Here is a 72,089-nt window from a genome sequence, read left to right on the forward strand (position 1 = left end):
GTAAAAGAGACTGGTAATTACCCGTGGGTAATTGATGAAGAATGAAGAATTCCCCAGCTCCCTATTCTAGAGTCTGGGAAGTCCAGGACTGGGGCCATCTCTGCTGAGGGCATTTTAGATATGCCATTCAATTGCAGAAGAGATGAAGTGGGTTCATGCAAAAGATGAGAGCTGGCTGACTTTACAACAACCTACTCTCAGAATGCCTAACACATTCTTGCCTCAGTAGTACTAGCTTGGCTCTTTGTAAGGCCCACCCCAGTTCTTGTGCTGTAAGGGAAATAGGCTTCCAAACCATTGCCTTTGGATTGGCATATTGAAACTATGACACTCAAGGTGGTAAGAATTCTGGGATTTTGGTTTTAAAAAAAAGCACAAAAATATTTTAAAAGTGTGTTTTCATTTTAATCCCAGGTGTGAGATATAAGGCTACTTCAGATTGTCCACAGCAGCTGACTATGATTTGTCTCATGCTTTATCTGGGGCATGATTTTGCCAACTGCAGATAGTTTCTGCAATTGTGTGACATTTGGAATTCTGGGGAGTTTTTAGAGAATATATAAATGCTGGGACATGAAGAGGCTTTGTTGGTTGGATGTTGGTTGGTTCCTTGTTGGGGGTTGGTTGGGTGGTTGGTTGTTGGTTGCTGTTGGTCACTGTTTGTTAAGTAGTCATGCACAAAGAAGACACAAGAAGAAATTAGGTATCCTGACAGTGAAGATCAAATTTATCCCAAAGAACTTGATGCCCCTAATCATCAGGAAGCAGTCTACTGATGACATCACCCTCCTTTCAGACCCCTGACTTTATTCAGGGAGCTCCTTCCTTTCCTCTCTATCCTTTTTTCTCTCTTTACTAGTGTTAGGTGACTGAAAGGGTAGAAGAAAAGGGATGGAGAAGTGTGGAAGAAAGAAGAACCCACAGAGATTTGGGACTTCTTTTGAATTAATATCTCTACATTCCTAATCCATTACACAATCCCAGATAACATTTTCCCCAAATTTTAGATCAGCCCAGGCTCCCCTTTCAGAAGAGTTTCTTACAATAGAAGTTGTCTTAACTCACTTTTCCCAAAGACTATCAATACACTGACAGAGAGTAACTGCCCCAATACTATTCCCCAAGTGTGCAGTGTTCCCAATTCTTGTTTAATCACAATAGGTAACCAGTGGATGGATACCCACAACAAGATGATACTGTATCTCTGTATTGTTTACCTGCTTCCAGATCCTGCTACATCACAGAGTATTGCACACCAAATCTCTTCCTGCCAGAAGGACCTTATGTTTTTTCTCAAGGTGGCCTAACTCCTTACTCAAAACAAAGACATCACTGCCAAAGAACCTAGAATATACCTAGTGCTTGATTGGACAAGATATTCAAGATCTATGTTATTGCCTTGTACAAACCTCACATACAACTGGGGAAATAAATCCCAGACATAAAAGGCAAGAGGCATCATGTGTTGCAACGTCCAGAGAATTACATGTTGGACACAGGATGCTTAGTCATTGAAAGGACACTTGAGCATTGAGGTGCCTTCTTCATGTCAGGGGTGAGTGTGCACTGAAGTGTCTTTATGTGTGCCTTGGTTTCATTTTGACTTCTGAGAAAAACAACGTTAGGAAACTCCTTCTGGTCCCTACAATGTTTAAATTCAACTGAAGTTTCTGAGGAACTGTAACATGAAAAGCGATACACCAGAAGCCATCTTGAACAAGATCACCACCCAATATGATTATTTTCTGGCTAGATCTGCCCATCTCCCTTAAGAAATAAAAGGAAGAGCTTTGGCCAAAAATGGTGGCAAATGAGAATAAATTTATTTTTAAAACAGCTTTCAGTAAACAAAGTTTAGGCATGAGAAGGGACAGGATAAAGCAGGAAAGAACTAAAACAGACAACAGAAATGTTCTCTGACTAGTGAAAATTGGACATCAGCTATTTAAAACAAGCTTTTAAAATAACAATTATTGAGTCTCCTACTCTACTGAGGTGGCAGGAAACTGCACAGAATGTTCTTAGTTCAATAATGAGGAAAATATCCAACAGTTGCAACAGCATACATTTTGGTGACTTGGATGCTTCCAAGTCACCAAATTCCAGCCAGATAATCCACTCAAAACCAGCCCATAAAATGGAGTCCTGGTGAACTGCTACAGATAAAGCATGCACTCCCTTGTTAGTTAGGAAGTGCTGAGTTCCATGAACACGGGGGCCCACTCACAGTCCCGTGGGCCTATACTGGGAGCTAACCAGAAAGCCAGGGACCAGCACAGAAGAGTGTACTAAGATCCTTATGTCTCCATAGCCTTTAGAACGCCAGCAATATTTCTACCTCTATCATTTCTTCTTGCTCTCCTGGTAAGCCTATATTCCAACTCAATGATTTATTTTTAATTATGTCTACGCCACTTTAAAATTTTTTATTGTTTAACTTCTTTCTGTGGAGAGTCATGGACACAGCCGGTAGCTGGAGTGGTGGCCTCAGCCTTCTGTGGCTGTGGAACAAGCAGCAGAAGAAACTGGAAAATAATTGCATTTTGGAACTTGCCTCAAATGCAGTTTGGATTTCTCCAGTGTAAATTCTTCCCAATCCCTGATCCCTGCCTCACTCACTGCCATCCAGTCTCCAACTCAACCTATACGTCAGTCCACTCAAAAAGAAAAAAGAAAAAATGTTCACGCTGACGGGGCTCATGTGTTACTTATTTATTCCCGTTGTCATGACTACTCGTCCAGAGTTCACTTTGAGACTAAGCATTTTCTGCTACTTCCGTGTTCTTGCAGAAAGAGGGAGTTGTAGCATAGAAAACCAATGTCCCTTCTTTATGTAGATATATTTTGAAAACAGTAAAAAGAAGTTGTCATTTTAGACTCAAACTTCATTAGATATCATCAACGAATATGTTGACTTCAAATCCAAAAATTAAGTGTCCCTTTATTTCTGTGATGGATCAGTGGTGATCATTCTAGCTAGAAATATTCTGCATACACTGCAGATCCTCCAAAGCAATCTAAGATATGCATCACACACCATAACTTTATACCAAATGGAGATCAGCAAGGGCCTTTTTGTTACTGTTTACCAAATATCACTGAAGGTTCAGGACATTTTTCTATTCATCAATAAACCCATTTTTTTATTTTTGTATAAATAATATTAAATTTGTACCCACAGTGGCTTGGAGCTGGAAGAAAAAAATACTATATGGAAATTTAAAACACTTGCTTTGTATCCAAGGAAGAACTATGTATGGGCTTTATGTTGCAGAAGAAAGAAATTGATGTTTTCTGTATTTCAGTGGGTTGGCACATGCCCAGTTATTTTAATTGGGTTTATATTCCTAGCTGCTCAGTGGACAAGGTCCCTACTTGCAATTACAATCCGACATGAAATATTTTTGTAGCAAATCTCTGTAAGGGTTCTATGCTGAAATTTAGGCCTTGCTCTTTGAGCCAAAACACAAAGTTGCTCAAGACTCCTAATAGGCAGAACACACAGATCCTGTCTGGTAGGGTCAGCTATGTCCAAGCTGAGCCAGGCCAGCAAAGATGAGAATTGGGGAAGCTGAGGTGGCCCAACAGAGACTGCAAGAAAGCATAAAACACCTCTAGTTCCCTGGCCATGAAGAAAACATACAATCTTAAGAGGACAAAGTTCTACTTTGCCTCTGTGAGAAGGAGCACTTCATTACCTCTGTGGGATGGGGCACTTCACTACCTCTGTGGGAGGGAGCACTTCACTGCCTCTGTAAGGGGAGCCCTTCACTGCCTCTGTATGGGGAGCACTTCACTGCCTCTGTGGGAGGGAGCACTTCACTGCCTCTGTGGGGGGAGCATTTCATTGCCTCTGTGGGAGGAAGCACTTTTTACTGTCTCTGTGGGGGGAGCACTTCACTGCCTCTGTGGGATGGAGTACTTCACTGCCTCTGAGGGAGGGAGCACTTTTTACTACCTCTGTGGGATGGGCCACTTCACTGCCTCTGTGGGTGGAGCACTTCACTGCCTCTGTGAGAGGGAACACTTCACTACCTCTGTGGGATGGGGCATTTCACTGTCTCTGTGGGTGGAGCACTTCACTGCCTCTTTGGGAGGGAGCACTTCACTACCTCTGAGGGAGGAAGCACTTCACTGGCTTCCTCTCCCATCATCACTCTATTCCTGTGACACTGTAGAAGAATTGATTGTAGAAGAAAAAATAAAAACCTTTCAACAAATAACAAAAGAAAAAAGTTAGGATGGGAAGGTAGAAATCCATGTGACAAGAAGGAAGAGGCACAAAGAGAAATTCCTCCTGTGGAAGGGCTGAGAGAGAGCAGCTTGGTAAATGTTCTGCTATTTACACCTTCCCCCAGACTCTAATCCTTTTTACCTTCCCTTTTCCACCAAACAGGAATAAACTGTTGAATAGATGACACAAGCTCTTAGGGGTGGTTTTGAAGAAAGAACATGCAGACACTGATTCAACCACTCTGCTTCTTGTTATTGAAAGGACTGGAGAATTTAGCCATGCTGTCTATAGAAGCTACATCTATGCCTACACAATACGCAAACTCTAATGACTTCTTCAGGGAGTTCAAAGCATCAGCAAGACTGACCTTGCTCTGTGCAATGTAGGATCCCACTGACCACACCACACACAGAAAAATGGCCACCTCATTTCCTTCTTCTCCCACTGATGGACACGTTGGGGTAGAATATATGTGGAGATACTAACAGAGACATTTTTTTTGTCTTTCCTTTATTCTGTACCTAGAAAAGTGCTGAGGTCCTAACCTGACAATCAGGTACTGAGGTGGGACACAGCATTGGATAAAGGACAAAGGCTGATGACCTCTGGCCTTTAACTCTCTCTTGCTGTTTTGGGGCCAAAAGCTGATGGCTTCTGGCTATTTACTCTTTGACTCGGGCCTCTTCCTGAACCAGAGAGAAAGGGAAGGGGAGAGAGAAAGAGAGAGAGAGAGACAGAGACAGACAGAGACAGAGAGAGACAGAGAGAAACACAGAGAGACAAACAGAGACAGACAGAGAGACAGAGACACTGGATGAAGTAGAGAAGGGCTATACTGACCGTTAGCCTTTAGTTTTGCTTTTGACTTTTTTTTATAGTGTTTTAGACAAAGTCTTCTAGGTAGGAAAAAATTACTTCATAGATAAAATGTTACACACAAAAAAGGGAATTATGAACTATCTGGTCTGCTCCTGTGAAGACACCATATCCCAAGACATCTTAGAGGAGCCACTGAACTCAGAGCAACAGGTAAGAACAATCGCCCACTACCCTACCCCCCAGAGCTACAACTGGGAGCAGGGGGCACTCAGGACCCACCGGGCACCCAAACCCCGCCCCTGCAGAATACCACTCCCCTTCTGCCCCTGGTCCTTGTGGCTGGGGCAGACACCTAGCTGGTCTGCTCCCATGAAGAAACCATATCCCAAGACATCTTAGAGGAGCAATTGAACTCAGAGAAGCGGGTAAGAAAAAATTTCCCACTACCCTATGCCCCAGAGCTACAACTGAAAGCAGGGGGCGCTCAGGATCCACCAGGCACCCAAACCCTGCTCCTGTGGAATACCACTCCCCTTCCACCCCTTGCTTGGTCCTTGTGGCTGGGGCAGACACCTGGTCTGCTCCCATGAAGACACCATATCCTGAGACATCCTAGAGAAGCCACTGCACCCAAAGCAGTGGACAATTAGCTGGTCTACTACCATGGAGACACCATATCCTGAGACATCTTAGAAGAGACACTGTACTCAGAGCAGCTAGAACTCAGGATCACAGGATCACAGAGACATCTGGACCCTGAGGAGTTCTGATATAAGCAAAGATAACTGGAAATACAGGTTCCAGACAGAGACAGTGAATGCAGGTAGCACTAGAGTTAACCAATTGTCGAAAGGCAAGCACAAGAACGTAAGCAACAGAAACCAAAGTTACTTGGCATCATCAGAACCCAGTTCCCCCATCATAGCAAGCCATGGATACCCCATCACACCAGAAAAGCAGGAATCAGAATTAAAATTACTTCTCATGACAATGATAGAGGACTTTAAGAAGAACATAAATAACTCCCTGAAAGAAGTACAGGAGAACACAGGTAAACAGATAGAAGCCCTTAAAGAGGAAACAAAACATCCCTTGAAGAATTGCAAAAAAACACAACCAAACAGGTGAAGGAATTAAACAAAACCACCCAGGATCTAAAAATAGAAGTAGAAACAATAAAGAAATCACAAAGGGAGACTACCCTCAAGATAGAAAACCTAGAAAAGAGATCAGAAGTCATAGACGCAAGCATCACCAACAGAATACAAGAGATAGAAGAGAGAATCTCATATGTAGAAGATACCAAGGAAAACATTGACATGGTTGTCAAAGAAAATGCAAAAAGCTCCTAATTCAAAACATCCAGGAAATTCAGGACACAATGGGAAGGCCAAACCTAAGGATAATAGATATAGATGAGGGTGAAGACTCCCAATTTAAAGAGCCAATAAATATCTTCAACAAAATTATAGACAAAAACTTCCCTAACCTAAAGAACGAGATATCCATGAGTATACAGAAGCCTACAGAACGCCAAGTAGACTAGATCAGAAAAGAAATACCTCCTGTCACATAATAATCAAAACATCAAATGTACAAAACAAAGAAAAAATACTAAAAGCAGTAAGGGAAAAAGGCAAAGTAACATATAAAGGCAGACCTATAAGAATTACACCAGACGTCTCACCAGAGACTATAAAAGCCAGAAGATCCTGGACTGATATCATACAGATCCTAAGAGAACACAAATGCCAGCCCAGACTACTATACCCAGCAAAACTCTCAATCACTATTGATGGACAAACCAAGATATTCCATGACAAAACCAAATTTGCACAATATCTTCCCACAAATCCGGCACGTCAAAGGATAATTGAGGGAAAACTCCAACACAAGGATGAAAAATACAACCTAGAAAAAGCAAGAAAGTAATCTTCCAGAAACCCCAAAAGAAGATAGTTACACAAACATAATTCCACCTCTAATAACAAAATTAACAGGAAGCAACAATCATTTTTCCTTAATATCTCTTAATATCAATGGACTCAATTCTCTAATAAAAAGATGTAGACTATCAGACTGGAAACATAAACAGGACCCAAAATTTTGCTGCATACAGGAAATGCACCTCTGTGAAAAAGACAGACACTACCTCAGAGTAAAAGGGTAGAAAACAATCTTCCAAGCAAATGGTCCCAAGAAACAAGCTGGAGTAGCAATTCTAATATCAAATAAAATCGATTTTCAACCAAAAGTAATCGAAAAAGATAAGGAAGGACACTTCATACTCATCAAAGGAAAAATCTACCAAGATAAACTCTCAATTTGAAACGTCTATGCCCCAAATGCAAGGGCACCCACATACATAAAAGAAACTTTACTAAAGCTCAAAGCATACATTGCACCTCACACAATAATAGTGGGAGATTTCAACACCCCACTCTCAGCAATGGACAGATCATGGAAACAGAAACTAAACTGAGACACAATGAAACTAAGAGAAGTTATGAACCAAATGGATTTAACTGATATATATAGAACATTTCATCCTAAAACAAAAGAATATACCTTTTTCTCAGCACCTCATGACACCTTCTCCAAAATAGACTATATAATTGGTCACAAAACAGGCCTCAACAGATACAAAAGGATTGAAATAATCCCTTGCTACCTATCAGACCACCATGGACTAAGGCTGGTCTTTAATAATGACAAAAACAATGGAAAGCCCACATACACATGGAAACAGAACAACGCTCTACTCAATGATGACTTGGTCAAGGAAGAAATAAAGAAAGAAATTAAAGACTTTTTAGAATTTAATGAAAATGAGGACACATCATACCAAAACTTGTAGGACTCCATGAAAGCAGTACTAAGAGGAAAACTCATAGCTCTAAGTGCTACAAAAAGAAACTGGAGAGAGCATACACTAACAACTTGACAGCACACCTGAAAGCTTTAAAACAAAAAGAAGCAAATACACCAAAGAGGAGTAGATGGCAGGAAATAATCAAACTCAGGGCTGAAATTAACCAAGTAGAAACAAAAAGAACTATACAAAACATCAACAAAACCAGGAGCTGGTTCTTTGAGAAAATCAACAAGATAGATAAACCCTTAGCCACACTAAACAAAGGGCACAGAGACAGTATCCAAATTAATAAAATCAGAACTGAAGGGGGTGACATAACAACAGAAACTGAGGAAATTCAAAAAAATCATCAGATCCTACTACAAAGGCCTATACTCAACAAAATTGGAAAATCTGGATGAAATGGACAATTTTCTAGACAGATACCAGGTACCAAAATTAAATCAGGAGCAGATAAACAATCTAAACAGTCCCATAACCCTGAAAGAAATAGAAGCAATCATTAAAAGTCGCCCCACTAAAAAAATTCCGGGACCAGATGGCTTTAGTGCAGAATTCTATCAGACCTTCAAGGAAAACCTAATACCAATTCTCTTCAAACTATTCCACAGAATAGAAACAGAAGGAACAATACCCAGCTCATTCTATGAAGCTACAATTACACTCATACCTAAACCTCACAAAGACCCAACAAAGAAAGAGAAATTCAAACCAATCTATCTTATGAATATTGATGCAAAAATACTCAATAAAATTCTAGCAAACCAAATCCAAGAACACATCAAAACAATCATCAATCATAATCAAGTAGACTTTATCTCAGGAATGCAGGGATGGTTCAATATTTGGAAATCCATCAATGTAATCGACTATATAAACAAACTCAAAGAAAAAAACCACATGGTCATCTCACTAGATGCTGAGAAAGCATTTGACAAAATTCAACATCTCTTCATGTTAAAAGTCTTGGAAAGATCAGAAATTCAAGGCCCATACCTAAACAGAGTAAAAGCAATATACAGCAAGCCAGTAGCCAACATCAAACTAAATGAAGAGAAACTTGAAGCAATCCCACTAAGATCAGGGACCAGACAAGGCTGCCCACTCTCACCCTACCTATTCAATATAGTACTGGAGGTCCTAGCTAGAGCGATTAGACAACAAAAGGAAGTCAAAGGGATACAAATAGGAAAGGAAGAAGTCAAAATTTTACTATTTGCAGATGATATGATAGTATACTTAAGTGACCCTAAAACTTCCACCAGAGAACTCCTAAACCTGATAAACAACTTCAGCAAAGTGGCTGGATATAAAATCAACTCAAACAAATCAGTAGCCTTCCTATACTCAAAAGATAAACAGGCTGAGAAAGAAATTATGGAAATGACACTCTTCACAATAGTTACAAATAATATAAAATATCTTGGAGTGACTCTAACCAAGCAAGTGAAAGATCTGTATGACAAGAATTTCAAGTCTCTGAAGAAAGAAATCAAAGAAGATCTCAAAAGATGGAAAGATCTCCCATGCTCCTGGATTGGCAGGATTAATATAGTAAAAATGGCCATCTTGCCAAAAGCAATCTATAGATTCAATGCAATCCCCATCAAAATTCCAAATCAATTCTTCATGGAGATAGAAAGAGCAATTTGCAAATTTATTTGGAACAACAAAAAACCCAGGATAGAGAGAACTATTCTCAACAATAAAAGAACTTCTGGGGGAATCACCATCTCTGACCTCAAACTGTACTACAGGGCAATAGTAATAAAAACTGCATGGTATTGGTACAGAGACAGGCAGGAAGATCAATGGAATAGAACTGAAGATCCAGAATTGAGCCCACATACCTATGGTCACTTGATCTTTGACAAAGGAGCTAATAAAACCATCCAGTAGAAAATGGACAGCATTTTCAACAAACAGTGCTGGTTCAACTGGAGGTCAACATGTAGAAGGATGCAAATCAATCCATTCATATCTCCATGTACAAAGCTCAAATCCAAGTGGATAAAAGACCTTAACTTAAAACCAGATACACTGAAACTAATAGACGAGAAGGTGGGAAAGACCCTCGAATACCTAGGCACAGGGGAAAAGTTCCTGAACAGAACACCAATGGCTTATGCTCTAAGATCAAGAATTGACAAATGGGACCTCATCAAATTGCAAAGCTTCTGTAAGGCAAAGGACACTCACTGTCAATAGGACAAAATGGCAACCAACAGATTGGGAAAAGATCTTTACCAGTCCCACATCTGATAGAGGGCTAATATCCAAGATATACAAAGAACTCAAGAAATTATACTCCAGACAACCATATAACCCTATTAAAAATGGGGTACAGAGCTAAACAAAGAATTCTCTACAGAGGAAACTGGAATGGCCAAGAAGCACCTTAAGAACTGCTCAACATCCTTAGTCATCAGGGAAATGCAAATCAAAACAACCCTGAGATACCACCTCACATCAATCAGAATGGCTAAGATCAAAAACTCAGGTGATAGTAGATGCTGGCGAGGATGTGGAGAAAGAGGAACACTCCTCCATTGTTGGTGGGATTGCAAGCTGGTACAACAACTCTGGAAATCAGTCTGGTGGTTCCTCAGAAAACTGGACATAGCATTACCTGAGGATCCAGCTGTAGCACTCCTGGGCATATACCCAGAAGATGCTCCAACATATAATAAAGACATATGCTCCACTATGTTCATAGCAGCCTTATTTATAATAGCCAGAAGCTGGAAAAAACCAAGATGTCCCTCAACAGAGGAATGGATACAAAAAATGTGGTACATCTACACAATGGAGTATTACTCAGCTATTAAAAATAATGAATTCGAGAAATTTTTAGGTAAATGGATGGATCTAGAAATTATCATCCTGAGTGAGTTAACCCAATCACAAAAGAACACACAGGGTATTTACTCACTGTTAAGCCGATGTTAACCCAAAAGCTTGGATTAGCAAAGACTCAACCTGCAGACCACATGAAGCTCATGAAGAAGGAAGACCAAGAGGGGATGCCTCAGTTCTACTTAGAACGAGTAACAAAAATGCTCAAGGGAGCAAATATGGAAACAAAACATGGGACAGAAACTGAAGGAGGGGCCATCAGGAGACCATTCCACCTGGGTATCCATCCCACGTACAGTCACCTAAGCTAGACACTATTGTGGATGGCTGGAAGTGCATAATCTGAGGAACATGATATAGCTGTCTCCTTAGAGGTCTGCCAAAGACTAACACACTCAGAGGAGGATGCTCACAGTTAACCACTGATATGAACAGGGGTCTCCCAATGGAGAACTTAGAGAGAAGACTGAAGGAGCAGAAAGGGTTTGTGACCCCAGGAGGAAAGCAACAATACCAAACAACCAGAGCCCCCCAGGGTCTAAACCACCAGCCTGGGAATACATAGGGAGGGACCCAAGACTCCAGCGGTATATGTAGGGGAGGATGGCCTTGTCAGGCATAGGTGGGAGAAGAGTTTTTTGGTCCCATAAAAAAATGAACATAGAGTGGGGGGTAATGTGAGGGTGGGGAGGGGGTAGTGGGGGGGTAGGTGCAGTCACTGCCTCATAGAAGCATGAGGAGGGGGATGGGATAGGAGGTTTCTGGGTGGTGGGAGGAAGTGGGGTAAGGGGATAAAATCTGAAATGTAAATATTACAACCAATTTTAAAAAGGGAAAAAAAAAGAAAAGTTGTTAGAACCAACATCTTTTAAAAAATGTCAGCCCCCTAGGGGAAAAAAATTTTTTTTCTTGATACTAAAACTTGTTCTGAGAATTGTATATTGCAGAATACACAGCCTGGGTGTATTTACTCATCAAGCATACTGAGCAGACCTACCCAAACCTCCGATGTCCTGGAATTCCATCTGGATTCAGTGAAGACACAGCGTCAGAGGCTTATCAACTTACTCTTCCCCCCACCCCTCTTCTAATATCTCAACGCCTGTAATCAGCTTGAAGAAGTTAATGAAGAGTCAGCGCCCCTATTCCCTGGGCCTGGGAACTAATGTGGTTAATAATGGTCTGTCTTTCTAGGGAAAAGTAGTGGTTTTGTGGGAACAGGAAGGATTAGCTAGGACTTATTGCATAGCCATAACCTATTGGTAGAAATCTGTATAATTATTATCAAGATGAAGTTATAATTTCTTAAATGGTACAAAATTTACTTTGATTTCAAATTTAAGGTTTTCATTGGTATGAGCTTCTTATTAATATAAAAGTGAGATGAATACTGATATTCTCATGGGCATTGTGCCTGTATAACACATTTAGGAATACAAGGCCTAGACCCAGTCCTTCTTTAACTTTTTTAACTGATTTGAGACGGTTAACCTATGAATTAAGGGACTATAGCAAATTCATGGCTTTGAGTTTATTGTTAGGAGGTTTCCCATATTTTATTTAGAAATAGCTGAGAGGTGTTAACAGACAACAGTCCAGGTTACCTTACATGGATAGTTGGTTTTCAAAATATCAGAAGTCCATATAATTGACATTACAAATATTTCTATACTAATGTCCATTCTGATTAGAGACCTGTCTGCTCCTGACAGCTTCCTGTCGTGGATTCTAAGAAGAAATTGAGCATCCTTGGAGTTACTCCAGTTGTGTGGTGACAGCCACTAGGCAAGAATTGCCTCTTTCCTTCTACAGACAAATTACTGTCCAGAAAAGGACACACATGCAGAATAGTCGATTGATTATATCTGCCTAGACAGAGTAATCAGCCCTTAATAATTCTGCATCACTAAGGTCCGTCAGATGACTCTGGGCCAGAAGGCTGAAGATTTGATGCTCCAAAGTTCGGTAGTATAGGGGCTTTTCAGGTGTTCAGCGGTCTCTATAAATTGGCTAAGTTTTAGAAGCTATGTTTCCCATAACTTCCCATAACTTCAGTTAACTCAGTCATTCTGGATTTCTGACGGGGTTGAAGACCTATAGTCTCATAGCCAATCCTGGCTATTTACTTTGAGAGAAAAAATCTGAGTAGAAGGTTTTCAGCTGACATTCATTCTAAAGCCAAAAAAAAAGCCAGGATCAAAAGTAAGTGTTTTAGTTAGGAGAGATGACAGAGGTTCAGCTTAGTCAACAAAATGATGGACTGGGTATTAGGACTATCTTCTACCTCACTGGTACAATTAGGAATAAGTATGCTCTAATTGTATTTTGAGAGAAAAGTTTTACTTTAACAGGAAGAGTGATATGTAGTAGGAGCTAAGTGGGAAGGAGTACTGAGAGGAAGAGATGGAGTAAGGAGAGAAGATGAAGGAGAGGAGAAGCTAGGTGATGAGAGAGAAAAAGAGAGAGGGGGCATGGAGGCAGATGTTCACATGTCTCCACCAGTCAAAGATAGTTTTTATATCTAGATTGGGTATTGGGTTACGCTTCTGATTGAGCATTACCAAACTTATAATTCCTTTGATTAACATTTTAAAAAATATATAAAAGCAAAAAGGAAAGGGGGCATGGGACAGGGGTTTTCTAGGGAGAGGAAATGGGAAAAGAGGAGGCATCTGAAATGTAAATAAAATGTAAAATAAAATTTAAAAAAAATTCAATATCCCTTCATGTTAAAGGTCTTGGAAAGATCAGGAATTCAAGGCCCATACCTAAACATAGTAAAAGCAATATACAGCAAGCCAGTAGCCAACAGCAAACTAAATGGAGAGAAACTTGAAGCAATTCTACTAAGATCAGGGACTAGACAAGGCTACCCACTCTCACCCTACCTATTCAATATAGTACTGGAAGTCCTAGCCAGAGCAACTAGACAACAAAAGGAAGTCAAAGGGATACAAATAGGAAAGGAAGAAGTCAAAATTTCACTATTTGCAGATGATATGATAGTATACTTAAGTGACCCTAAAACTTCCACCAGAGAACTCCTAAACCTGATAAACAACTTCAGCAAAGTGGCTGGATATAAAATCAACTCAAACAAATCAGTAGCCTTCCTCTATTCAAAGAATAAACAGGCTGAGAAAGAAATTATGGAAATGACACTCTTCACAATAGTTACAAATAATATAAAATATCTTGGAGTGACTCTAACCAAGCAAGTGAAAGATCTGTATGACAAGAACTTCCAAGTCTCTGAAGAAAGAAATCAAAGAAGATCTCAAAAGATGGAAAGATCTCCCATGCTCCTGGATTGGCAGGATTAATATAGTAAAAATGGCCATCTTGCCAAAAGCAATCTACAGATTCAATGCAATCCCCATCAAAATTCCAAATCAATTCTTCATAGAGATAGAAAAAGCAATTTGAAAATTCATTTGGAATAACAAAAAACCCAGGATAGAGAGAACTATTCTCAACAGTAAAAGAACTTCTGGGGGAATCACCATCCCTGACCTCAAACTGTACTACAGAGCAATAGTGATAAAAACTGCATGGTATTGGTACAGAGACAGGCAGGAAGATTAATGAAATAGAATTGAAGATCCAGAAATGAACCCACATACCTATAGTTACTTGATCATTGACAAAGGAGCTAAAACCATCCAGTAGAAAAAGGACAGCATTTTCAACAAATGGTGATGGCTCAACTGGAGGTCAGCATGTAGAAGAATGCAAATCAATCCATCCTTATCTCCATGTACAAAGCTCAAGTCCAAGTGGATAAAGGACCTTCACATAAAACCAGATACAGTGAAACTAATAGAAGAGAAGGTGGGGAAGACCCTCGAATACCTAGGCACAGGGAAAAAGTTCCTGAACAGAACACCAATGGCTTATGCTCTAAGATCAAGAATTGACAAATGGGACCTCATCAAATTGCAAAGCTTCTGTAAGGCAAAGGACACTCACTGTCAATAGGACAAAATGGCAACCAACAGATTGGGAAAAGATCTTTACCAGTCCCACATTCGATAGAGGGCTAATATCCAATATATACAAAGAACTCAAGAAATTATACTCCAGACAACCATATAACCCTATTAAAAAATGGGGTACAGAGCTAAACAAAGAATTCTCAACAGAGGAAACTCAAATGGCCAAGAAGCACCTTAAAAAATGCTCAACATCCTTAGTCATCAGGGAAATGCAAATCAAAACAACCCTGAGATAGCACCTCAGACCAGTCAAAATGGCTAAGATAAAAAAAACTCAGGTGATAGTAGATGCTGGTGAGGATGTGGAGAAAGAGGAACACTCCTCCATTGTTGGTGGGATTGCAAGCTGGTACAACCACTCTGGAAACCAGTCTGGCGGTTCCTCAGAAAATTGGAGATAATATTACCTGAGGACCCAGCTATACCACTCCTGGGCATATACCCAGAAGATGCTCCAACACATAATAAGGACATATGCTCCACTATGTCTAACGCGCCCCCCTGAGCCTTGCATCCGTGGGAGAGAAAGCACGAGACGCAGAGATCGGGTAGTTACTGCAAAACGAGGCTTTTTAATCTGTCTCACACACGTGGAAAAACGCGGAGAGGCGCGGAAGGGAAGAGCTGTGGAAGGGGCCTGGCTTAAGTACAGTCTAGAGTGACGTATTCACTTCTGATTGGCTGTTCGCTCACCACCCAACATTCAGTGACTTTGGCACGCCTTTCTGCCTAGCAACTGCGCAGATAATAGTTTACATCTGGAGAAGACACGAGGCTAGCGCCAACTTGGGGTGGCAGATTATATTGCGGCTCCTTACAACTATGTTCATAGCAGCCTTATTTATAATAGCCAGAAGCTGGAAAGAAACCCAGATGTCCTTCAACAGAGGAATGAACACAAAAAAATGTGGTACATTTACACAATGGAGTATTACTCAGCTATTAAAAATAATGAATTTGATTCTTATTCTAAATAAATAATTTCTATTATTTAAATTATTCTAAATAATTCTAAATTCTTAGGTAAATGGATGGAACTTGAAAATATCATCCTGAGTGAGGTAACCCAATCACAAAGAACACACATGGTATTTACTCACTGATAAGCGGATATTAGCCCAATAGCTTGAAATAGCCAAGAGTCAACTCACAGACCACATGAAGCTCATGAAGAAGGAAGACCAAGAGGGGATGCCTCAGTCCTACTTAGAAGGAGCAACAAAATACTCAAGGGAGCAAATATGGAGACAAAGTGTGGAAAAGAAACTGAAGGAGGGGCTGTCTGGAGACCATTCTACCTGGGTATTCATCCCATGTGCAATCACCAAATATAGACACTGATGTGGATGTCAGGAATTGCAATCTGACAAGAGCCTGATAAAGCGGTCCCCTTAGAGGTCTGTCAGAGTCTGACATATTCAGAGACAGATGCTCACAGCTAACCATTGATCTGATCAAGGGATTCCCAATGGAGGAGTTAAAGAGAAGACTGAAGGAGCTGAAAGGGTTTGTGGCCCCATGAGGAGAGCAACAATACCAACCAACCAGAGCTCCCCAGGGTCTAAACCACCAGCCTGGGAGAGACCTATACTCCATCTGTATATGTAGGGGAGGATGGCCTTGTCAGGCATAAGTTGGAGAGGAGATCCTTGGTCTCATAAAGGCTGAACACCGAGTTGGGGTGGGGGGGGAATTTGAGGGTAGGGAGGTGGGAGTAGGTGGGGTAGCTGAGGGCACATCCTCATAGAAGCAGGAGGAGGGGGGATGGGATAGGGGTTTCCTGGGTGGTGGGGGTGGGGAATAGGAGATAAAACCTGAAATGTAAATATAATATCCAATAAAAAATAAAAATTAAAAAAACATTAAAAAATTTTAAAAAGGGAATTACAAGAAGATGTCAATAGTAAGTTCAAAGCAGTGTTTCATTCTATAATCTCATTATAAGTTCTAGGCAACAGTTCACATGGCCTTGCTGTATCATAGTGTACACCTGTGGCCTCATCCTTGGACCTAACCTGGAATGAATGTTTCTCCTTGATAACAAATCTGTCCCAAGCTTATTTCTATCCTTAGTGCAATTTATGAAAGATCATTGTATTCCTTGTTATGTAGCTTTTGCTACATAATACATGAAGGGCACACATTCTATTCCAGATTCTAACTTCATTACATCTTTCTTGCAAAACAACTAAAACCATCTCCTTAAACTTTCTTTCAAAATTATTTGAATAAAATCAGGAATTCTAACTGGGTAGTGGTGGTGCACGCCTTTAATCCCAGCACTTGGGAGGCAGAGGCAGGTGGATTTCTGAGTTCGAGACCAGCCTGGTCTACAGAGTGAGTTTCAGGACAGCCAGGGCTACACAGAGAAACCCTGTCTCAAAAAAAAACAAACAAAAAAAATGAATTCTATAGTCATTAATTCACCTAAACAGCATTAATTCATAAAAGCTCATCTTCATGTTGATCTGCAGAAAATTTTCCCAATAGGGTGGTCTAATGCCCACGAATCATTAAGCTATGTAATAGTGACAGTAAAGGCATATTAGCTGCAAGAATCAATCCTGGGATGATGTCTCTGGGGACCTTACATCTCAGAGGGCACTCATCGCTGTCCTGGCCAGCAGTGCATTAAACAGGGGTCCGGGGAGATCACCTGAAAGAGAAGATGGGGGACAGGCGGATGCAAAGAACCACAGCTTGTCTATAGGCTGATCAAACCGCAATATTTACTTTTTCACACAGGGGTTATTTACACAAAAAGGGAGGATGTGGAGAAGGAGATGATGCAGGAGCATAGATGTTCAGGAGTACAGATATCTTCCAGAAGAGTGGCAGCTGGGTGAAGTTTCAGGGGACAAATCACTATGACTCTGCCTATGATTCACTTGTCCTTATCTAAGTTGGTACTATCCACCAAGGTTACCTATGTACAAGGTCTATAACTAAAGCTTGGTAATTTTCCATCAAAGCTGCTTGTTTACAATAGCTTCTAGCCATCTGTTTCAGTGTTTTTCCACAGAGACCCAAAACTTTGTGTTAGCATGCCTGTATGTCAGGCCTATAGCTGACCCCAGGCCTTCAGTGTATAAGCAGGGCTGCCCCTGACACATCACAGCCATACAAAATGGTGGGTCATCTTCAGAGAACTCACTTGCTTGCCATAGGCTTTCCTAGATGGTGTCTGTCAGAAAAGCACTCCATTTCTGCAGACAAGTGATTCCAAGATGGTAGAGGATAGCAACAGTGAAAAGGTAATCATCTGTGGCTATTTTCCAAGACGTTGTCGTGAGCAAAAACTGTCTATGGTAATATGCCAAGAAGGCTCCCCCACCTTCATCATGGCTATAACATCTGGGGGTGTGGGGGTCTTGCACAAGCTATATCTTATGCCAACCAAATGTATTAAGAAATACAACATCTTATATACAATTTTCAAGGGAAAAGTCAGTAGAAACCTAGCATACAATGGGATGAAATCAGTAGGAAGCTAACCCAGCCATGTTGCACAAAGGGAACACAAGTTATTTTAAATGGCCCACAGACTGAGCACACAGCAATCTTGAGACATAACCATAGCGCCCTGGAGTGGTAGGAATTCTCAGGATGAAGTCACAGCTCCCCCAAGGTCCTGGCCCCAGGCTATAACTGGCCTTCCCATGCAATTTTCTGGATTTAGACAAGGAACTCTGCTCGTTCTCCATACACCAGGACCTCAAGGAAAGCCTTGAATCAGCATGGCCCTCAAGCAATCATATGTAGCCTGTCCTACTGATGGGCATTGACTGAGCATTCTGATGTCAGTGACTGGATGTCAGTGTTTGCTTCCGTTAGGAGAGAGATTTCTAGCTGGTTTTATCTGTATATAAAATTTTTGAAAAGTACCTTTAACATTATTAAATATTGAAAAGTCTCTGTTTCATTAAATAAAGGCATTTTAGGGCATATATGTTAGCATTTTAAAGTGCATACTGGTATTACTCTTTTGGTATTCATTTTAACAAATGTATTCAAATGTACCAAAGTGCAATTTATGCACCATAATAATCCAGAACTTAGAAACATTTTTCTAATAAATTCTTCCATAATGGGTAACTTTTATTATTTTTTTCTCTTTTAGTCATATACTTCTCTTCAGTAAACTTTTATCCTGTGATAAATACTGAGAGAATGCTATTTTGACATCATTTAATTATAGTGTTAACTTCTTGAAAAACATAAATGTGTGTGTGTGTGTGTGTGTGTGTACACATATACATTACATATACAGATACATTTACAGATACAGATATGTATACATACTGAAATCGATCTCTTTAAAACTTTATTTCCAAAGTTTTAAGTTTTTCTTTTTTATTGGATATTTTATTTATTTACATTTTAAATGTTATCCCCTTTCCCAGTTCCCCCTCTGGAAACCCCCTATCCCATTCCCCCTCCCCCTGCTTCTATGAGGGTACTCCCCCACCAACCCACCCAATCCTGCCTCCCCACCCTGGCATTCCCCTACCCTGGGGCATCGAGCCTTCACAGGACTATGGGCCTCTCCTCTCATTGATGTCCGACAAGACCAGCCTCTGCTACATATGCAGCTGGAGCCATGGGTCGCTCCATGTGTACTCTTTGGTTGGTGGTTTAGTCCCTGGGAGCTCTGGGGGATCTGGTTGGTTGATATTGAACTTAAGTATTCTACTCCTCTGTAGACTAGCCTAGCAGTAGACTGTGATCCATTTCAAACACTGCTCTTGCTCACCAAAGGAAGAAAAGATCCAATCTTCTTTTATATCCAGAGGAAGTAAGAACAAGTAACTCAAATTGTTTTTTCAACTAAAATCCACATGCTTTCATTGCATTTTTAAAACATCACTATAAGGCTGGAAGGATGTCACCCAGTAGTAGAGCGGTTCCATGGTCTGTATGAGACCTTGAGTTTAACCATCAGGACAGCAAAAGTACATTGATTTATCAACAAAATTAAATAAAATTCACTGTGCTTGAGAAGTGTGAGGCAAGCTTCACTGAGAGCTAGAGGTACATGTTTATTGTTGATGAAGACATTTGATACGCTGTGCCCCAGTTAATCAACCAAACTGAAATCTAATAATCACCACCACCACCAAAATTTAAAAATTAGAAGCTTGAAAACATTCTGCTTCCAACCAGCTTCTGTATCTCCCTATTCCAAGAATGTGTCTGAGTTTTTATATTTCGGGTATTTTTTACTTTACTTAGTACTTTTCCCAGGAAGTTGTCATATCTAAATGTGTCTCCTGTCACCATATTCCAGAGCCACTGAGAAAAAGGGTAAAATTATGAGAGAAACAATGTTGTAGTCATCATAGAACATTTCCAGGCTGTTCGATCCTCTTCACTGTGAGGTTGGGAGAACATCAGCTCTAGTGCTGGACCTGGTGTCTTTCCCACTTAGGAGGCAGAAGAACACACATGCCAAGGAGGTGCTTTGCCCACTCTATATAATCAGCCTGTACTGAAGTCATTAGATGGTCACAAAGATTTCTCAATTACAGACACTAGTGAGAAGGACACCGATGGTTATTATGGGATAGTTTATGCAAAATGAGGACACAATGCAGCATCAACACAGGTGGTCACCACTGTGGTGTGTCCTCTGAAGCCCTCGCCTGGACCATAGTGCAGATGGTTTCAGTATAGGCACACTGGTCCCTTCAGTGATATCCTAGAGTCTCTGAGCTCACAAACCAAACTTTCCTCCTTCTCTTCCTCATCCTGGGGTCTCTCCATCAGTTCTTCCTCTGGGCAATATGAAAAACAAACAGAAAAAGAAAGTTTAGGGTCTCGTTATAATTATGACCCAAAGACAACAGGAGCCCTCTAAGGGCGTCAGAACCACAGGCAAGCTGCAAAGAAGAGAGTCATGGGAAGAGGATCTCAAATCGTTTTTTCTCCAGAGTGTCTGTCCTAGAGATCAGTGGTAACTAAGAAACTAAGACCTGTCTCTCAGTCTGCCCACACAAACAGACATGGAATCAGAGGACACAACTGGAAATACTTTGCTTTTCCATGGCAAAATATCAGGAAACTGCTGACAGAGACATATGCCTCTGTTGCCATCCAGCCTATGAGGACACCTAACAGATCCCAACTTCCAAACAACCCACAGAGAGAACGCTAGTTTTCGCTAGAAGTCCTAGAATGGATGCATGTTAAGATACAGGCTTTAAATATGTCCACAAAGTTTGCCTGCTCAAGGCTTTCCCTGATGCAGCAGTGTGTAGCAGAGAAACAAATGAGTCATGACTGCTCTGATTCTGTCTGTGAATTAATACATTTATGGATTCTTAGCGATTTGGGGTTATAAATGTATCTTAAGGATGCCTAGAAAGAGGGCTACATGCCCTGTGCTGCCCATTGGGTCCCACTGTCATGACAGTAGCCCTTGGAATGTCAACCTTATCTAATTTACAGACATGACACACAGGAAGAATTGCAGGCCCTGGAGACCCTTCATTTCTGTAAATAGTCTCATCTTCTCTAAGACGACAACCACAGTGAGAAACGCAAAGATGTTGTGGCCTTTTCCATGAGAATCACGATAGGGCCATTCTGCATCTAAATGACTTTTTTTTTTTATACCTCAAGAAACTTGTGTCACCAATTTTCAGTTAACTACATGTGTATACGGGTATTTGGCTATATCAACCCTGTAGTGTCTTCAAGTACTGACAATCCCAGATTTTGTAACTGAAGGCATTCATGGTCCTTGTTAGACATGATCAGCTTCAACATTTCAGTGTATTATCTCCTTCAAATAAAATATTTGACAGATCCTATCTTTTAAAAAATATCTTTTCATTGTCTGCTACCCTTTAGTGTTACATTGGTTTGAGAAATACTGTCACATTATCTAAATACAAATACTTATCAGCAATGGGTATGGACCACAAGGCTGGCACAAAGGACAAAAAATAGAGTTTCAGTCGCTCTTAAATAATCACCTCCCCAGAGCCACACAACCCCGCTTCTTGGACTTAACATGTAGTTGCATTCCCTTCAGTGCCTCGTGCACATGCAGCCATGCCTGTCTCAAGAGCCATCTCCCCACACTTCCTCGTACATATCCAGACCGACTTTGCCATCCCCCTACTCCATGAACTGTAATCTCCATTCCACCTCCACCCTTCAGTCATGTACACAGGTGGAGGGCTTGAACAGGCCCTAGAGAGATTTACATACTAATGAGGTACCTGAAGGCCAGAGGTGGAGCCAATTAAACATTCCTCCCCAGCCCCTCCCCCCTTCTCCCCTCCCCTTTTAACTCAGGTCGATCCTGGGTTTGAGGGGATATGCATCCAGACCCATCCACGATCCGCCATGTGAATAAACCAGTTTTGGAAACCCAAGGGCTTCCTCGTGTGTTGGGGCTGTGTCGCTATGAGGAACCTGAGGAGCCAGAGAGAGGCTTTTAGTTAATGAACAGCCGGGCCCAACTTCCAGCTGGAGGAACCCAGAGTGTTCCCAGCCGACTACCCACAGCATGGCAGGAGGAACCCTGGGATCCCCAAGCCTTTTTTCCCCACAATGAACCATCATGCCTCAGTCACTGAGCCAACAAACAAGCAGCATTTTAAGGACAGACATGGGCATAGAAGTTCACGTATGTGAGTATTGGATAAGGCTCAGAGTGGAAACTCGGCCTTGACATGTTTTCTTCCTCAGGTCCAGAGGACCTGAGGTCCTCTGGGGGTCGTACAAATGTCTTGACATCTTCAGACCCTCTGAGGTGGGACTCAGGATGCCATGTGCAGATACAGTGCACACACTAAGGATCTCCCTCAAGTGATGAAGGAGAGAAACACTAAGAAAACCTTCTCCTGACTCTAATTCTTTCTCCTCCTTGTCTCATGACCGTCATGGTCATCCTCACTTGTAACCGCATGGAGATATTCACATGTGGCCATAACTAAAACAAAGGCCAAACGAGAAAAATCACATCCTAAAATGCCTTAACATAGACTCTCTAGTGACCATCAGCTCCCCACTCCCTTCATGCCTCTGGACAACCCTAGAGTTCCTACCCCAATCATAGACACTACTAATCTAAAGTCACTAAAGACACTGAGTTTGAGAGTTTGGAGAACAAATGTCATTGTCCAGAAAACTTGGGGAAGGCGGAGCGCAGATCCGGTCTCCCATGGCAACCGTTCTCCCACCCAATGCGTACAGCTCTCCGAATCCCAGGATGCTGCTGTTCTCTACCTTGGAACAATCTCCTCTTTCTGCACTGATGAATCGCCAGGATAATGAGAAAAAAGAAAACGCAGTGTCCTGTGATGAAACCGAGGACGCTGGCCACAAAAACGATCCCGGGACTGGGATCTGAGTGGGTCCCTGAAAAGAACATGCCGTGAGTTTGAGAAGAGCAGTGGGCTACCTTGCCCCCTGCTGGTTCTGGAATCTTACCTCCGATAGTGAAGTCACTGCTTTAAGCACAATAGGAAGTTGCGAGAGCCAGGCAGGAGCTAATTATCCTCTGCCCTAGGGGACCTCAGTCCATTCAGCGCTAGCCCAGAGGTTAATCCAGAGGGTGCTTGTTGTGTTAGTTGCTGTCCTTGCTGTGAGAAAACACTATGGCAGTTTGGCTAATGTTGTTCCTACTGGCAGGAGAGGCAAGGCTGCACACAGCCAGAGCCTGAAACATCTCCAGCTGTGTGGAGAAAGCAGGGAGGGAACTACAAGTGGGGTGAGGCTATAAGTGTCACACCACCACCACCACCACCACCACCACCCCGGAGTTCTTTGCCTCGGTTTACCTCTGATGATATGCTAGGGGTTGCCCGGTATCATGCCCTTAAAAAGCAACTGCATACCCTCCTCTTTGTCTCTTTTCATTTCTCCGTGGGAGCAGAAGTTTGTAAGAATATGTTGATTGAGGGTCTCGAATCCAAAAGGCAACCACCCGCCCTTCTCCATCTCCTACCTGCACTGGGCAGGAGGGTGAATGGGATCACGTGGCAAGCACACACCCTTCTGCCGGTTCACCACAAGAACCACAATTGCATCTGGTTTCTCTGTGTTCCTCTTCATTCATTCGAATTACTGAGTTACCATTCATTCATGTATTTGCTGGATTCTGTAGTATTCTGTATCCTGTTACCTACTATTTTTTTCCTCTTGCATTTAAATTTTATGCAGATTTTTTTTGTCTGCTAATTCATGCTCATTCATCTGTTGTTCTCTGAACTCTGTTCAATTCCTTTTATAGACTATAAGTAGTTCTTGTTGAGCTGTTTTATAATTTTCCATTAAAAATTAAGCTTAGGGTGGAAAGATGACTCTAGTTACAAGCACATGTGTCTCTTGCAGAGGACTGGGGTTCGCATTCCAGTACTCACACAGTAACTCTCAACCATCTGTAAGTCTAATTACAGACACACAGGCAAAACACTCATACATATATTTTTTTAAATAAAATAAAAATTTAGAAGCTTAACTTATAAACTTAAATTACACTGGATGCTGTTTTCTTTGTGGTTATGCACAAATATTTATATTGTAATGCTCGGTATTTATTAGCACAAATCACATTTATTAATTTAAATATCATTTGCTATCTTAGCAATCAGCCAATTTTTTGAAAAAGACCTTTCAGTAGATTCTGTTCCTCTAGCCAGTCAATAAGTGCACATCACAGCATTCCTAACAGGCTCTCTCCAGGTGCTCGCTTGGTGAAGAGACACCACAGTCAAGCACCTCCTGACTACAAGAGAATGAATAAGACAGTCAAGGACAGTCAAGGTCTATCTCCTTAGTGGATCTTATGTGTGTGTGCATGCATGTGTACATGCATGTGTGCATGTGCGTGTGCATGCATGTGTACATGCATGTGTGCATATGTGTGTGTGTGCGCGTACTTATACACACTTGTGTTTGATGTGCAGATGTTGATAATGAAACTGAAGTGTAATTTTAGCTGCTGAGGAATGTACTCAGTAAATGTTTGCTACTCCAACTCGTCAAATAATTCAGACTTTTCTCTCTATCTCACAACCTCACAGTCCCGACGACAGCTCCCATAAACCCAGCACTTCTTCACTGTGCTCCTACAAGAATGAGACCCAAATGTCTTCTGCCACCCCCTGACAAGTACCATAAACCCGCATACCAGACATCATAAGCTCCTGAGGCCTTTCACCTCCTGCCATGCTAGCATCCAGATGTGCTGCTGCCTCTTCAGGAAAATGACCTCTAGGCCCAGGAGAGGGGACAGCAAGTGCTCAGAGGGTGAGGGGAGTTGATCCAAAGGCACCTGGGGCACAGTATGTCATGACTTCTGGAACCTGGAAGAGGCTGAGACGGTGTGTTAGCAGCTGGGCAGTGTCTCAGCTAGACTAGACACAGCCACCCAGGGGAGGCTGAGGATGTTCCAGGAAGTGGAAGCATCTGGCAATGAGCCAGCATCATGTCCTCCCTGTGTGGCTGTACAGCAATGCCCTGGGAGCAGAGCCACTGAAATTGTAATAAGGATAGGGCATGGGGTGTCTGGTAAGGGCAATGCCAGCAAAATAGAACACTAAAAGAGTCTGTTTGTCCCAAAGCACTTCCCAGCTACAATTCTGTCCTGTGTTCTGGTTCTGGACAGTTCATGCTTTGACCTCCTGCCATCTGGAAGATAACCATGCTGGTAACAGTAGTTATGAATCTTCATGTCAGCATAGTATAGTGATGTCATTTCTCTTTCCTCCTGTCCCTTCTTCTCTCCTCTTTCCCCTTTCTTTTCTTCCCTCTAACTTAAAGGACAGTGGTTTCTCATATCTAAGAAGTTTGTGATATCTACTCCAAGTCATATGATAGAGAACATAATGTGTCCAGAAACCCATACTATGGAATTTATATGTTTCTGAAAAAATTACAGTAGGTCTAATAATCCTGAGTGAGAGTAGCCATGAGCCTTTGAAGATGTGGCAACTGCAGGACTTCAAGGGCTCCCCAGCACACACTTGAAAGAAATGCATTACCATCCCCTTCAGCTCCTTCAGTCCTTGACCTAGAGGTGAAGGGGGCATGGGAGAGGGGGAAGAGTTCTGTGAGGAAAGACCAAAAAAAAAAAAAAAAAAAAAAAAAAAAAAAAAAAAAAAAAAAAAAAAACATTTGGGATGTAAATTTTAAAAAAATAATTAATTAATAAAAAAGAAAAAATGCATTAGGACTATATTGTTCACAGAGTTGAGATGCTGTCTGAGCTGTAGCACCTCCAGCTTCAGAGATGGCCATTGTATATGACCTAGTGAACTCACAGTCCTCAGGACTCAGGACATGACCTGAGCTATCAAGCTCACTTGGCCTGATGACACTCTTTAAAGACTCAGGACCATTTTTGCCTTCTCGGGAACAGTTCAATTTAATCTCCTGTCCCTGGCATCTCTAGCCTGGAATCTTTTGCATTTAGAGCCCTTATCTTCCTCATCATCATCCTCAGTTGCACAATAGAAAACAGAAACGGAGTGCCAAGGCAAGCTAAGGGTGCCAGTGACCTAGAAAGTATTTAGGAAAACCTTAGATCAGTGACATTTATTTTGCATGTGTATGTGTGTGTAGTATGTATACATGTTTTCATGTGGGTGACTGAGTGGATTCATGTGCATATGAACATGTGCATGTGGAGGTTAGAAGTCGACACTGGGTATAATCCTTGTTCACGCTTCACTTTGTTAATATAAGATATTTCGTTGAACCCAGAACTTGCCAAATCTAGGTAGCCTAGCTAGCCAGCCTGCCCTGGGTTTACAGTTGCTGGGATTACAAGTGGCAGCCACACTTGTCTAGCTTTGATGTGGGTTCTGGAGACTTGAGCTTGTATCCTCACTCTTGGACAGCAAGCACTTAGTCCACTGAGCCACCCCACCCCACCCCAGTCCCCTGGTAGTTTTAGTGCACACAGTAGAATCTTTATTCTCATATGCTGGAAGCTTCTTTAATCTACTTACTATAGACTTCAATGTATAAAAGGCATGAAGTTTTCTTTGAGGATATGGTATAATCTCAGTTTATGATGCTTATAAACTTGGGAGGTGAAGGCAGGAAGGTCAGAAATTCAAGGTCATGCTTGACTACCAAGCAAGTTACAGTGCCAGAGAAGTGAGAGAGATAGCGTGCTGACTGTAGAGGCAAAAAGAGAAGACCATATCTGACAATTCGGTTGGTGTGGGTTCCTTCAGAAGGTAGGTAGGAGTTGGGTAGTTGAGCAAGCCAGAGGGGATTGTCCTATCTAAAAATACAGTCAGCTGGAGTCCTGAAGAAAGATGGGCAGGGTTGGATTTCCCAGATAGTCATTGTCTTAGGGTTTGTATTCCTGCACAAAACATCATGACCAAGAAGCAAGTTGGGGAGGAAAGGGTTTATTCAGCTTACACTTCCACATTGCTGTTCATCACTAAAGGAAGTCAGGACTGGAACTCAAGCAGGTCACGAAGCAGGAGCTAATGCAGAGGCCATGGAGAGATGTTACTTACTGGCTTGCTTCCAATAGCTTGCTCAGCCTGCTTTCTTATAACACCTAGGACCACCAGCCCAGGGGTGGCACCACCCACAATGGGCCCTCCCACCCTTGATCACTAATTGAGAAAATGCCTTACAGCTGGATCTCATGGAGACATTTCCTCAAGGGAGGCTCCTTTCTCTGTGATAACTCCAGCTTGTGTCAAGTGGACACACAAAACCAGCCAGTACAGTCATAATTCTCTGGGCTTTACTTTGGCAGTTTCTCTAAGCACACTGATGGGAAAGATTTGGATCTCTTCATGAGGCATTAAAACTGAAAAGAAATGAAACCTGCCTTTTACCTGGGCTCACACTCTTAAAGCAGCATCAAAAGAGAATCCATTTGCATTTAGTTCGCAAAGATTCATTTACTCTCAGCAGTTTCAGAAAATAACTGCATCACCCTCAATGGGAGAGCTTTGTCACCTGGTCTAGGTCTACACAATCCAGTGACCCCTAGCTCTAGACACCCATAAGACAGACAATGGGAAAGCAGACAATCATGCTAGAATAGAAACTTAGAAATCCAATGTACAGATCCAGATTCATAGTTAGAGCAGAGAAAATGGAAGGGAGACTGGAAACTTACAATCTGTGTACATTAGCCTGTTCTAAAGTGTCACTCAAGAACACACAAAAATAAATGCCTCAAGCTTGTAGAAGAGACTATGGCTGCTACATGATCAGTCAAGTCTAAGAGAGTCAAGCAACCAAAGGGACATGAGTGATGTCAGATGGAGAGTTAATTTGGGCTTTTTATTGATGACAAGGCTATTTGTGAGTTCCTCAAAGTTAAAAACCTCATCAAACCGGATCCCATATTGAACATTCAAACTTTGCGCAGCCTGCTTCTGATCTCCATGGTTCCCAGTGAGTTTTTCTAATTCACCTAAAAGAATATTCTTCTTCATCTTTCATCTTCAGAAATTAGTTACATGATCAGCCCACACCCTTTCTCCTCTCCTTCTGTAACTACCTTGTGACCCTTCTTTCCTGTAGGAAGCCGCTGTTAGCGGTGATATAATTCGTCATTCCAAGATGGCGCAGGCATCTTGTCCTCCCAGTAGTAAACAATTAACTGCGCAGGTGCAAAAAGGCAAAAGCGCGCCAAAAGTCACTGCCTCTCGTGTTTCTCTTCCACGGGTGAAAAGGGGACACGGGAGGCGCGCGGAACACTTTCCCTCATTTAGTTACTAAATGTCCAACTCCTGCAGCCCAAGAAGTACCCATGGTGGCCAGAGTTTCAGAATCTGAGTCGCCCCATCAGGTAGACCACCTTAACCAGCAGGGACACTCACACAGTGTGAGGCAAAACGTGGCGGAGCAAGGAATAAACAAAGGTCATGAAGCCAAGAGCTTGTGCCTGCAGCTTATCCAGTTATGGCAGGACTTTCTCAGACCCACTAGCAGTATAAATAATGACACAGTGGCTTTTTAATATTTTAAAGTTTATGCCTTTTAGCTAGGGCAGTCTCCCAGCCTTCTACTTAGCTTAGCCTGACCAATGCCGGCACTACATCCCACCAAATGGCTAGATCTGACTCTCTGCTTTACTCTGTCTATCCATGTTCACCTCTGGGCCCTTGGCAAATCTCCCAGGTCTCATTTCTTCTCCCAGCATCCCTCTGTCTCTTGGAAGTTCTGCCCTCCACTTCCTGCTCAGCTATTGGCCAGGCAATTCTAGATTGCCTCTAGGCTATTAAGGAAAGATGGTTACAAAACTTGAAGCTGGTGATGGGTAATAGAAAATATTGACACAACTGTCAAAGAAAACGCAAAATGCAAAAAGTTCTTAACACAAAATGTCCAGGAAATCCAGGACACAACGAGGAGACCAAACCTAAGGATAATAGGTATAGATGAGAGTGAAGATTCCCAAATTAAAGGGCCAATAAATATATAATTTTCTTCAACAAAATTATAAAAGAAAACTTCCCTAATCTAAAGAACGAGATGCCCATAAACATACAAGAAGCCTATAGAATGCCAAATAGACTAGACCAGAAAAGAAATACCTCCCGTCACATAATAATCAAAACACCAAGTGCACAAAACAAAGAAAGAATACTAAATGCAGTAATGGAATAAGAGAAAAAGGCCAAGTAACATATAAAGGCAGACCTATCAGAATTACACCAGACTTCTCACCAGATACTATAAAAGCTAGAAGATGCTGGACAGATGTCATACAGATCCTAAGAGAACACAAATGCCAGCCCAGGCTACTATACCCAGCAAAACTCTCAATTACCATAGATGGATATTTCATGACAAAACCAAATTTACACAATATCTTTCCACAAACCCAACATTACAAAGGATAATAGCAGGAAAGCTTCAATACAAGGAGGGAAATTATACCCTAGAAAGAGCAAGAAAGCAATCTTCTTCCAACAAATCCAAAAGAAGATAGCCACACAAAGATAATTTCACCTCTAATAACAAAAATAACAAGAAGCAACAATCACTGTTCCTTAACATCTGCTAACATCAATGGACTCAATCCCCCAATTAAAACACATAGGCTAATGGACTGGATACATAAACAGGGACCAGCATTTTGCTGCATACAGGAAACCCACCTCAGTAACAAAGACAGACTCTACCTTAGAGTAAAAGGCTGGAAAACAATTTTTCAAGCAAATGGCCCTAAGAAACAAGCTGGAGTAGCCATTCTAAAATCTCCAGCCCGAGAACACAAAAGGAGGGACTCACGGCTTCATCTGTATAGGTAGTTGAGGATGACCTTGCCAGGCATCAGTGGAAGTGGACAGCCTAGGTACCTGAAAGTTTGGATTCCCTAGTGTTGGGAATTTCAAGAGCAGGGAGGTGGGAATGAGGGGATGGTGGGAATTTCAAGAGCAGGGAGGTGGGAATGAGGGGATAGTGGGAGCACACCCTCATAGTAATTGGAGGAGCGGGGATGGGGTAAGGGGTTAGGCATCAGTGGAAGTGGAGGGCCTTGGTGCCTGAAAGTTTGGATTCCCTAGTGTTGGGGAATTTAAGAGCAGGGAGGTGAAAATGGGAGGATGGTGGTAGTACACCCTCATAGAAACTCCCAGAATCATATGGATTAGACATGACAGAGCAGGCCGCCAGAAGACTAGATTCCAGAATTCAAACAAAAAATTATCTTGATACTAAAATTTGTTTTGAGAATTGTATATTGCAGAATACACAGCCCTGGTGTATCTACTCATCAAGTGAGCTGAGCAGACCTGCTCGAACCTCTGATGTCCTGGAATTGCAGCAGGATGCAGTGAAGACACAGACATCAGAGGCTTATCAATTTACTCTTCTCCCTGCCCCTCTTCTAATATCTCAACGCCCATAATCAGCTTGAAGAAGTTAATGAAGAGTCAGTGCCCCTATTCCCTGGGCTTGGGGACTGAGGTGGTTAATATTGGGCTGTATTTCTAGGGAAAAGTAGTAGTTTTGTTGAAACAGGGAGGATTAGCTAGGATTTATTGCATAGCCATAACCTATTGGTAGAAATATATATAATTGTTATTAAGATGAAGTTATAATTTCTTAAATAGTACAAAATTTACTTTGATTTCAAATTTAAGGTTTTCATTGGTATCAGCCTCTTATTGATATAAAAGTGAGATTAATATTGTTACTCTCATAGGCATTGTGCCTATATAACACATTTAGGAATACAAGGCTTAGACCCCGTCCTTCTTTAACTTTTTAAACTGATTTGAGATGGTCAGCCTGTGAGTTAAAGAACCTATAGCAAATTCATGGCTCTAAGTTTATTATTAGGGTGTTCTCTATATTTTATTTAGCTGAGAGGAGTTAACAAACAATAGTCCAGATTGCCTTACATGGATAGTTGGTTTTCAAAACGTCAGAAGTCCACAGAATTGACGTTACAAACATTTCTGTATATGGCATCTGAAATGTAAATAAAATATTCAATAAAGATTTTCACATAAAAAAAATAAGGAGCATGAGAACATCCAATAAGGATAAGTTCCCAGAGCTTAATAAGTAATGTATACTTAAGTCACAAAGCAAGCAAATCAGAGAAGGCTATAATGAAACAGATACCCAAATGCTATAGGAAATGGTGGGTGTGTGTGCTTGGGGCTATCCTTGTCTGGTGGGTCTTTCTAACATGGATATAAAGGACTGTTGCCTCTATTTGCACAGGTGGGAAATGCTACTCACACTCTGGAGCTGCCTGAGCGATCAGAGGAGCCCTTGCTATAACTGGATTTAGGTCCCTCTCATCCTCTGTTCAATCTGTCACCCCAAGAGAGTATCCCTCAGTCAACTGCCTGCTCCCAAGTCTCCACCTGAAGCCAGCTTCCTGGGAAACAGGTGTTTCTGCTAGAGTTAAAAATACCCAGTGACTCCACCACTTGCCATTCAAAATATTGGTTCTCAGCCTGTGTTCTGTTTGTGCAGCATTGTGAGGGTATTAGTTTCTTTCTCACCCCAGTCACCAAACACCTGACAAAGGAGAAGCTTTAGAGCAGTTTATTGTGGCTCATGGTTTAGAGGAACACGGTCTATCACGGTGAGGAAGTCACAGAAGAAGCGGTTTAGTGTGTAGTGCCAACCAAAAAGCTGAGATGGGAAATGATCATACTAAGTCAGCCTTCTACCTTTTCACTTAGTATTAATTCTCATGAAACAGTACTGCCCACATTCAGAATTAATCCATACACCTCAATTATAGCTTTCTGAACACACTCTCACCCTAACTATGAGTGGCTGCAGATCCAAGGCTCGTGATACCAACACTACTGGGAATTTTTTTAAAATGAACTTAATTCACTTAGACTATATAATTTATGATGCTTCCAAGATTTATGTATTCACGAAAATTTGTGGATGGCTGAATGTGTACCTTTTTGTACCTTCTGTCACTGTGTGTATTTCTACTCTAGCTATCTGAGAAGGCTGAGTCTGTCTTGGGGATGAGAGCATTGGCCTGGGAGGGGTCAGTCCTGCACTACCGTCATGGTGAGACCAACCATTAGGGTAAAGAGGCTGCCAGGGTGAGACAACCTGGTTGGTGGAGACACTGGGGCTAAAGACTGAAGCATGAGAATTACTCATTAGCAGCTCAAAGATGAAACTGTATTAGGCTTAATAGTGTGCTCCAGAAAATCCTTGTCATATGGAACTACAGATTGTGGCCTCATTTGGAAATAGCGTCTTAATAGATGTAAAAGGTGAGGTCATAATGGATAAGGGGGAGTCATCATCCAATGAATTACAGTCTTACAAAGGGAGGAGATTTAGACACAGACAGGAACACTGAGTGAAGACAAATTCTGCACAAGATAGACACCGTGTAAAGGTGGAGGCAGGAACAAGATAATGCCTCCACAAGCCAAAACTAGCCCAGAATTGCCGGACTGCACCGGAAGCTGGAAGTATCCTTCTCTAGACATTAAGAGGGGATGAAGCTTAATGACACCTCAGTTCTGGACTGTGTGTGTGTGTGTGTGTGTGTGTGTGTGTGTGTGTGTGTGTGTGTGTGTATGGTGTGTGTGCTGTGTATGTATGGTGTGTGTGTGGTGTATGTGTGGTGTGTGTGTGTGTGTGTGTGTGTGTGGTATGTGTGGTGTATGTGTGGTGTGTGTGTGTGTGCGTGTGGTGTATGTGGTGTATGTGTGGTGTGTGTGTATGTGGTATGTGTGGTGTGTGTGTGCATGTGTGTGGTGTGTGTGCGTGCATGCATGCGTGTGTATATGTGCGTGCATGTGTGGGTGCATGCATGTGTGTGGTGTGTGTGTGCGCGTGTGCATGTGTGTGTGTGTGTGGTATGCATGGTACATGTTCATAAGTTTATAACTGCTGCTCTTTTGTGCACACATGTGGAAACCAGAGCAAGATGCCAAGGTTCTACCATTCTCTGTCTTACTGCCTTCAGACAGGTTCTAACACTTAACTGGAAGCTCACTACTTCAGCCAGGCTGTCTAGCCAGCAAACTTTCAGAATCTATCTGTCCTTGCCACCCAGTGCTAGAGTCACAGGCATGAGCAGCCGTGTTAGTTTGTTATGTGCGTCCTAGGAACTAGAAATCAGGTTTTCTTCACGTTTGCAAAGCAAACATTCTTAGCCACTGAGCCATCTCCTCAGCCCTTTTTAGCCTTCTCTTAACTGTGAGAGAAAACACTTCTCTGGTGATTTGTTTGGGCTAACCTAATGTAGGAGAGAAGTGCAAAGCTGTTCCCTCAGAAAGGCCCATGTGAAGCAAACATAGTTTGATACTGGGTGAAAGGGGAGCCTGACCTGCTGGGCGTGGCTGAATACCTAGGTTGAATAACTTAAGAAAAGTTTATCTGGGCTCAGGGACTCAGGGGCTTCCACTCAGGTCCAGCTGATCTCACTGTGTTTATACTGTGATGAGTTATAAAGAAGCATGGCGGTGGGACAGGGCTCAGGAAAGCTGCTTATCTCACGGTTACCAAGGAAACACAGAGAGAGAAGGGGCCAGGGACCAATTCAGTCTTCCAAGGCCCAGTGACCTACTCCCTCCAAGGAGGCTATCAGCCTCTCACAATCTCCCATTGTGCCTGCAGCTGTGACTTCATCGTCCTGAACACCCACAGGTGTCATCAGCGGAGACAGGACCCTCCTTGTCATTTCCATATTCAAAACTATGTTCCTTTCAGCAGTCCATTCAAACCCTGGGCCTGGGATCTTCTTTGTGGCAAGTATCCTTGGCTTCAGCCTGGGACCTTGCTTCCTCCTTTTTCTCCTTCTCCTGATGATTCATCACTGCAGAAAGAAACCAAAATGCCAAGGTAGCTCTAGCAAACACCAGGAGCCTGGGATGCCAGAAGCTGCGGGCAGTGGGTGGGAGGCGTTTGGGATACTGGATCTGCACCCTGTTCGCACTGCATTTTCTAGACGCCATCACTTGTTCCCCAAACTCTCAGATTCTGTGATTTTGGGTTAGAAGTATCAAGGAAACACGGTGTCATTTACGACAGACAGCAGTAAGGTCAGTGGGGTCACAGAGTCAAGATCTAAAGTAGATGAAGTTTGAACTGAGGCTAAGACTGAGCCAGAAATCTGGGGATACCCATGTACCATTAAAGTAGAGGGGATCTGGTTCTCTGAGAGATTCAGGGGAGGATCTATGTCAAAATGTGTCAGAATATTCTTCACTCAAACTTTCTCAGTCGTGAGCACACGTGTCAACCATGGTGGCCAGGAGAAAAGCATGAGAAACAGCAGGGAACAGACGGAGGCCCTGCCCTCCTTGACAGGACCTGTAATCAGCACCTAGAGAGTTCTCATAACTCCGGAGTCCCACTTCGGGACCTTGGCTATTTCCACGATCCAAACATGCCAGCTCCTTATGAGACCGGGAGATGCTGCATCTTTATAAGAGGGAAAATGCCAAGGCTGAGATTCTCCTCTGGCTCCTATCTCTTCTGCACTGTTCATGTCCACCTTTAAGAATGTTCCTTTCCTGGCAGATGGCCAAAGCAGTGTGATGACAAAGTGTATTGGGAGTCCCCCTGTGCAGAGCAGAAAATAATCTTGGGAAAACACGTGAGAGAAGGCCATAGCTTTGTATGGAAGAGAAACAAACCAAGAGAATGGGGCTTTGAGAAACTGGTCTTAGTCACCTGAGAGAGGTCTGGCCTTGGGGGACCGTTCTGAAAGAAATAGAATGATAGGTTTTGTATTTTATACTCTACCTTTCCACTCTGACCCTTGTGTAGCACCCTTGTGATCCCTGTCCACAACTGTTCTAACGGTTTCAGATGCACTTCGAGACTTAAATATTGTGACAGTATTTCTCAAACTTAAAAAAAAAAATGTTAAAAAACTAAAAGGTAGCAAATAATGTCAAAATATTCTTTGGCTGAAACACTGGCATCCGCTGAGAAGTTTGTTTAGAGTAGGTAACATAATACAATCTTGAATTTGATACATTTAACAATTAACCTAGAATGCTTTCAAGTATAGGCTCTAGGGTGGTATTTGAAGGGACCGTAGAGTTCGCATAGCCCCATAAAGTAGACAATACAGAATTTTCTCAAGGCTTTGGAATGACCCTGTCCTGAATCCTAGGAACAAGTCTACCCCATCTCCTTGCTTCGCACCTTGGACCCTTGTCTCCTTTTAGTGGACAGAAGACCAATGGCCTAGAGTACATTCAAAAATGAAGGGGGGTGTGCATTACAGAAATGAGGAACTGAGCCTATGTTTCTTACAGAGCTTCAGGCCTACGGAGTGGATGATCTGGGTAGGCCCACGGTTGTTGTCCAGGGAACGGGACTTAGTGGCTCAGCAGCATCCTGCTCCTGGCTCACTGCTCGGCAGTGACTGTATTGAAAATCTGAATTGTGTTTGAACAAGAGCCTCTCTTTTTTAATTTTTCTTGGGCTTCCATATTCAAGAACAAAAACAAAAAAATGTAAATGTGAGGCCTGTCTTCAGCAGTGGCTTATTATTTAGTACTTATTCCTATTACTTGGAAGATAATGTTTGAGCTATTCAAGGTCAATCCTTCCTTTGAAGACAACATTTGAGGAGGTTCAATCACTTCCTGTTTCAAGCATAATGACCTTCCCCAGTCTTCTGTTATTTCTGAGTGATTTGGGAAAAGATGTGAAAAGGAGTTTGAGGGTCCCAGTTACAACAGTCACATGGATTATGAAAAAAATTCAGGCCTAATTCAGGATGAAAGAAAAAACAAAATGAGGGGCTGGAGAGATGGCTCAGTGGTTAAGAGCACTGATTGATCTTCCAGAGGTCCTGAGTTCAATTTCCAGCAACCACATGGTAGCTCACAACCATCTTTAATGAGGTCTGATGCCCTCTTCTGGTGTGTCTGAAGAGAGCAATAGTGTATTCCGATACATTAAATAAATAAATCTGAAAGAAAGAAAGAAAGAAAGAAAGAGAGAGAGAAAGAAAGAAAGAAAGAAAGACAAACTGAGAAAGGCAGTTTAAAAACATCACCAATATTGATGTGCTCGGAGCTTGGTACTTTATAGTCATGCCTTAGGAGTGCTCTGAGAAGGAAGCATGGGGTCTCGTGAAGCAGGCTTTGGAGTGGAGGAGCCACTCCATAGTTCTTTAAGATCCAATGCAGGCCTAGTTACATCTTTACAACCCACCCCTATCAAAGGGGAAATGTGTGATCCCTTGTTCCTAATTTATTACCATTCTCAAGGTGGATCTGGAATATTCCCTGTAACATGGGGCCCCTTTAAGCATAGTTTGTGTTTCTTGTTTAAATGTAAGTTTAATGTTATGTAGACACTGGCCTAGCTACCTAGGCATGCTTCCTTTGACCTTGCCCACAGTCCTCATGGTTCCCTGAGACTATCTGGCAGCTTGGTCTTATTAAATAGAAGGAGGCTCTAAATTTGCTATTTCTGGTTGTTTTTCATGCTACTCGGAAGAAGAAGAGCTGGGAAATGAGAAGCTCCTGAAGGAGGAAGAGGAGCCCTGTGTTCAGGTTGCTGAGTTCAGAGACTCTAGGATCTCAGTGGAGGAGAAATCCGTCGTGTCCCTGTACTAAAACAAGCTATATAGTATGGTCCAGGCTAGAGGTTCAGAGACTGCCATAGTGGAACCTAGGATAGGACCATGACACATTGCATTCCCTTTTTACATAAGTTCTCCAATAATAAACACTTCGGTCCTACTCGACAGATCTCTGTCATTGAAACTCTTCTTGAGCAGCTAGAGATGTGACTTCACAGCATTGATAGCACAGCCACCAGGACTCACCTGTAGCCTCGCTTCTCTCCGGTGAAACCCTTGTGCTCAGAGAGAAATGTTGGGTCCAGATGAGTTCAAAGTTAAGTCGGTCAAACATGTCCAAAATGGGCTGGGCTCTTATATATAAAACATCTTTTATTGGCTACTTTCCAATAACTTGTCTTGGTCTCATGGAAATAAAGATGTGACAGAACCGCGCCAATAAAAATCAAATTAATCCAAAAATTTGGAAAAACGTCTGTGAGACATAATAGGAAGATGGAGAAGTCAGCTGGAAACCGTATACATGTATAGTGCAGAGATGTGAACTCGAGACCTCAGGTTTACACCGCCAGCTCCTTGCTGACGTCTCTACCCCCACCCCGGCATTCTCTTTACAGTTTGTACCGGCTTTGGGGCGTGTCCAAAGTAGTGACTGGCGTGCGTTCCCAGGAACCATTTTTAAGCCTCCTTACACACTATGGCCCTTGGACTTCACTCCACTCCACTTTGTCTAACACGTAGATAGTTCACTGCTTCCCCCTTCCCCAAAGTATTAACCATTACAGCTATCCTAGGCGGTCCACGCTTTCTGATGTTGGCGTTGAGGTGGAAGTGAGGCGAGATACAGCCTGGGGAAGGATGTAAATAATAGCAAACCTTAAGACTCCACTGTCCCCGCTCCTCCTCCACCAGACAAGTTCTTTGTGCCCCTTCTCATCTCACCCTGCAGCCACCACTTGAAGCACAGTCTCTACATAACAGCCTTTCCTCATCTTTTTGCCTTTTACACGGTTTGAAAGAATGACTGACTTTCCTGTCAGGGATACTCAGAGGTGACCGGAAGTGAGCCAGTGAAGCCCTTCCTCCCACAGCGGCAAAATAAAAATTGGTCCTACTCCCGATCGCATGCTTTGTCCAAAAGTAGAAAGTCACATAAAAAAAAAAAAAAATTTATACCTTCTCCAGTCACTGACTAGCCAATATTTCTCCTTGGTTCTCATATCTGAGGTATCCCATTCTCAAGCTGACCCCGCTAAAAAAAGGGGTCTGTGCATTCTGCCTGTTGGAGCTGAAGCCTGGACTTGGCTCCAGAAAACTTGGCGGAGCTTCCACCAGAACAAAGGGCAGAGTTTTCACAAATAAACAGAAGGGTTTGCAGTTCAGATCGTGACCCTGTCCACAGCCAGTTTACTAATAGAATATAATTCAAACTCTAGTAATTAGGCATCGCCTGGCCTGGTACAACGCAGTAGTAGCCAGGGCTAACTGCCACACAGGCAGTGTCTTTTCTTGAAGGCAAAGGCAACTGCTGCCATCCCTTTGGGTGTAGCCAGCATTTCCTTCCTCTCACAAACCACAGCAGTTAAAGTGAAAACAGGCTGTAGCAAGAGGCAGGAAAGCACGCTGCATCGTTGCTAGTGTCTGATAAACACACTGGAGAGGAGGCCTTGTGATCTCCACTTGTCCGGAAGGGTGTGCTGTGTAATCTTAGATTTCTCTCAAAAATTTAGCTTCTACAGAATTTCTTAAACCAGTGGGCTCTCCACTGGCCTGTCCAGAGGTGAAGGGGCACTGGAGGTAGGAAATTTCAACTGTGTGTATTAATAATGATATTTCGTGTAACAGTTCAGAAATGACTACAACTGGTCATGGTGGCTTACACCTTTGATCCTAGTGTGGGGAAGCAGAGGCAGGCAGATCTCTGTGAGTTCCAAACCAACATCGTCTACAGAGTAAGTTTCAGATCAGCCAACGCTACATAATGAGACCCTGTCTCAAAAAAGCAAACAAACAAAAAACGGCTTTATGTATTATATTCTCAAAATATGCCTTTCTAACATGGGTAGTTTGCTTCTGAAGCCCCAGTTCCCCCCCATACCCACGAAAACTGTAAACTCTTCAGAGCCAAAATCAACTTTGAAGAAATAGGAGCATCCAGGAGATGGATTGCATCATCCCTGGGAGCCCATTCCTGAAGGTGACTGGAACCTCAGCAGATGGCAGGAAGTAGGGCAGGGAGTGGTGAAGGGCTTTGGCCTGACAAGAGGCTGCAGAGAGAAAAAGCAAAGGGGTGGACAGGGCCCAAGCTCTTTATCTGCCCAAATCATCATCTGGCTGTAGCTACAACATGGGTGCCAGCAATCTAGGCCGCTTGCTCTGTCCCTACACACGGCAAGGAAGTGCAAACACTACTCAAGGGTCACAGTGAACATTTTTAAAGTTGGGCGGATATCATTGAAGAACTAGTGGTTTGGAATATCAGTTTACCAGGAAGGTGAAGGGAAATAAATAAATAAATAGATAGATAGGACAAACATCTCCGAAGAGCTGAAGGGTGTCCAGGTGCTGAGCGCCTTGGGAGACCAGCAAACAAAGGATGTCAGGTAGTTGTCCTTAGCTGACTTCCATTTTTCGCTTTGTTCTGTCTAGGACTCCAGCCTAGGGAGTGGTTCCACTCACATTCAGGGTGAATTAAACCTCTCTATAGACACCTCCACAGACACACCCAGAACTGTGTCTCCTCGCTGAGTCCAAACCCAGTCAGGCTGACAACAAAGTTCATGTAGCCTGAGAGAGCTATCAAGTTTTTGATCTTTCAAAAAAAAAAAGAAAAAAGAAAGAAAGAAAAAAGAAAATAAAAAACAGCTTTCAAAAAAACCCAGCTGTTTTCTTTTTCCTACCATTTTTCTCGTCTCTAGCCCTCTGTGCTATTATTTCTGTTTCTGTGGTGATGGGCTCTTGAATTCCTACTTACCTAAAACCTGAAGTAACACTGTTGTTCTGAGGGTTTTTTCCAAGGTTCTCAATGTGCAGTTGAGTAATCAAACTCTGTCTCAGCCCCGCTCTGATTGCATTCCCCAAGCTTTGGTATGCTGTGACTGATTGCACTAATCTCTGTCCTTCCTAATTTAATATCTAATTTATTAGGCCCTATAGGAGGAGCTAAGGTGGGAGGAGTAAAGAAGAGGAAGAGGAGGAGTAAGGGAGGAGGAGGAGAAGGAAGAGGAGGAGCTAAGGGAGAGATGAAACATGGAGGTGAATGTTCACGTGTCTCTTCCAGTCAAAGGTAGTTGGTATATCTAGGTTAGGTATTGGGTTACACTTCTGATTGTATGGGCATCTTGTTATTGATCATTACCAAACTTATAAAGCCTTTGATTAAAATTTAAGCATTAGAGTTTCATTGTCTTACTGGGCCTGCATGGATGGCTGGATGGTCTGGGCAATGCCCAGCCTTGCAGAGATTAGCAGAGCCATCTTCCACACTGGCATCTCATGGGTGGCAGGGCTGGAGTTTCTGGCTGGCTGTTTCTAGCTGTGGCGTGCACGTGGCCTCTGGCTACACAACATGGTGGCTGAGCTAGGCAGAGACACAGCAGCTTAGATAGTAGACTTGTCCAGAGGCTGTTTTTAAATAATTACTTCAACAAGGCCCCGTGGTTTCTGAGTTTGCTGTTTAATTTCTACAACTCTGCTTCTGATTTCTAACTGTATCTATCTCGATGTAGTTGAAAACAGTTTCCCTGCTTGTACACAGGTGCTACATGCAAAGACCCTCACAGATGCCTAAAACTGAGCGGCACTGAACTCTGCAGAAACCACATTTCTTTTCAAAGCTGCCAGGCTCTGAAATGTGCCTGTGGTTGATCTGCACAGCTGTGTTGTGCTTCTCTGTTTGTGGTCAGAAGACTTTGCTTGATACCTGGGTTGGTTCCAAGGTTCAGGATGATTTCTTGCACCTAGTCTAGGGGTAGAAAAATGGGCCTTTGTATCTGTGAAGCAAGACTCAGCCTTGTCTGCTTCCACTCCCATTTCAGAAGCAATGAACATTGCCTGTGCCCAGAGGTGAAAGTCCGCTGTTCCACAGCTGATGACTTGGGAGATGGACAAGCTCCAAATGCATACAGTCACAAGACATTTGAGTAATCCTAACCCACACAGAGGAAACCCACACAAAAACCAGCCCCTGTGAGGACATTCTAATGAAATCCTACAGATGTGGGATAACTTGCCAGTCACACCCAGAGGACTTCACATCCACTCACACTCTCATCTTCATGGGCCTCTTCTGGGTGCTCATCAGAGACATTGAGGGTAACACGGGAAACCACATAGAGTCCTTTGTGCCACAGGAATGAGGAAGAGAACAGAAACTGCTCAGGGAGACACACAGAGCCCTGTCTTCTCCTAAGCTTTGTAGTAGAAGAAGAAAAGGCTGTGGGATGGAGGGACAAGGCTCACAAAATCCCTGTAGACAAATATTCTTAGCAATCTATTATTTCATACAATGGAATACTACCCAGAAATGGAAAGAATAACTACTGATACATACAAGAATCTACACAGACCGCAAGATTATCACAAGACCAAATAAAAGTCTACTCTGAAGGGTTGCACATGCTACAGCTCCATTTACATCACATTGCTGAGACAGCAAGGGGGGGGGAATGAGTTTTCAGTTGCAGGTGATGGAGTGGAGTCAGAGAATGGGTGAGGATACAGAGTAGTATGTCTTCCATGGTGCTTACTCCTCAGTCTAGATTCGGGTTGTTGGCTAAAAGAATCTCAATAGGAGATCAAACAAACTCACAGTGATGTGTGTGCATGTGTGTGCAAGCATGCCAGGACAAAGGCTGTTTAAAAAGAAGTGAACATAGTATCAGGTCTGTGGCTTGGTTAACAGTGACAGGCCAGTGCTGACTCCCTAACTCAGGCTGTCGCGGCTGTATTCAGTGAAGCACTGCAGGAGGAACCACATACAGAGATTAAGCTCTCTCTGTACCATTTCTTTCACTACCCCATGAGCCTATAATTAAAATTACAAGTTCTCTTACAAAAGTCACAGACCATCAGACCTGGAATAACTCAAGAGCTAGTCCATCAGTAAGACTGATGCTCTAAAGACACATATAGATTAGCAGACACCATCCTCCCCACCACCATCCCCAAAAGAGTTAATAACACAATGGTATTATGGAAAACCCATCTTCACTAAAGCCAGAGAGTGAACTCAGACCATGCACAGCACAGGAGCTTAGACCAGAGCATCGATCGATATCAGACATTAAAGGGATACAAATAGGGAAAAATCACTCCTATTTATAGATGATATGTCATACATAAGAAACTCCAGAGTAATTCACTAGAAAACTTCTAGAAACGACCAACAAAATTAACTTAGAAAAATCCTTTCTAGATACCAACAACAAGCTGAGAAAGATGATGTTGAACATACTCCATTCATAATCTCAAAAAAATAGGAATTAACCATGCACTATGCCCAGTTATGCACCTGGGCCTGTGTTCTTAACCAGACCTGCATACCAGAAGAGTCTTTGGGCTACAAAGCAGAAAGTGGACAGGATGAAGACTCTTAGTAGCTCCTTAGGTCCTTTGGCGCCATCTGCTGTTGATCTAGGGTTGGCGGTACCGAACAGGGCCCCTCTTATCGCAACATACCTGTTTCCTACTCTCTCTCCTGGTGAATAATTCTCAAAGAAAGTGAGATTACTCTCATTTAAACTAAAACGTGATTAGAATTTGATAATTAAGATGATGAACGAGAAATGGACAATGATAACCCAGTGGACTCATGATCCATCACTCCCCAAACCCCAGACACCCAAATCCCACTCCCTTTCTGGCCTGTGCCTTATGCTAGGGCAGATCACCAGCTTGTCTGCTCCACTGAAGACTCCACAGTCTGAAGGCCTCACAGGAAGTCTGCTACAGCCTGGGCCATAGGACTCCCAAGAGACCAGCAGCAACCCAGAGACACAGGAGGCAGGCTCCAAATAGAGACACCAGAGCAGCTAATACCAGAGATAAACAGATGGTAAAAGACAAGGGCAAGACCATAAGCAACAGAAGCCAATATACTTTGGCATCCAGTTCTCCTACCACACCAAACCCTGGATACACCAACACACATGAAAATCAGGAAGCTGACCTAAAACCCTATCTCATGAAGATAATAGAGTTCTTTAAGGAGGATATAAATAACTCACTGAAAGAAATACAGGTAAACAGGTAGAAGCCCTTAAAGAGGAAACAAATGCCTTAAAGAAATACAAAAAAAAAAACCCACAATCAAACAAGTGAAGGAATTGAACAAAGTAGTCCAAGACCAAAAAATGGAAGTAGAAACAATAAAACACAAATGGAGGCAACCCTGGAAATGGAAAACCTAGGGAAGAGGTCAGGAATTATAGATGCAAGCATCACCAACAGAATACAAGAGATAGAAGAGAGAATCTCAGGGGTAGAAGATACCTTAGAAGATATTGACACACTGTCAAAGGAAATTTAAAACATAAAAAACTCCTAATCTAAAACATCCAGGAAATCCAAGACACAATGAAAAGACCAAATGTAAGAATAATAGGAATAGAGGAGAGCAAAGATTCCCAGCTCAAAGGACCTAAAAATGTCGTCAACAAAGTCATAGAAGAAAACTTCCCCAACCTAAAACAAGAGATGTGGGGGGTAGGTGGGGGCACACCCTTGTGGAGGCAAGAGGGGGGATGGAATACGGGGTTCCTGGGTGGTAAGGGGAATGGGGTAAGGGGATAAAATCTGAAATGTAAACATAACATATGTTTATAATAAAAAATATGAAAAAAACAAGAGATGGCTATAAATGTACAAGCAGTCTATAGAACACCAAATAGATTGGACCAGAGAGAAAATCCTCTCATCTCATAACAATCAAAACACTAAAGGAACAGAACAAAGAAAGAATATTAAAAGCTGCAAGGGTACAATTAGGAATAATTATGCTCTAATTGCATTTTGAGAGAAAAGTTTTATTTTAACAGGAAGGGTGAAGCTAGGTGATGAGAGAGAGAAAGAGAGAGAAGGGGGGGCAGATGTTCACATGTCTCCATCAGTCAAAGATAGTTTATATATCTCGGTTAGGTATTGGGTTACACTTCTGATTGAGCATTACCAAACTTATAAAGCCTTTGGTTAACATTTTTTTAAAAATGTATAAAAGCAAAAAGGAAAAGGGGGCATGGGATAGGGGTTTTCTAGGGAGGGGAAATGGGGAAAGGGGATGGCATCTGAAATGTAAATAAAATATAAAAAAAAAATTTTTAAAGCTGCAAGGGGAAAAAGCCAAGTAACATATAAAGGCAGACCTGTCAGAATTATACCAGACTTCTCAACAGAGATACTAAAAGCCAGAAGAGCCTGGACAGAGGTCATGTAGACCCTAAGATAACACAAATGCCAGCCCAGGCCAAAACCAAATTCAAACAATATCTATCTACCAATCCAACCCTACAGAGGATTCTAGAAGAAAAACTCCAACACAAGGAGGGTACCTACACCAAAGAAAAAACAAGATATTAATCATCTCACAACAAAACCAAAAGGAGAGAATCATATGCACATAATGCCACCTACAACAGAAAACATAACAGGAACTAACAATGACCTGTTTTTAATATCTCTCAATATCAACAGACTCAATTCTCCAATAAAAAGACATAAGCTAATAGACTGGATATGCAAACAGGATCTAGCACTATGCTGCATTCAAAAAAAACACACCTCAATAACAAAGGCAGACACGACCTCAGATTAAAAGGCTGAAAAAAAAGTCTTCCAAGCAAGTGGTCCCAAGAAACAAGTAGAAGTTGTCATCCTAAAATCCAATAAAATATAGACTTTCAACCAAAAGTTATCAAATGAGATGGGGAAGGACACTTCATATTCATCAAAGGAAAAATCCAACAAGAGAAAGTCTCAGTTCTGAACATCTATGCCCAAGGGTACACACATTCACAAAAGAAACTTTACCGAAGCTCAAATCACACAATGAACCCCACGTAATAAGATTGGGAGACTTAAACAACCCACTCTCACTAATGGATAGGTCATTGAAACAAACTAAACAGAGACACAGTAAAACTAATAAAGATTATGAACCAAATGAATTTAACAGATATCTATAAAACATTTCACTCTAAAACAAAAGAATATACCTTCTCAGCACCTTATGGCACCGTCTCAAAAATTGACCATATAGTGGGTCACAAAACAAGCCTCAACCAATACAAGAAGATTGAAATAATCCCATGCATCCTATCAGATCACAAAGGCCTAAGGTTGGTCTTCAATAACAACAAAACAACAGAAAAACCACATACCCATTGAAACTGAACAACTCTCTACTCAATGATAACTTAGTCAGGGAAGAAGTAAAGAAAGAAATTAAAGACTTCCTGGAATTTCATGAAAATGATGACACATCATACCCAAACTTATGGGATACAAGGAAAGCAATGCTAAGAGAAAAATTCATAACACTGAGGTAAAGAAATAGGAGAGATCTTACTTACACTAGCAACTTAACAGCACACCTGAGAGCTCTAGAACCAAGAGAAGCAAACACACCAAGATGAGTAGAAGGCAGGAAATAGTCAAACATGGGCCAAAATCAAACAAATAGAAACAAAAGGAATGACACAAAGAATCGACAAAACTAAAAGCTGATTCTTTGAGAGAATCAACAAGATAGATAAACCCTTAGTCAAATTAACTAAAGGGCCCAGAGGCAGTAACCAAATTAACAAAATCAGAAAAAAAGAGAGAAAGACATAAAAAGAGAAACAGGAAATTCAAAAAAAAAAAATCAGATCCTACTACAAAAGCCTATACTCAACAAAACTGGAAAATCTAGATGAAATGCATGGTATTCTAGACAGATACCACCTACCAAAGTTAAATAGAAAGCAGGTAAATTATCTGAACAGGTCTATATCCCCTAAGGAAATTTTTAAAAATCACTAAAAGCCTCCCAACCAAAAAAAAAAAAAAAACACCCAGGGCCAGATGGCTTTAGTGCAGAATTCTACCAGACCTTCAAAGAGCTAATATCAATACTCCTCAAACTATTCCATAAAATAGAAACAGAAGGAACACTACCTAATTCATTCTATTAACTCTGATACTAAACCACACAAGGACCCAACAAAGAAAAAGAACTCAGACAAATTTTACTTATGAATATTGATGCAAAAATACTCAATAAAATTCTCACAAACCAAATCCAAGAACACATCAAAATGATCATTCACCATGATCAAGTTGGCTTCATTCCAGGGATGCAATGTTGGTTCAGTATACAAAAATCCATTAACGTAATCCAATAAATAAACAAACTCAAACTAAAAAAACCACATGATCATCTCATTACATGCTGAAAAAGCATTTGACAAAATAAAACACCCCTTCATGTTAAAAGTATTGGAGAGATCAGGAATTCAAGGCCCATACCTAAACATAATAAAAGCAATATACAGCAAAACAGCAGCCAATATCAAAACAAATTGAGATATACTTGAAGCAATCCCACTAAAATCAGGGACAAGACAAGGATTCCCCCTCTCCTCATTTCTATTCAATATAGTACTCGAAGTGCTAGCTAGAGCAATAAGACAACAAATGGAGATCAAAGGGGTACAAATGGGCAAAGAAGAAGCCAAGGTATCCCTATTTGCAGATGTTATGATAGTATTCATAAGCAACCCCAAAAATTCTACCAGAGAACTCCTACAGCTGATAAACAACTTCAGCAAAGTAGCTGGATACCAACTTAACTCAAATAAATCAGTAGCCTTCCTTTATACAAAAGATAAACAGACTGAGAAAGAAAATAAGGAAACAACACCCTTCACAATAGTCACAAATAATATAAAATATCTTGGGGTAACTCTAACCAAACAAGCCGAAGATCTGTATGACAATAATTTCAAGTCTCTCAAGAAAGAAATCAAAGAAGACCTCAGAAAATGGAGATATCTCCCGTGCTCATGGATTGGTAGAATTAACATAATAAGGATGGCCATCCTACCAGAAGCAATCTGCAGGCTCAGCATAGTCCCCATCAAAGTTCTGACACAGCTCTTCAGAGACATGGAAAGAGCAATTCTCAAGTTCATCTGGAAGGATAGAAAACCCAGAATAGCAAAACTATTCTTGACAATAAAAGAGTTTCTGGGGGAGTCACCATCCCTGACCTCAAGTTGTACTACAGAGCAATGGCAGTGGGAGCTACATGGTATGGGTACAGAGACAGACAGGTTGATCAGTGGAATGGAGTTGGAGACCCAGAAACAAAACCACACACACTTGCAGACACTTGATCTTTGACAAAGAAGACAAAAATATACAGTATCTTCAATAGGTGGTGCTGGTCTATGCAGCCTATATGTACAGAAATGAAAATAGATCCATATTTGTCACCTTGCACAAGGCTTGGGTCCAAGTGGATCATTGGCAGGAGGGGCCAGGGATTTCTGAACTGAATGGAGATTTCACAACAGAGGAATCTTGAATGGCTGAGAAGCACTTGAAGAAATGGTCAAAGTCCTTAGTGATCAGAAAAATGTAGATCAAGGTGACCCTGGGATTCCACCTTACACCAATCAGAATGGCTGGGATCAAAAACTCAGGTGACAGCACATGTTGTCAAGGATGTGGAGAAAGAGGAACACTCCTCCATTGCTGGTGGGATTGCAAACTGGTACAATCACTCTGGAAATCAATCTGGCATTTCCTCAGAAAACTGAAGACACATCTACCTAAAGATCCAGCTGTGCCACTCTTGAGCATATACCCAGAAGATGCCCAACCATGCCACAGGGACACATGTTCCACTGTGTTCATAGTGGCCTTATTTGTGATGGCTGGAGGATGGAGATAGCCCAGATGTCCCACAACAGAAGAATGGATGCAAAAAAAAACGTGGTTCATTTACACAAAGGAATACTACTCAGCTATTAAGAACAAGGATATCATGAGTTTTGCAGGCAAATGGATAGAACTAGAAAATATCATCCTGAGTGAGGTAACTCAGATGCAAAGGATACGAATGGTATGTACTCACTAAGTGGATATTAGCCAAAAATGTACAGAATACCCAGGATACAATTCACAGAACTCAAGAAAGTTGACAGGACAAAGGGCCCAAGTGAGGATGTTTAAATCCCACTTGGAAGGGAGAAGAGAGCAATCATGGGAAGCAAAGGGAGGGAGGGAGGGCCTTGGGTAGAAGAGGAGATGAGGAGGGAAAGGGGGAACATGGTGGAGTATTGTGGGGGGACAAGACTGAAGCTCTGAGGGCCAGCAGGGGAAATGGAGACAGACAGCCTCAGGGGGTAGGAGGCGGAAGACCCTCTAGAATGTGCTAGAGACCTGGGAGGTAGAAGACTCAAAGGGAGGGACCTTGGATGGGATGCCCTACAGTAGGGAGAGGGGGCTTGTGGAGTCCACCCAGTGGAAAGACAGGACATCGAGTGGAGAGATGGGGTTGCCATCCTACAGTCAAGGGCTCTGACCCAGGGTTGTTCCTGTCTGGAAGAAGTTCAGGGACAAAGACTGGGGGGAGCCTGAGGGAAGGGAGGTTCAATGAAGGGCCCAAGTTGGGATCCACCTGGGGGGGAGGCTCCAGGGCCTAACACTATTACTGATGCTGTGGTGTGCTTGCAGACAGAGGCCTAGCATGGCTGCCCTCCAAGAGGCCCAAGGAGCAGCTGGAATCAGGTGTGAGTGCTTACACCCAGCCAGTGGGCAGAGGCCGGGGACCCCTGTGGTTGAATTGGGGAGGTGCTGGGGGAGGCTGAGGAGGAAGGTGTCCCCATGGGAAGACAAGCATTCTTGACTAGCCTGGACTTGGGCACTGGGCTACCTACCAGGCAGCATACACCAGATAATATGAGGCCCCACCCACACCCCAACCCTCCATCCCCACCCCACACATGTGCAGTGGAGAACTGCCTGGTCCAGCCTCAGAAAGAAGAGACTTGCCTGGCCCTTGGGAGACTTGAGGCCCCGGGGAGTGGGACAGAGGGTGGACCAGGATGGGGATAATGACTAGACTGTAAAAAAATAAAAGATTAAATAATAATAAAAAAATTATTTGCTTTAAAGTAAATACTGCACTGACAAATACACACTTAGACATGAGTATATCTAAGTCATATTTTCATCACAATTAAACATCTTTGGGGTGAGTAGATGGCTCGGTGTGTAAAAGTACTTGCAGCACACACCTGATAACCTGAGTTCAGATCCCCAGAGCCCACAGAAAGTGTGACTCAGTGTGAAAGTGGCAGTAATCCCAGCATGCCCTGGGGTCTCCAGAGGGATGAAAACATCTCCAAAAACTCACCGGGCCAGCAACAGAGACCTGTGTCAAGGCAGAAGGCAATGGCCAACACCCAAGGGCCTCTCTCTCTCTCTCTCTCTCTCTCTCTCTCTCTCTCTCTCTCTCTCTCCCTCCCTCCCTCCCTCCCCCTCCCCTCCCCTCCCCTTCCCTCTCCCTCTCCCTCACCTCTCTCTCCCTCCCCCTTCCCCTCCCCCTCCCCCTCTCCCCTCTCCCTCTCCCTGTCCTCCCTGTCCCTCCTCCCCTCCCCCTTCCCCTCCCTCTCCTCCCTCTCCCTCTCCCTCTCCCTCTCCCCTCTCTCTCTCTTGCACACATACACTTTTATACTTTTAAAATTAAACATCCTTGCATATTAATGAAACACCTTATCTGCTTTAAAAGGTTTTAGACAAGAATAAAGGAAATCTAACTTTGGTGTCTTTCATGATCTCAGGGTCTCTGCTGCATACAAGGTAATAAATACAAATACAGTGAGCTAGTGATTATTAGTCATGGAAAGTCTGAAAAGACATAATAAATACAAAGGCTCTAGATCTAAATTCCTTTCAAATACACTGTTACTAAGTTATTTATCTAAGTTATTTATCTTAAAACCTTTGCCTTCAGATCTTAAACCTCAAAGTAGAGATAAGGTAAGTTGTTAGTAACTTTGTCATACATGTGTGTATGTGCCAACAAAATATGTCTAAATAGTTAGACTTGAAACTTAAAATTCAAATAACTAATGCCATCCTAAAATGTTTTCCTTGATTTTAATCATTAATACAAATATAAACTACTAATTTACCTAACTTCACAATTTGAGTAAAACTTTAAGAGTCCTTGTCTCTGATAAACCTGGATTATTAGCAATAATTTGCTTATTGGTACTCATTCCAATATTATTTAAAACCTCAAGATGACTTTAGATTTAATACTAAAATAGTTAATTGTATCAATTTATCTGAAGATTTATGAAGAGAATAAATCCATATACCTGCTCATTTTTTTAATGTAACAGCCACGATTGTTACAAAAGGAAGCTCTTGGAGAATGAGAGGGCAGCTGCCCCTGGGTGCTGATGAAAGGGTTTTTTATAAAAACTAAAAATGCAGCAACCACCGTTTCTGCTTATAAAGAACTACAAGTGCTGTTATGGGCAAGCAAGGGCAGACTCCGGTGTCTGACTTTGTGCTGGAGTTCAAATGAGAGTGATGGATGCAGGATTCGGCAGGATGAAACGTAAATGCTTTTGTTTCTGTGTGGTGTAATAGTCTGTGGTTGTGGAAAATCAAAAAAGAAAAAAGAAAAACAAAAAAACAAATCTCAAAGCAGTTTAATTTGCATGTTCCTCTATGTTGAGGCTGTCAAGCACTTTTATTTTGATATTTTCTTTATTTACATTTCAAATATTATCCCCTTTCTCAGTTTCCCCTCCAGAAACCTCCTATCTCATCCCCCATCCCCCTGCTTCTATGAGCATGTTCCCCCACCCACCCACCCACTCCCACCTCCCCGATCTGGCATTCCCCTACACTGGAGCATCAAGCCTTCACAGGACCAAGGGCCTCTCTTCCCATTGATGCCCGAAAAGGCCATCTTGTGCTCCATATGTGAATGGTGCCATGGGTCGCTTTGGTTGGTGGTTAAGTCCCTGGGTGCTCTGGGGGTTCTGGTTGGTTGGTATTGTTGTTCTTCCCATAGGTTGCAAACCCCTTCAGCTCCTTCAGTCCTTTCTCTAATTCCACCATTGGGAACCCCGTGTTCAGTCCAATGGTTGGCTGTGAGTATCTGCCTATTTGTCAGGCTCTAGCAGAGCCTCTCAGGAGACAGCTATATCAGGCTCCTGTCAGCAAGCACTTCTTGGTATCTGCAATAGTGTCTGGGCTTGATGACTGTATATGAGATGGATCCCCAGGTGGGGCAGTCTCTGGAAGGCCTTTCCTTCAGTCTCTGCTCCACACTTTGTCTATTTCCTCCTGTGAGTATTTTGTTCCCCCTTCTATGAAGGAACAAAGCACCCTCACTTTGGTTTTCCTTCTTCATGTGGTCTGTGAATTGTATTGTGGATATTCCAAGCTTTTGGGCTAATATCTACTTATCAGTGAGTACATACCATGTGTGTTCTTTTGTGACTGGGTTACATCACTCAGGATATTTTCTAGTTCCATCCATTTGCCTAAGAATTTCATGAATTCATTGACTTTAATCACTGAGTAGTACTCCATTGTGTAAATGTACCAAATTTTCTGTATCCATCCTCTGCTGAAGGACACCTGGGTTCTTTCCAGCTTCTGGCTATTTATTATAAATAAGGCTGGCCAAGCACTTTTCAATAGGCTGTGACCATTATACTCGAGAGCTGTCCATTCAGTACTTTGGTGTGTTCACTGATTGAATGGTGTGTTTTGGCTTAATTACTATAGTTTATGTTTTCTTTGTTTTAGTTCAAATATAATAACATCATTTCACCATTTCCTCTCTTCAATACATCTCATAACCCCCTCCTCCCTGTAAAATCCATGGCCTCGTTTATTGGGAAGTGTGTGTGTGCACACAAATATAAAAATACAACCTGCTGGGTCTGCTTAGGATTGTTTGTGTGTACAGTTTCAGGGCTACTTTGGTACTGTATAAGCAATTAGGGCCTCATGCCTGAGAAAGACAAATCTTTCTCTTGGCAGTCATTAGTTGCCTGTACTTCTTCATCTAGGAGTGGGAGCCTCTTGAGATTCCCCTCTCCCATGTTAGCATGTGAATTGGTCTTAGCTATTGTTTGGGTCTTATTTAGGCTGCCATATTGTTGTGCTATCACTAGGAGACACCACCTAGAGCAGACTTCCTGATCCTCTCTGGCTTTTACAATCTTTCCACATCTTCTTCCTCCATGTCCCCTGCGCCTTAGGTGCCAGGGTTCTGTTTTAGATTTATCCATTGGGGTTGGCACTTGTGATCAGTTGTTCTCTGTATTGACCAGTTTTCTATAATGGTCTCCATCTGCTGTAAAGAGACGAGGAAGAGTACACGTATCTGTGAGTATAAAGATGAGTACTCAGAGTGTAGATAGGAATGGTGCTGGTTTGGTAAGAGTGGTCAGAGGTTTTCCTGTAAACTCCATTACCTCACTAGCCCTGAGTAGTTGGTTAAATTTTCAGTAGTAGGCATGATTTCCATCCTGTTAAGCAGAGCTTTAGTCCAGTTAGACAGCTGTTGGTTATCACCAAGACGTGTAAGTGCCACTACTGCACCTTCAAGCTATCTTGCCATATCAATCATAGTTGTGTTTCAAAGGTGTCATGGGACTGCCTATTGCTTCCCTTCCTTGGTAGCTTATATAACCCTTCTGGTACTACAAAAACTACTCCTTATAGAAGAGGTATAGGTAAGATCCAGCTTGAATCATCCAAGTTCTATGTCTGAAGTTCAACATCTGGGAGGCAACCAAGGGCAACGCCAATGGCCTGAATTTTCTGAACAACCCAAAAAGGTTTCTCATGCCTCATGCTGGGCTTTTGTTAGATATTTTATGTATTCAAGATATTAATCCTCTAATACATAGATGACAGAGGTCATCTCTTAATCTGTAGGCTTTCTCTTCAGATGGTTCTCTCCTTTGTTGGGCAGAAATTTTATTAATTACATGTAATTCCATTTGTCAACACTTACAATTACTTCCTGTGCTATATGTATCATTTGAAGAAAGCTTTTGCCTGTACCTACATTTTGAAGTGTTTTATATGTCCATATATGTCTATTTATGTGCTGGACTATAAGATTAATTTGCATATATTAGAGGATAGCTCCTGCTTTAGTTTGCTTTCTATTGCTGTGATAAAATGCTGACCAAAAACAGCCTGGAGAGGGAAACCAAGTTGGGAACTGAAGCAGAAGCCATGGAAGAGTGCTGCTTACCTACCAGTTACAGCTCTGCCTCAGAGAGCTAATTAGGAATTAGCAGACAGGCAAACAGACACATAAAGGAGAACCAGGCAGAGACCTGGAAGTCAAAGTAGCTCCCACGCAGGTCCAATGGCCACAGCCATATAGAATCCACAATGCACACTGCATTGACACTCACACTGGCTATGCTAATGGCACCCCCACCCCAGAACCATGTGGATATGTACAACCAGGCAAGGTACAACCTCTGATTAAATAATGCCAGTTAGGTCAAGAGCAGAAGTAAATCCATAGCACTCAATAAAACAAAGATTCAAGATTACACAGCACACACAATTCCCTTTGTAAGAGTAACAGGAATGTTTTTAAAAGAGGAAAGGAGAGAGGGAGGAGGGAGAAAACAGTGAGTATCAAGACATAAACTACAGCAAGTTGCTGGCACCCAGTAATCCTGGAGAGAGGGCTAAGTAACCCTACGCCAGTGAGAAGTTAGAAGACAGAGAAGGGAAAATTTGAGCATCAATCTGCCACTGACCAGCCTCCCTCCACCCCAACTTCAGCATCGGAACCTACCCACTTGTCAGTCCAGTTTATTCTTCATACAAATATTTTACAATTTTATTTTTAAATCATTTACACATATGCATACAAAGAAAAATAAATTTCAGGATGGAATTTTGGGACCACGGCAGTTTAAAAAAAATTCTGATCATTAGCTACTGAAGACAAGGTAAGAGGCTTAGCAGTCATTGATGGGGTTTGCGCGTCTCCCCACACAGAAAACAGTGGAGAAGCCTCCAGCTGCTCCCCCAGCATCCCTTCATCTTCACCTTGTGGAGGTAATAGAGGGGAAGGGGTTTTCAGTAATACCCCTATAACTGTTTCAAGAAGGCTTATGGTAACACTGAACCTCCCTTTGTTGGGAATTTGGCAAGAAAGCAACTTCTGAACCAGTTTGCTACAGAGTTTGTCTAGTTCTCACTTCCAAGTCTCCCAAGCAGAGGAGAGGACTGAAGCACTGACCACACACTACTGCCCCCACCCCAGGGCTGAGACTCCACAAATGAACCTCCCTCCCTCCCTCAGAGGCCATGCCACCTGCAGTGACAAGCCCTGGCCCTGAGGACAGTACAGTAACCACATGAACATCCACAGCTTCAGTGTCCCCCCAGAGGATCCAAGCTCGCTCCCAGAAGTGATGGAGCTGCGAGCACTTGTCCCAAGTCTGGCTCTGTGGAGCCACAACACCATTCCAGTGAGCAGGCCAACCCCTAACATCCAACCCAGCCGGCATCACACAGATGCTCAGGGGAACCTCTTACACACAATTGCCCAAGGATGCCGGACTGTTACCAATTCCCAGGAAGAGTAGGGCAAGGAGAAACTTACAAATGTGGTAGACCCTATCAGAAATGGCAGCTGGTGACAATTCCCCTATGTCATTGGGTCCTACCCAAAAAGCAGCACCAAGAAAGGGCATGAGGAACAAAAAGATGTGTAGCTGGATACACAGCCCTTGAATTACCAAGGGACAGACAGCTCAACCCTACAATTAAGTAGGACCTAAGACACAGCTATGCACCCTACTCTGAGGCAGCTCCTGAGAGGTCGTACCGCTTGTGGTCATCAGCCCACCCCCTTGGTAGGCCCATCTGAGGAGAGGGAGTCACACCCAGAGCACGGACCCCTCCAAGCAGACACTCACAGGGCAGCCCATCCCACTGTCACTGGGGCAGGCCAAACATAGCTAGGAGGGCAGACAGATCCCGAGCATCGGCTGCCCCATAGGCATCACTCTGGCCTAGCATGGATAACGCCAACCGCAGGGTACTCCAGATGTTCTCAGACATGGCGCCCCCCTCCCCCCGAGGGCCCCGGCTCTTCCTCTGCATGTTCAGTGCCTCCAGAAAGTGTTCCACAGCCTCACTGTAGGGAAGAGGAAGGAGAGCCGTGAGCAGGACAACAGAGGGCAGGGCAGAAGGGGCAGGGAGCATCACAACATTAGAGACCAAGGCTGAGAAGACAAGGCTCGCCTGTGTACAGCAGGACTACTCACCGGTGAGCCCCGAGGTTAATGCAGCTGATGCCTAGGTTATAGCGGGACCGGATATACCCGGGCTGTAGTTCAAGGGCTCTGCGGTATGCGGCCACTGCTTCTTCACTCTGGTTCCCATTGGCCAGGGTGGCCCCAAGCTTGTTCCACAGCAAATAGTCCTAGACAGGGACAGAGAGGTCTGAGAACATGAGCTAGACTTGGGCCAACTTCTGCCCATTCCTCCACCTGCTTCCCTGCTGATTGGCTAATGTAGTTAGTTACTAGCCCACCCTCTTCCCCTCAGCAGCTCACAGTGGTCACTGGGGTATCCCAAGCAGACTCCCATGCCCATATGCTCCTGCTCTCCCCAGCACCCTTGCCTTCTCCCCGTCTTCCCGGGGCTTTCATGGCATGCACACTGGAATGCAATCTCCCATGTGCAAATGACTCTTCAACCTTCTTTCCCAAAGCTCACATTGGGGCGAACACTGAGGGCAGCCGTGAAACAGTCCACAGCCTTGTCGTACTCCCCGCTCAGGTTGAAGAGGACTCCCAGGCCACACTGCACATCAGGGTCAATGGATGTAGGGTCCAGACGCACAGCTGCCAGGAAGAGTTCTTTTACTTCAAGAAACAGGGAGCTAAGTAAGGAAAAGAAGAAGTGCAGAAGTAGGTAAATAGGTCTAGCTGTATTCATAGCCTCCAAACAATCTCTTAAGTCAGCCATATTCCCAGGATTCAATGGTGTTTCAGTCATCTTTACCCACATCCAGTTTACAGCCTGCTTTTTTGTTCATCACAGTACTGCATGGCAGAATTCAGACCCCTTTCACACTGGCCCTAAGGGACCCATTACACTCTTGGATCTCAGCACACCCCTACTTGCCAAACCATGGTCATGTTCTTACTAGGACTCACATTACAGCCTCCCCCCAGGAATGCCCCACACTCACTCTGACAACAGAGATCCCAGGACACGCCTGCTGGGACCCAGTCCTGCCCCACTCGCCCCTTCTTCACCAGGAGCCACCAGATGAGCGTAGGCCGGTGAGTAGCGCAGCCAGTCCCGCAGTGTCTCACAGGCCTGTCGCTGCAGGGACTCATTGGTGAAGCTTACAGCCAGCGCCATCAGTGCTGTCCGGTTATCTGGCTTTAGCTCCAGACACCTGATGGGACAAAGGAGCAGACTGGGAATCTGTAAATGAACCAGCAGCACTCAGCAGCAGGGGTGCACAGGCAAGCTCTGAAGCACAATCACAGAGGCTTACTTCTGCCCTCTCAGCCTAACACAGAGAAGAATCCTCTGGTCTCTGAGTTAATATTAAAGATTCCAATCTGAAATGGGCAAAGTTTCAGCAGCCAAAGAGCAACCAGGCTCCCACAGATAAAACCCAAGCTGACAACAGACCAGAATCCAGCCTCTCGCACTCGCTCTCCTGAGCCACGATGACCTGGAGCAACCTCACAGGCTCATCTGCGCTGGTGGCCAGAGAGGACACAGACCTGCTCCTATTAGGCTACAGGCTGCCTGCAAAGGCCTCAATCTGCCTGCCCTCCCTCACAGCGGCACACTCACCTACGCAGGGCACTGATAGCCAAGAGCTCTTGCTCGTTCTCAGCCTGGGTGGTGCCCAGGTACTGCCAAGCCTGGAGGGAAGTTGACAATTCCATCACTGAGTTTGCATCCGCTCCTCCACCATCTTCCTCCACTCACCACCCAGCCCATCTGCGTGCCTGAGCCCTCCCACAGAACTGGAAGAAGCCATGAGAACAAGGCCCACTCACTTCCATGTGCTTAGGGTCATGCTGCACAGCAGCCTCAAAGAGCAGCACAGCATTGGGCAGGTCTCCCTCCTCAAGTCGACGCAGCCCTTCTTCAAAAGGCTGAGGGTGGTCACGCAAGGGATTCTCCTCCTCAAACTGGTAACCCTGGAAGGAAGAAGAGTGAGGGGGAACTCCGAGGAGGAAATCCCGACAGCCAGGACAGGTGGAGAAGGTGAAGGCATCCTTCCACACAGGCATAGCAAATTCTTCACATTATAAAGATCTTCCATGACAAAACAAAGCTGAGTGTCAGCTCGGCCACCATCCCAGCAGAGCTGAGAAGCTGGGTGAGTCTACAGAGGGGCTTGTAAGCCTCCCTCACAGGCCGCACTGCCATCTCTTCAGCTTCTCCCCTTGGACAGCACATGCCTCTCAACAGCCTGCAGAGCACAGTGAGTGCTTGCCTCAGCATCCTAGCTCTAACAGTGTGATGATGTACAGGAAGTAAGACTGAGGCAGAGGCACTGCTTCCAGGCAAGGCTTCCATACCTTGGGGGCTGCATGAATTGATAGGTATCATCAGAAATGCTTAATTTGCCCCAATTACCAAGTTCCTTTGTTTCTTTTGACTTTTAGGCAGGATCTTGCTATGTAGCCAAGGCTGGCCTCAAGCTCACACCTATCCTCTTCCCTCAGCTTCCCTAGTACTGACATTACAGACATAAGCCACCATGTTGGGTTCCTTTTAAGTAAAACTTGAACCCCAAAATCTGAAGGCAGACACTGCTCTCTCCTAGCTCGGGAATTCTCACCTGAAAAAGTTACAATGTCACCTAAAAAGCTTTGCCAACTGGCATTTGACATGAAGCAGGGAGGTGACAAGGCAAGGCCAAAGTCACTGGTGAGCCTCATGGCCTTGGACAAATAAAAGATTCCTTTGGGGGAAGTAAACAGTCACCATCAAAAAATAAAAATAAAATCATATGCAGGACTTCAGACAGTTAGGTGAACATGGCTTCAAGCCTAGCACAGACATGATGAACTGAGAATTAAACTGCACAGGATAAAGACAAGACGATCTGTTTGATTACTACTGTGTAACAAGGGAAAATCAGAAGCACTGTTTTAACCACAAGTCGTCAGCGGCAGAGAGTAATTAATGCCATGAGTGGGTTCAAGGCATTGGAGAGACACAGGCTGGAGATGGATGAGGGAAGTGTGCCACAAGTAGAGTTGAGAAATATTAAAAATTCAGAAAACAGCTGGGCAGTGGTGGTGCACACCTTTGATCCCAGCACTTGGGAGGCAGAGGCAGGTGGATTTCTGAGTTCGAGGACAGCCTGGTCTACAGAGTGAGTTCCAGGACAGCCAGGACTACACAGAGAAACCCTATCTTGAAAAACCAAAAAAAAAAAAAAAAAAAAAAAGCAGAAGGCAGAAAAGAAGCTTCTCTAGGAACAGCTTGTTTTCTCAGTGACTGACCATCTGACCATGCAACCACTCCGTTCTATCACAGGAGGACAGGGGCAATGGGCATAGCTATGTCACCATCATATTTTATTCATGGACACTGAAATTTCGATTTTAATTTTTAGGTATTACAAGTTATATTACTCTTTTGATTTCTTTCAGCCACTTAAAAATGCTAAAACCATTGTCAGCCTTTGAACCATTTATAAGCAAATGGCAAGTTCATTTATTCACAGGCCACTCCTGCCCTTGATAATCTGAATTCAAGAGAATAAATATTTTTACACTCAACCTTAACTGCTGTCCATCATCAATTTGAGACATTCTGTGAGAAACAGAGAAGGTTAGGACATATAATGTAATTTTCTGACAATGTAAATTATGCCTCAAGGCTACTGAGAGCCTCACTAAGAAGCTCAAACAGTGTCCACCAATGGTGGCTCAGCTACTTCCTTCAGGCACACTGCTGTGTGCAGCAGTCAGCAAAGATGAATGGTCTTCATGTGTCATCAGCAGACAATGCTTTAACAAACACTGTCACAGTCCTTCAAACACGTTTCCTCTAGACAATGTCACCTGTCTAGAGGTCTCATCAATTGCTGCTCAAAGAAGAATTAAATATTATTCCACTATGCAAAGATAAATTATTTGCAGAGATGAAAAAGTGATACTCTGAAGGAACTGGTCACTGTGAGCTGAGTATTGCTTCGCATCCTCAATGCTCTAACCCAGCCAGCCTTCTTGTCTGGTCCACTGCCTTGAGCTATTCCGAAATCTGATAGATCACACTGTAGAAAGAGCACTACATCAAACTCTCTCCCATCACAGAAACATTTGATAATGGTTTACCGTGTCTTTTTAAGCCACAGGTGTATATAGCCTCTGAAAAAGCTAAAGGTTATCAATTTTTTTAAAAAGTTAATTTTTAAAAAAAGGGTAAGAGGAAAGAGGAGATGGCTCAGTGGATAAAGCACTTGCCAGGCAAGCATGAGGTTAGACCAAAGGTTAGAGCCCAACATCCAGAGTAAAACCCAGGCAGGCATGGCAGTCCAGTTGAAAAGGAGACCCCAGGGCAGGTTGGTCAGCTAGACTGCAGCAGAGAATCTGCCCCAGAAAGGAAAGTGGAAAGGAATTAAGGAAGACGCCGATGTCAATCTCTGATCTCAGTGCATACATGCACACCACAGACAAATGCAAAAATAAACAGCACAAAAGACCCATGACTTTATTTGATAATTAACTCATTAAATTCCATATACTCCAGTACAACTTAGCTTAAGGCCAGACAGAGCTTAACTCTTCACTACTAGTGAACCATGAAGTAGAACACGTCCAAGAAGCATTAATGTGAGTGTTTCTCAGCCTGGTGCACAATATTTCAAGGTATCAATGACATCAAATAGGGTTCATGGATCTAATAACTTAATTACAGTTTTTGCTTTGAAACACAATCTCACTAAGCCAACTGAGCCTAAGTTAAATCCTCCTGCCTCCCGAGTGACAGGGTGGCACATGTGCACCATCATGCCTGGCTTCTTCTAAGTTTTTAATTTAAAGGTGTATTTGGCACAACGTGTCATAAATATGAGAATAGTATGTGTAAATTAAACTTCTAACATAAAAAGTTATTCTGCATAGCATGTCATAAATATGGGAATAATAAACACTAACAAAATACTGCCCACTTGAAAATAGTATTTATGTCTCCATTTATCAAATGTATGGAAATGCCAATTATAAATTAACAGTTAATGTAGAATAACAAAAGTGCTATTCTACAAGAGGAACTTATACTGAGGCAAAATACAAGGCAAGGTGGCAGAAGTTAGCAGCCCTTCAATGTACCACACAAGACCATTCTCGGACAAGCCCAGATCTGATGGAATCAACAGTCACCTTTTCTCTTGTACCAGGTTTTTCCTGAAGCTCTTGAGCCCTAACTTCTTTACAGTCCCCTGAACTTCATCCTCCTGTCTCCGCACTGCTCCCTGTGTCTACATCCACCTCCACCACCCAGCTTCACATCTCAGGATCTGCTTCTTCCTCCCCCACAACGGAACCAAGAGTGTTACTCAGTTCCTAGTCCTGAAAAAAATCAAGCAATTCTTTTCCTTCCTTCTCATGCTTCAACTCAAAAGCTCAACCCCCAGCCATACCCTCAGCGACCCTGAAACCCTCAGCACACTTACTCAGTGACACTACTGAAGTCACAGCATCTCAGTCAAAAGCGCACAGTCATGCAAATTCCAACCACCTTTCACCACAGACCACTGGGACCTTTTCCTATTGTTTAAGTTATTTAATGTAATTCTTTGAAACCCTGACTTAGGATGAGAGCCTGATTCCTACAAGAAGATCAGAACTTCTGTGAGATCTGGGGTGCAGCTCAGTGGGATAGTCAGTCCTTCTCAGCACACGCCAGCACTGGTTTGAGCCCCAGGATGAAGCGAGGCATTGAATTCATGAGCTACATGACACAGTGAGGACGGAGGATAATCCACCAGCCTCCACTGTCCAGCATGAGGAGTGGCTCGGCGGCTCTTAGTGTGTCATGTGTAAGCCTCCCTCATGGGCATTATGTCACTGTGCAATCTGCCAAAGGTATTCTTACTACGTTTTTAATCTCAAGAACATAGTACAGCAGTTATTGGACAGCATGTATCAACCAGACTTTTCATTTTCATTCTACTCAAAAACAGTAATAGTTTCAGTGTGGAAACTCTTGGAATTCTCCAGGCTCTCCTACCTTGTCATAGGAAGCAGATGTGAGGTCATCATAGTCAGAAAGCCAGGGATGCGCCTCCGCGTCCCGTTTTGCCATCTCTTCCAACTCCGCCTGCAACTTGTCCCAGAAATCGACATCAGACTGTAAGGAAGGGAAGGCAGATAAGACAAAGGAGACACTTCATCACCACCCTACCCCACCCCACTCCATCCCATCCTCACTCTACTGGGATATAATCGTTACAACAATGAGTTGCAAACTTCAGTGTGTTTAGCAATCATCAGAGAAACTTTGGCAAAATGCAAATTCCCCCAGATTCTGATGCAGAAATCTGGAAATATGCAAGAGTTTGCATTTTTAAAAAGCATTCATCCTGCACCGATGCAATCCTGACAGATGATCCTGACACTCCGCAGCAATGCCCATCACCTCGGACACTATAAAGCCATACTCCCCACAGCAGGACGTGGTCCCGGAGCGCCCCGCCCATGCCAGCTCCTCTCACCTCTAGAGCTGACTTGGCTCGTTCATATTCCACCTGAAGGGCAGCTATTTTGTTTCCTGGTCTTGTGAACTGATCGACCCAGGCCTCCGACGTACCCTGTGACAAACAGTGACCAGTGCCACCTCCACCTTCCACACATTAACACAGACTGACTGAAACCCATTACACCACCAGCCTACGTGCTGTCAGACTCTTGCCCACCCACTCAGGGTCTAGGTGCTACAAGGCAAACTGTCAATGAAATCCCTTCCCACTGAACACTGACCAGCCTCTGGCAGCAGTCTGGAGTGGGCTGGGGACGGCAATATCCTACCTGCTGCTGTATAAACTCTGCTGCCCACTGTTCTGCCTGAGCTCGGCCCGTCCCTGCAGCGGACTCCAGGGACACCTGCCCCTCGCCAATCTGCCGCACGAATTTCAGGAACTGGGGCACAGAGACACACATAGGCACCTTGGGACAGGACTTCCAGGGGTGCACTCTCAACTACGCCCGAGGAGACCCTGCACTCTCCCTCCCTATGACCATCTCTAGCTGCACCAAGGTAATGCTAAAGGCCCTGAAAGAAAATGCAGACATCAAACACAAGAGGATTGCTGCCTCTACAGAGTTGAGAAGGCACAGAAAAGACAAAGGGTTAGTAGATAACAAAATAGGGAAAACAGTGGGAGGCTGCAGCCGGATCCTGTCTCCATTCTCCAGAGTGAGACAGTTCTAGAACCGCATCCCCCTCTTTACAGCACGGTATCTCGAGGGAAGAAGAGCTTTCCCCCTTCAAGCCCAGTTCTGCTGAGTGTAGCAGCAGGAGGACACTCACCTCAGAGTTAGCCAATTTGGGGTCATCCACCTTGGACACAAAGTCACTGGCTGTGTGCTGCAGATCCTCCTCAGGATGGTATTCGTCGTACCTGTGGCAAGGAAGAAAGACCGAGTCACCCACCCCATTGCCCATGCTCTTCCCCAAGCCTGTCCATGGCAGACATAATTCCCACAGGGTGGGGCAATAATGCTACCCCACTACCTTGAGGAGTTACAAGCTCCAAGTTACATTAAAAAGGGTATCTTTGTGACTGTGAGACAGTCTTTTTACATTTCCTCCACAAACATAGCTCTACAGGGAGCGAGAAGAAAAATATCTCAAGGAAATAGGGTTTCCTCTGGGGGAATCTCTGGGGAATGGTTAAGATTACTACTCATAGGTGAAATACCAATAACAATACTGGAAACTGCAAGCTAGTGAGGGTGTGGATGGAGGAGGCTGGAGAGGTGCCCACAACTGTACTGTTTCCATGGCAACCCACAGACGACACTGGACTCACCATCGATCAGCAGTAGAGGTTCCTTCTGGATCTCCCAACCACAGCTTCTCCTCAGACTGCTCCAGATACTCCTCAGCCCATCGGGCAGGGGACACAGACAGCGGGTCTACAAAGAGCAGTTGTGGGACTCATCAAGGCTCCAGTGTTAGATCGGAGGAAGTAATACAGACCCACTGACCCACTTAACCAAACCAAGCAAACAGAACCCACAGTCCCTGAGAGCCCCGCCTTGAAAGCGAATTCTAATAAATCCCCTATATCCTCTTCAGTGACTGAGCTATTTCCAAAGCGGCTGGGACAGAAGTTTATGGAGAGCTGAGAACAGGACACCAACCAAGGATGCTCAGGGAAGAACTTAGCACTCCCAAGGCTGAAACAGAAGGCTTGAAAGTTGAAGGCTATAAAAAAGAGCCTATCTTTAAAAGACAGTAGGGTTAGGGGAGAGGTTAGTAGTTAAGAGCATCTGGACCTGGGTTCAATTCCCAAAACCCACATTGTGGTTCACATCTGACTATAATTTTAGTTCCAGGAGACCCAGTGTCCTCTTCAGACCTTAAAGGCACCAAGCACACAAGTAGCACACAGACACACATGGGGGGAAAATACACATAAAATAAGTTTTCTTTTTAATCTTTATTAGGGTATATTTATTGTACAAAGTAAGAGGCTTCAACATGTCATTTCCACACATCCATATAATGAGTTTTGACCATATTAATTCCTTCTTTCTTTTTTGGTGGGGGATGGGGGTTTTGAGGTGTCTCACTATGTAGTCCTGACTATCCTGGAACTCACTATATAGAACAGGCTGGCCTCAAATTCACAGAGATCCTCCTGCCTCTAGCTGGGATAGAGGGTATAAGCCAGCACACCTGACCACATCCCTTTGTTTTCCTACTTTCCCTCTTCTTTCTTCCTTTCCCCTTTCCATCCTCCATCCTTCTAGATCGATTCTTTCTTTCTCTCTCTCTTTCTTTCTTTCCTTCTTTCTTGTTAAGTCTACAATCCTCAGGAAGAAGCAGGGAGCACCAGGGCTTCTTTACAAGAACTATGCATGAGGTATAAAATGTGCACAAACCTGGGCCCAGAGCTCACACCCGACCCTGGCAAAGGCAGGGTTGCCCATGTCCTCGCTGGTGCTTGCAGGCCCTTGCACGCGGAGATAAGCACTACGCTGGCTCTCAACACTGTGCTGTTGGTATCTGGGGTTTCTTAAGATGGGGTCTCAATACATGGCCCAAGCTGGCCCTGAGCTCAGGCTCTTCCCAGCTTCCTAAGTGCTGAGCTACTGAGCAGGGGCCACAGCTCCTGACTCTTCATCACTTTGATTCATTTTAAGGGTCATGTTTTTCAGTCAAATGCTAAACATATCTTCAAAACTGCAGTGATAAAGGGCACAGGATCAAACTCCAGACAAGGGCACTGAACTGTTTCTCAACCTCTGGGACTTTGTCCACCAAGCAGTGAGCAGATTAGTGTTGCTAAGGTAGCAGAGAAGGCACGAGCCCAGGCCTCTTCTACTGTGTCCCCATCTCTATATCCCAGATGTCGGCACAGTCATCCAATCCCCAGCTGGAAGGTCCAACTGTCACTGCCCTAACACTGAGAAGACACTGCTATCCCCTTACTATTAACGTACACTCCTCTGTAACCAAGACTTGACCTAAATAATTTTAACAAAGCAATCTCAAAATCTGAGAAAATGACAAAACCTGAAAGGAAAAAAAAAAAAAAAAAAAAAAAAAAAAAAACAAGAACCAAGGGTCTCAGACACACCTAATTATAAGCAATGTATAGTTAGCACAATAAAAAAGTATGGTTGGCCACTGTTTGTGCTTACAAATCCTGTGTTTTAAATTTCAGGGACACTCAACTACAGGCTCTGCCCTCCAGGTTCTGTAGGTAACATTTCTCTCCCCTTATCCTATCCAGACTGTGGCTTATATGTGAAGATTGAAAACAAATGTTTAATATCCAAACTGATTTCAGTAACATCTCCTGGCTCCTCAGCCCAGATCTGTTGAAGAGTAACCAGTCCTTCCTATCCCCCGTACTTCCTCCTTCCGCTCACTCTGATATAATGAGCCCAAGGCTACAAAGACACAATGTCTATAGAATGTTCTCATCAACAACAAAAAACAATAGAAAAGAAAACAAGGTTTCTTCACTTTAACACATATACACCATTACCATATATACCTACGCACCATTACCGTATATACACCATTACCATATATACACACCATTACCACACACATACCATTACCATGTACACACCATTACTACATATACACCATTACCATATACAGACCATTACCTTATACAGACCATTACCATATACCATTACCATGTACACACCGTTACCTTATACACACCATTACCAAATACACACCACTACCACATACATGCACACATCAGGGGTGAAAGACACACAGGTAAGAAACGTCGTCCTGAAACTACTATAATTCAGGGCTAGGAATGTGCATCAGTATTAAACTTCTGTCTCACAATGACAAGGACATGAGTTCAATCCTCAACACCTCAATAACAACAACAATAGCAACAACAACCTAACGCAGTCTGTCTCAGGCTCTCAAGACCCTATATTTTCTGGCACTGGGAACCTGCCTCAACAAGGGAACTGATAAAAGCCCAGTGAACATTTGGCTTCACACATTTTTTGAGAAATCCTTACAGAAAACCAGATCCATTTAGACATGCCTGAAACTGATGCAATAAAGGCCAGAGGAGAGAAAGTTCAAACATCGAACACTCAGAACCCCCACCCTAAAGCAGTGAGAGGTCTGTGGGGGAATGAAGGTTCTAGCGTGAGCTTAGCGTCACCCACACTCAAATCCCACCTCCACACGTCACTCACTGTATTATTTTTACTTGTAATTTTCCACTTCTTTACCATAAAACAGACCATAGCAGACAGCTCATAGAGTCTGGAAACAATTGAAGCAGCTGCCATCCCAGCAGCAGAGGGCAAACCTTCCACGACATCACAGGGAGACTGGTACTCCCTGTACTATCCACATCTCTTTGTCCTCTGCTCATGGACGCACCAGCCAACCACCTTCCCCTGCTGCTTCCTACATCTCCTACATCACTACACTTTTGCATTTCACAGCTGCCTATGGACCTCACTCACGCACTGTGTTGCAACCCCTGCTTGTCAACTTGACTACATTTGGAATTAACTAAAACCCAAGCAGCTGGCTATACCGGTAAGAGATTTTTTTCTTAATTAAATCATTTGAAGTGGGAAGACCCACCTTTAATCTGGATCTTTTGAGATGGGAAGATCCACCTTTAATCGGGGCCATGACTTCTGCTGGCAGCCTATATATTATGGCTAGAGTCAGTCTGCTCCAGACATGGAAGAAGGACGCTTGCTCTTTGTCTGTTTGCTCTCTGTATCCCTGGCAAGTCCATTCCCTCACTGGCATCGGAGCCTACTTCTTCAGGATTCTGTCATACACTGAAGAGCAGCTGAGACATCGAGCCTCATGGACTAAACAAACAACTCCTGGATTCTTGGATCTCCTGCTGGTAGACGGCCAATGGTGGAGTAGCTGGACCACAGCCTGTAAGCCACTCTAAATAATTCCCCCCCCCCCCCATCTCTCTGACACATATACTCTCTCACACACACAGGCACATAATCTCTCTCTTGTCAACTGAGTCTGTCTAAATTCAGGCTGAGGGCTGAGTTTCATCTCCAGATCTGAGTAAACACAAGATGCAGACTGGCCAGAAAACATGACAGATGATTTTATCAGAAGTGTGACAGAGCCGGACAATGGTGGTGCATGCCTTTAATCCCAGCACTTGGGAGGCAGAGGCAGGTGGATTTCTGAGTTCGAGGCCAGCCTGGTCTACAGAGTGAATTCCAGGACAGCTACACAGAGAAACCCTGTCTCAAAAAAACAAAAAAACAAAACAAAAAACAAAAAAAAAAAAAAGAAGAAGAAATATGACAGACCAAAAAGAGGGGCTAGGTCTTGTACAGTGATGGACTAGTTCTTGGGATGGTGCTTTCTACACATCAAATGAAGGTGCATAAAACTCTTTAAACACAGACAATGGCATGTAAAATGGAGAAAACCTATGAGCTCTGTAGACTGTACCAAAGTGAATCTCTGCATCATCACTAGGAGAATCTGGGAGACGATAACACGGAACTTTCCTGTATGTTTTCTTTTAATTTATTTTTTTCATACTTACGAGTAAGACTGTATGTAAATTTTTCAGTATAAAAAACAACTAAAATAAAAAGATGAACTTCTAGGCTCCTTTTGAATAATTCTAGAATATTAAACATGGGAATTTAAAAAATAAAGTAAGAAGAATCTACAAAGCATGCCTATAATCCCAGCACTTGGGATACAGAGGCAGGATTGTGAGTTCAAAGCCAGCCCAGGCTACATAGTAATACCTTCTCAAAAAAAAAACAGGCATAAAAGGATTCATACCTGTAATCTGGACATTCAGCAGAAACAGCCAGAAACTCAAGCCAGCTTCATATACAAAGAGAGTTAGAGGTACATCAGGACCACAGTGAGATTTTGTCTCACAAACACTCAAACTTAATTAATTAGCTAATTAATTAGTAAGACCTTAAAAAGTATATTTTGTCTCAAATCTACTTATCTATTAAAAAATAGTTAACTTATATCACTGACATATCAGCCACAAACACTAAGAGAAAGTCATGTTTAAAACATAAATTCTGGGGCTGCAGAGATGGTTCAGTGGTTAGGGGCACTGGCTTATTTAAGGGTTCTTCCAGGTGTCCTCGGTTCAACTTCAGACCCCATTTGGCAGCTAACAACAGTCCCAACCTTGACACCCTTTTCTTCAGCAAGTAATGCATACATATGATACACAGACACACATGTAAGCAAAAGACCAATATACATAAAATAAAAATAAATCCTTTAATAAAACAAATTCCTGGAAAATCTATTTCTTTTAGCTTTTTCCCCAAATCTCCATGCATTCTTTCACTTACCACCAAAAGCTGACTACAACAGAACAACAGAACAATTTTACAAAGCCCAGTTTCACACAACTCAGCCCCAGGCATTCACATCCGGGCCTCTGTGAAGCAGGCACAGTTGCAAAAGAATGTGCTCTCCAAAGACACCCGGACAGGTGAGGCAGGTCCAACATGTTTTTCTATGGCTATATTTATTCATTTGTGAGTTAAAGAAGATTTCACCAGCAGGAAACAATTAATTATAATAAAATCTGGCTCTCACATTGTGCTTAGCTGCATAAATGACTTGGGTTTTTGTCTATTAGTTTTTTTGTGTGTGTGATGGATAATGACTACAGTCCACCCACTACAACAGAAGTCTCTCTGTACTAAGATGTATCACTTAAGCTGAAGGTTCGTGTGGAAACCTGAAAGGTTCTGTCAGGAGAGGGTCTCTGGATAGCTCAAATTTAGGCATAAGGCAATTCCACTGGGAGGGCCTGAGAGTTTAGAATAATAGTTTGAAAAGTACCTGGGTACAAACGGGCATGAGTTTTGGATATCATGTCTCCTACTAACACTCTTTATAGAAGGCTTATAACCTTGTACAAAGTACAGGCTAGCAGAAAACGCTCAGCACTGATAGCAAGCCCTAGAACACTGTCCGCCCATCTTACTTAAGGAAAGGGCTTCTATGTGAGATCACCTGTAACAACTTATACTAAGCTGTTGGGTTCTAGGAGCTCCTCCTTCGGGAGAATAAGAAATGGGCTGGAGAGATGGCCCAGCAGGTAAGAGCACTGACTGCTCTTTCAGAGGTCATGAGTTCAACTCCCAGAAACCACATGGTGGCTCACAACCATCTGTAATGGGACCCGATGCCCTCTTCTGGTATCTGAAGACAGTGACAGTGTACTCACATACATAAAATAAATATATAAATCTTTTTTTAAAAATCAATTAAAAAAGAAAGAAAGAAATGCTGAGAGGAGAAGCCAACTAAGTCCATTATCTCAAAGCTTGGCTAGTCAGAACCCTGTGACAGCCTCGCCTAGAAGTTTTGTAACTTTCTCCACTTGTGTCTCTTCTCATACTTGGATTTCTTATCGTGGAAAAGGACAAACAATGCTTCTCTCTGTGAGCACCCAGGAAGAAGAAGGCTAACTTGGTCCTTCCTTTTTTCACTAATCAGATAGGGCTGGGGGAGAAAAATCAATCCACAGGGAGGCAGTAGCCGAGGATGACCCCAAAGACACATGTTGGGCTGAGACGCTTAAGCGTGTGGCCAAGAAAGAGCAAAAAGCACAGGCCTGGCAGGACAGAATAAGAGCTCGGTCCACAGAGTCAAATCCCAGAGACACCTAGGGGAACCAGATAGTGTGTTGTCAAACTATATACTGTGCTCATATCCATAGAGCAGTGCTGCCCTCAGCCCTGACCAGAGAACTTTCTCTGCACTGGTCGGCAGGTGAGGCTGAGACACACACCTGGTCAGAGTGCTGAGACTGAGTGGCCGCTGAGCACTCAGCACTGAATGGGGCATCTATCTCAACCCCCTCGCCAAGGGGACGCCTCAGAAGAGAGGATGGAAAGAATGTAAGAACCAGAGGCTGGATGGGTGCTGTGAGATTTACTGTTAACGTATAGAAATGCCTAAGAAAGAGAAAAGATATTCTACTTTTAAAAAAAACCTAAGTCCCTCACAGTGCTGCTTTACCTTACGCACGTCACTTTACGTCATAAACTCAGTATATGGTCCTAAAACACAACAGCTAAAACCTGGGATCTCACAGAGACAAATAAACAACACATTCAATGCACTTAACACAGTGAGTACTGAGAGGCTGGCATGATTTCTATCATCACAGATGACCTTTACCCTCAAAGACCATTTAGTCATTCCTTAATATCCATAAGGAAATAGTTCCTAAAACTCATACAGATACAAAGTTCTGAAAACTGAAGTCTCTTACAGGAAATGATATATTTACATATAACCCATGCACATCCTCCCATTATTTTGACATCTCTAGATGACTTATCCAATATAATGTAAATGTTATGTATATAGTAATTATATCAACTAGGAAATAATGAATACACACACATATATATAGATACGTGTACACACACATACACGCACACACCAGGCTAAGTATTTCATACCTGTAGTGCCAGCACTCAGGAGGCTAAGGCAGGAAGGGATTTAGAAGACAGCCTGGACTACAAGACCCTGTCTAAAAATTCAAAAGGTATGTATACTTTCAGTACAAACATAAATTTTCCATTTCCTATCCACAGTTTGTTCAATCGACAGATGAGAAGCTCACACATACACAGGTGGCCTAACCAGACTTCAGGGTTCTGTATAACTCCATAATCAATTTTCCCAGACCCCAATTCTACTCAAGATGGCTGAATGCCAGAGTCCTGGGTGCTGCAGTGAATATTCCTCTCTTCCTGGGCTATCCATCCAATTTCTAGCTCCTCCTCTCCACTGGACTTAAGCAGTCAAATTACTGATAAAAAGGCAGATCTAAGCTCTCATATATTCTCTCTCTCTCTCTCTCTCTCTCTCTCTCTCTCTCTTTTTCTCTCTCTCTCTTTCTCTTCTTCCCCTCTTTTTTCTCCGCCCAACCCCACTTTTCTCTTTATTATGTTCTGATTACCAACAATTGCTACAAGAAGTCACATCTAACATCCTACAGAAATGAATCACGAAACTAGAAAAGTCATTTGCAGTCAAAATCACCTTACGTAAATGCCAAGAGGAATCAGGCCATCGGCAGGGAATGTTTAATGCTCCCCAACAACCACAGATTTCCCCACAAGCCTCACCTGTAACTTCAGCGATGAACTCTTGGGACCAGTCGGTCTCATTATAATCCTGAGCTACATCCACAGCGTCTCCAGCTGCAAGAAACTCCTGGGCCCAATTCTCAGATAAGGCCAAGTCTGCCACACCAGGAGCTTAAAAGAGACAAGAGACAACTAAGAAAAAAGAAAACAGGTCCCTATCATCCCAACACACTCATTCCTTTGTCTCCTCGGCATCTCAGTTCACTGATGCCAGCAAAATCAAAGGCCCTCTGGCCTTTTCCCTTCTCACCAGGCCTGGAACACACCTCTCTGAGGAGCCTGGCGAAAGTTTGACTGTTCAATCTCCTGCATCTCCGCCAGGAGGTCATCCATCTTGAAGGTCTGAGGGGCTCGGGATACAAGAGTTGCATTCTGGTCCTGCAGGAATTCTGACACCAACTATTACAGAGAGATGGTCAGATGAATGATTAGGATCAGAGGGCCTCAGCCAGGAGCAGGGCCCACTGATGTGGGACAGAAAGAAAAAAAAAAAAAAAAAAAAAAAAAAAAAAACGAAAACTGGAGATAAATAAAAGAAAAAGAACTCTATCCGTAAATTTGGAAACCTGAAAAAATACCCCCAGAAGTAGAATAAAACACTGGCACACAATCTCATTTGGTAAAAAGAGTTCAAAGACTGAAGTGTGAGTGGACTGTTTAAAGGTTAAAAAAGAAAAAAAAAAATCACCATGAACCAAAAAAGACAGAAAAGAAACTCGTTCTACTTACCTCATCTTCAGTGCCTACTCCCAAAGGCTTGGAAACCTAAGGGAAAGAAAGAGGCAATACGAGGAGTGAGGAAGGCCTCGGGCTACAGCTCAACTCTAACTCTACAGCTTGGGTGACCTGAGGCAAGTCAAGAGCCTTCACAAAGCCTCAGCTTCTTTGTCTATAAAATAGTTGTCCTCCTCCGTGTAAAGACGCACAAGGCTCACTCCGGTGTTACTGAGTGGTGACTGCTATTACTCTAACAACAGGGAAAGCAGCTATCAGGCGGAAGAAATGGGCTCTCCTGTTCTAGAACACTCACCGTCTCGGCCGCTGAGGCTCCTGGAGGCCAGGGGCCAGGCCTCAGTCCCTCCTGCCGAAGGGCCTTGTCCTGGGTGAAGTGGGTGGCCAGCTTCATGAGCGGGTTGGCACCCCCACATTCGCCCTCCACCAGCTCCCGCATTGCCATGGTGACCACCAGCTCCCTGATGGACAGAAGATTAGAACTGGGGTCCCAGAGCCAGATTTTCTCAAAGCACGTCTAAGCCCGTATCTAGAGCAGGTGGGCCCACGACGGTTCCGCGAGGGCCAGGCCTCCAGGGCCACCCCCCACCCCGAGCTGTGTCTGGAGTCCAAGAGGAGGCTGTGTCCTCCTGCCTTCTCACTCCAAGCC

At 43.2% G+C, this 72,089-nt stretch overlaps 1 protein-coding gene and 1 long non-coding RNA gene across 4 annotated transcripts in view; both read right to left on the bottom strand.

The window, feature by feature from the left end:
* Positions 1 to 31,770: 31,770 nt before the first annotated feature.
* Positions 31,771 to 39,893, bottom strand: LOC143443524 (uncharacterized). Its single transcript, XR_013112603.1, has 3 exons — positions 39,751 to 39,893; positions 37,023 to 37,251; positions 31,771 to 34,043 (listed from the first exon to the last, which is right to left on the bottom strand). It is a non-coding gene; the product is annotated as an uncharacterized LOC143443524 (long non-coding RNA).
* Positions 39,894 to 53,653: 13,760 nt separating this feature from the next.
* Pex5 (peroxisomal biogenesis factor 5) overlaps positions 53,654 to 72,089 on the bottom strand; it is an 18,936-nt gene continuing 500 nt past the window's right edge. The window contains exons 2-16 of one of the 3 annotated variants that reach the window (XM_034511529.2): positions 71,739 to 71,901; positions 71,438 to 71,473; positions 70,975 to 71,107; positions 70,688 to 70,819; positions 62,866 to 62,971; positions 62,364 to 62,454; positions 61,862 to 61,972; positions 61,549 to 61,644; positions 61,065 to 61,184; positions 56,870 to 57,013; positions 56,661 to 56,731; positions 56,038 to 56,250; positions 55,560 to 55,725; positions 55,106 to 55,263; positions 53,654 to 54,975 (exon numbers count right to left, since the gene is read on the bottom strand). In XM_034511529.2, coding sequence (XP_034367420.1) covers positions 54,774 to 54,975; positions 55,106 to 55,263; positions 55,560 to 55,725; positions 56,038 to 56,250; positions 56,661 to 56,731; positions 56,870 to 57,013; positions 61,065 to 61,184; positions 61,549 to 61,644; positions 61,862 to 61,972; positions 62,364 to 62,454; positions 62,866 to 62,971; positions 70,688 to 70,819; positions 70,975 to 71,107; positions 71,438 to 71,473; positions 71,739 to 71,885 — 1,926 coding nt within the window. In that variant the 5' untranslated portion in view covers positions 71,886 to 71,901 and the 3' untranslated portion in view covers positions 53,654 to 54,773. The remainder of the gene's footprint in view (positions 54,976 to 55,105; positions 55,264 to 55,559; positions 55,726 to 56,037; positions 56,251 to 56,660; positions 56,732 to 56,869; positions 57,014 to 61,064; positions 61,185 to 61,548; positions 61,645 to 61,861; positions 61,973 to 62,363; positions 62,455 to 62,865; positions 62,972 to 70,687; positions 70,820 to 70,974; positions 71,108 to 71,437; positions 71,474 to 71,738; positions 71,902 to 72,089) is intronic. The other 2 variants (XM_034511530.2, XM_034511531.1) reach the window with 2 other exon arrangements.

Source organism: Arvicanthis niloticus, chromosome 9 (genome assembly GCF_011762505.2).
Source record: "Arvicanthis niloticus isolate mArvNil1 chromosome 9, mArvNil1.pat.X, whole genome shotgun sequence".
NCBI classification, from domain to species: Eukaryota; Metazoa; Chordata; class Mammalia; order Rodentia; family Muridae; genus Arvicanthis; species Arvicanthis niloticus.